This window comes from Stylophora pistillata, chromosome 2 (assembly GCF_964205215.1).
Source record: "Stylophora pistillata chromosome 2, jaStyPist1.2, whole genome shotgun sequence".
Classification (NCBI taxonomy): domain Eukaryota; kingdom Metazoa; phylum Cnidaria; class Anthozoa; order Scleractinia; family Pocilloporidae; genus Stylophora; species Stylophora pistillata.
This window is the reverse complement of record NC_142520.1, coordinates 43,557,378-43,612,968: the sequence shown is the minus strand read 5'-3', so window position 1 is coordinate 43,612,968 and position 55,591 is coordinate 43,557,378. Positions and strand designations below refer to the sequence as shown.

The following is a 55,591-nucleotide window of genomic DNA, read 5'->3' as shown; positions in this document are numbered from 1 at the left end:
AACATGTTTAAACTTCGCTGAGCAATATCAGCTCGTTAAATATTTATTACTCCTAAAGAAATTATTTGAAGGCTTAAAAATTAAAGAAACCCGACATGTTAGTCTTGTGGTCAGTCTAAAAGAAGGAGAGTGAACATCATTATCGCGAACAGAGAGCTTTGCATCGGAGAGGATCTTACTTGAAGGTTTAATAATCATTGGGGACATATGAAACAGCTCTATAAAATTTTAAAGAGCATTTCTGGAATCAAAATCGATTGCTTCCATTTTCCTCTATAGCATTTTCTCGTCCGTCATTACTGACATCTCTGAGAGGGGTGATTTCTTAGTTATAGTTGTTTATTTCATGTGCGCATAGAACGTTCTCTCTTCTTCCTTCTCTATATGAGATTGCATTTTATCCTTTCTTGCCTTTTTAAAATCTTACTATTATCAACCGATAACACGAACCTTCAAAGGACATTGAAAAAGGTTCGAGATATCTGTTAAAACAAATGGACTGGAATTAAAGGAAACGTTGTTTGCTGTTTTTAGTGTTCATGCAGTATACTTAAAGCATCAAAAGTTCGTTTTGCCAAGGACGCCAAGGCAAAAATTTGCAACGTAGTATGTGTAAAACCACCGAGGAGAATGTTTTAGTTTTCCTTCCTTACCTCAATTTACCATATTCTAAGGGCATCAGAACGCACATAATTTTCAGCGGCATTACACTGAGGGGTCTATGGAAAATACTAATGAAATTCGCTCGAAAATCGCTGTTCTAATCTACTGATATTCCCGCCTACTCGGGATGTATTTGATGCGTTCTTTATTTAAAAAGGGCAGGACCAAACCTATAAATCAGCCAGCCAGTTGTTGTTACTAAAAATGCCTGATGGTAATTTTTTCAACTGATTGTTTTTGCAGCCACCCACCAAAGATGGTTAAGAGTGATGTTCATTACACTGGATTAGTATATAAACTATGGAAATTGTTATTCTAAAAATTGTTGTACTTTTCATATTCAACACAAAGTCCTAAAACATAAACCGTAACAATTAATTTCTTACGTGATCCGATGTTTTCTTTTTGACGTTCCGTATTAACGCTTGAAAACAGTTAATAAGCTACTCAACAATAAATGTAAAGGGTAAAATTACATTTTGTCATGCAGTGTAGTTTCCATTATATAGATATAGGCCAGACGACATTGATTGTTTTGGAGGCCGGGGGTTGCTTACCGACAAAAGCTAAGAGTAGGAAAGTTTGAAATAATAGGGAAACAGAATATTTCAATAGTTTTATTTAAAACTATATATTAAGCACGCGCAAATTAAAACACTAGGTTCAGGTTTATATCGCCAGGTAGAGTCATGATATAAAATCGATATTCTGTTTAACATAATTTCTTTCATTACTTCAGAGGAGATGATCTAAAGGCAGCCGATATATTAGTATTTTTCAGATCAGACTTTATAAAGCAAAATTTGCGTGCTTTATAGTCAATGATACATATTCTGTGGTTTTAAACTCTCAGACGGTAGATCGATGAAGAGAAGAGAAAATAATGGGGTATTATTTTTTCTTGGCGAGGAATAACGTCAAAGGGAGTAATCCGCCATGGAATGAAAGGGGATAAGTTTCTAAAAAAACTATTGTGCTGCGTTGGTGGGGGTAACAAGGTAATCCGGTTATATCAAGTGAGTTTAAATTGTAAATTGGCCACTGTAAAGAGTTCAAAAGCTAACGTTTCTAGCGTTAGCCCTTCGTCACAGCGAATGCAGGAATTGTGGGTTGTGTGTGGGTTTAATGCAGAAAGTGGAGCTGTGCTATTGATGGGAACATGGTGACGAGAAAAACACGAATAAATTAGTAGAATGAAAAGCGTTCGTTGACACCTATAGGGTTAAGAGCGCCGATTTAGAGGATAAACTTTTGTTCAAGAGTTTTGTGTTGAATAAGACTCATGCTATGTTCCATTTCAAATAATTTGAAATTTAATTCCTTGCATATGACTTTATTTATACCGATACCTGAGGGTGTACAAACGCAAAACATCTGCACAAAATTCTCTCTGTAATATTCTTTCAATAACACAACATCTCCAGTTTTGACAATTCGTTTAGGCCGGGTCCACTTAGTTCTCGCTTGCAACTGCTGGAGAAATTCTTTACTCCACCTTAAATCAAAATCTTATGCTAAATGCTGTGTATGTCTCCATTTCTTCCTACAAACTCTCCGAGTGGAGTCAGCACAAGCTTTGCCTGGCGATGCAGACGGTCCCGAAAGAGGGTCATTGAGTGTCTCCAAGGTCAAGGGTCTGTTGTCGATTATGAACTCAGCTTCACACAGGAACTCTCTCAGCGATTCTTCGTCTAAACACTTTCCAGGTTCCTTCATGGGATCGTTTTCCTTTCCCAGACACCTCCGAAGTGGGTGGCAGATGCTGGCTTTTTAATTCAATCGATTTTAGCCTCAAGGAGGATGCCTTGTTTATGTTATCATCCATTTCTTCTTTAGTCTTGTTAAGCTCGGTTTCCGCGCCAATGAAATTTCCTCTGTCACGGCGCATTTTTTGACAGGTCCTCTTCGATAGATGAATCGTCTCAGTACCTGTATGAAAGAATTGATCTCGAGGGAATCTGCTACCTCTATATGTACTGCTCTGCTACCATGAAAGTGAACAATGTTCCATATGTCTTAGTCGATATATTCCAGCACGAAACCTCCGTTCATCAAATATGAATCTACTTGAGGTCCCAACAATTCGAACTAAAACGTATGGGCAAAGAGCATTCTCCTACGCCGCACCGTATTTGTGGAATCAACTACCTGAATGCATAAAAAACGCCGAATCTGTTGACTCCTTTAAACGCTTATTGAAAACTTATCTTTTCAAAAATTAAGCCACCAGATTTTTTGATATCGTACGTTGTCAAACATATGTATAACACGTAATAACTCATTAGTTTAGATAGAGTAGCGAATTGCATGTATAGAATTTTTATTGAAATTTTGTTAATTTTGTAATTGTAAAGCGCATAGAGTTCAATTTTAATGCGCTATATAAGAACTTATTATTAAATTAAATTAAATGTCTTTACTACAGATCTTCCTGTCAAATATGCCAAGGACCCTAGAAATCTGTTCCACCCTATGTTAAGAGGGGTGTGGATCCACGCGCGACTTTGGTAAGTCAAGAATTCCTCTGCTGTCCCATGGTATCTCGGAGATAACGACATGTGGCACCAGTGTGTTTCCGCTGATAATCCAATAGCCACTGACACAAATTTCGTTGAAGGTGATCCCTCTTCCACTATTCTTCCATCTGTGTGAAGTGACATGACTTGACTTTGGCAAGAAGATCGGGGTCTTAAGAGGTTCTGACTGATCTGCCTTCCGTATTTGTCCACCAACTCTTATAACAACGTCTCTGTTTAGATGTCGATCCAGTTTGTAGTGAGACCTTAAGACACTTCTTTTCTTTGTCCAGTGCACGACTACCGTACTTGGCGTTTGTTTGGATGTTTGGGAGACTTCTAATTTTTGAAGGAAACACTTCTCTTTACAATTGCTTTATTATCTCTAATTTGGCTTCCTCTAAGTCGGCGACGCTGGCTCCTGTGTTAGCAGAGATTTCCTTGGTCGATCCATGCTCGGATGTACCATCACTGGGCTCCTTGGATAACACTTTAATTCTAAGTTTTCTCTTGTATCTCAAACAAAACACTACAGCTATCATTCTGCAAACTTGAGAATTTCCTTAATCTCTTGAGGATGTCGAAACTCTCTTTCACCGTACTTGTATTAACTGGAATTCTCTTGACCTCCGGAGAATCGAAATCTACGTGTTTTTCGTAGTTCTATTCCTTAAACCGGCTGTCTGTAGGTTCTCTGAGTGAGTCAGGAAGCCTTAATCCACCCTGATTTTTCTACAGAGTCTTTTGGTGATATGCCCCTTAAACCTTCGTCTATGATATTTGACGTAGAGTCTACGTAGGGCCACTATGCCGGGGTTGTGGCATCATGAATGAGTTGAACTCTATTGGCTTCATGGACATGAAAACAACTGAATTCGTTGCTTATAAATCTTCGAGCGACTTTACTGTCCATCAGATAGTAGTCCTTCAAAATGTCACCAATCTTAATAGATAAAGTGGCAACCGCCAATTCCAGCCTCGAGATGCTGATTGTCTTCTTTGGTTTCACGCGAGCCTTTCGCATAACAAACGAAACTGTGTTCTTGAGGAATTGAGTAACTGATATTCTATATACAAAGCTAAAAGATTAGGAAAAAAATATTAAAATGTTTAAACCAAACGTTTTCGGCTGTTTGCCATCATCAGGTTTCAAAATAAGTTACTGATGTTTTTCGTGTTTCCCACAAAATTATTGAAGTGGAATCCTCCGTTTTCAAAACTGGCTTGTCATCCTTTTCTAGTTTAATAGCTTCGTCTTCGGTGCTCGCCAATTTAAGAACATCGTACATTAGGACAGCCGACACCCTTCTAAGGGTGTCAGCTGTCCTAATGCCATACTCGTCTCCATTTTCTTCAGCCTTACGTGTGAGAGCATAGTTAGCATATGCAGGGGACGACACTGCTTCGAATAAGTATCATGCAATACTCTCCCACCTTCTTTTCCATGTCTCCGTCTGGCCACCACAGAAACTTGAGAAAGTTTTGATCTACCTTTCTCACCTTTACCTGAAAGAATATCTGTTCTACCTCTGCCATAAAGGCGTACTTCTCTTATCGTAATCTGGTTAGAGCGTCAACTAAGTTGCTGGTAACATCTTGTCTTTGAAGGAATTCTTATTCAAGGAGTGTCCTTCGAATGTCGCCGAGCAACCGAAAACCACTCAAACTTTTGTTGTTTATGCGGGTGATAGATTCCATGAATCGTTCTTCCGGAAGTCGATTTGCGGTTAAGTCGTCTCGTGATACCGAAAGTCTGAATAAACCATCTCTCCTAACATGGAAGCGCATACCGGAAGTGCACTTGCAAGACTCTTAGAAAATATTCCGCAAGTGGCTACGATGAGAGGGGGGGGGGGTGGAGGGGGGTGGAGGGGAGTGGGGGTGAAGATGTTTTCAACACTCGAATATTTTTATTCCTTTATTCCTTTATTTATTTATTCTAATGGCGTTAAACTTAACTTAACATAATCAACCACTACCCACAAATAGCATAGCTAGTCTCGGCGGGCAGTGTGTGGACGCTAAAACATCTTACATAAATTTGGGTTCAACAAAAGGTTCAATAAATATACAAGAAACAGAAATTGAATATTAAATCATTAATTTAAAAGCAGAAATGAAAGTATGAGATAAAAATACAGAAATAGAAACTCATGACAATAAATAGAAGAATACATAAGTTATACACTACTATTAACTGGATTTAACTTTTGACACATCATTGATTATTCGTTCTACGTCAACATAACTATCTTGAACTTGAAGATTTTGAAATAATATTGTTGTTAGCTTTTTCTTGAAAATATCTTTTGGAAGATTCTTTAAGTTTCCTGAGATGCTATTCCAACTTTTACAACCAATCCTTGAGAATAAGTTTTTATGTTGATTTAGCCTAGAATAGTTTATGTAATAGTTACCGGAAGATGAAGATCGGGTATTATGATTGTGTATTTGGTGGGTAAGAGTGAACAAGCCAGAAAGATTAGGGGGGGGTTAAATTGTTATGGACATCATGCCGATTAAGAAAGAAGAGAGTTTAACATAAAGCATATTAATTGGCATAATATTAGCTGATATAAAATAAGGGATGGCGTGTGAATTATAGTTGGCAAAGTTCATTAGTCGCACAACCCTTTTCTGGAGTATCAATATTAATTCCATATGAGACTTAGCTGCTTGGCCCCAAGCTACAAGCCCATATGATACATAAGGATAAATGAGTGATCTATATATATTAAGTAATGTCGAATATGGTACAAGATGCCTTAGTGCACAGATCATACCAATGCCTTTACTTATTTTTGATGCAATATGACTGATATGATGTTTCCAGGTAAGGTTACTGTCAATAAGTACACCTAAATATTTCACATGGTCTTTAAATGAAATGGTCAATGAAATGGTCAATGGTCCAGGTCAATGAAATGTTTACTATTATTATCATATATTTTCAGCCTTCCTTCAAAAGTGATGAGAACAACCTCTCCCAATACGGGATTACTGTTTTTCTGAAGAGGAATAATGCAAGACAGCTCTCTCGAGAGCTTCGAGAGAAGGATATCGTTTCTTAGTACTACTTCAAAAACGAAAGCGAGGGTTTCATCAGGTTTCCAAACGCGAGAAAACATTTGAAACCACGAGGCTGCAGTCTGAGTGGTTTTATTGTTTTCGAGCGTTTGGAAACATGATGAAACCTGAGACACGAGTTTTTGAAATGACTTCGCCAAAGAAACAATATAAAATGTGCAATGTTGTATTTTTCCCATTTTTCTTTAAAATGCCTTTTATATGTGATTTGTTGTATTCAGCCGGCATTCATTGTATTAGTGAGCTTTTGTTTTCAATTATCCAGTGGTTTAGCGTTGCACCAGATTTGTATTTCAAAAGCGTTGTGCACTTGAAGTAATTTACACATTGTTTTTGCCATGGCCGAAGGAAGGTTTTGCTTCCCGAAAACAATCTAGGAGGAAGAACTTTGCGTAGAGAGAGCAATACCAAAGTCTACTAGACATAAAAATAAGTGGGCAGTAGGCATTTTGACGATTGGCAACGAGTGCAAAGTGTCAAGTTCCCAATAGTCGAAAGGTTGGTGGAGTTTTTAAAGAGTATGAAGCTGTTTGAGTTATCTATGAATATGCCGGTTAAGAACAATTTTATCACTAGCGATGAAAACGTGATGAAACACTAGTTATTTTCAACCGGTGTTCCCTTGAGTTTCAAAGTCATCCACCTGACCCGAATAGAGCGCTCTGGTTGGCTTATAATGTTATGAATTATTAATGAGTTTGAGACGTTTACTTCTTGTCATTTCAATTCACTTCAAACATTCAGTGAAACAAGAACCGATTTTCTGCATGACAACATCCTCTCCTTAAGCTCTTTTTTTTCCGCGAGTCGAGGATTATGAGTGCTAAGAGCTCGTGCCTTGACTTTTAAACCACAAATTTACATAAAGGGATAAATTAATTAGTGCTGCACTGTACTCATGATCATTTTCGATTTATTGCACTGCGTTTGGAGATCAATGCTTTTCTATGGTTCGCTTGACTTTTTTTTTAATAAGCAGATAATACTGTTTTTGAGCAAGGAAACTTATCAAGTAAAAATTTATTCAAGAAAACTAGGACAGGTCTACGGAATCCGAAATTCTCTCCAGAAAGCTTTCTTTGATAATTTTTTTAAAACTTTTTTTTTTTATGTTAAAGAAGAGCTAAGAGTCCAAGAGTGCATGTGAACTATCCATCCCCTTCACCTGCCTTCCATTACATTTGCATTGGAAAATTTCTACCTCGTAGCTGCTTTTATACGGTGATAGTACATCGTTGCTCTGATCTGGGATATTCTCACAAGTGTGAGATGGATTTGACGCGTTCCTTACACAAGACAGGTTCCTTACTTACAGCCATCTCAGCAGGATATTGTTACTGAAAATGCCTGATGGTATTTTCTTCAAGTGTTTGATCATGATTAATAATTCAATTTCCTCTCATTTGTGGGAACGTACTAAATAGCTCTATGAAATTTAAAGAACACTTCTGGACTTAAAGCCTAAAATCTCAAATTTCAAGATCGAATTGCTAACTTAGTGAAAGTAAGCATTCCTTGCATCGCCGGGGACTCTCTTCGCTGCCTTTGAACCCTTTATTCAGATAGGGGCGGTTCTTCAAAGAGCAAAAGATGTTTTTTCCTCAATCCAAGAAATTTTTTTGGAATTTTTCTCTCCCTTCTTTAAAGCTATGAGCTCCGCGAGGCTAATTTCGCCGGTTGTGGTAATCATTGTAATTATTAGGGGCGTGAATGTTTAGCGCTCAATATCGAGACCTCTCCTTGAGTACTGGCTGTTCTTTTCATTCTGATGCATTCTGTAGATCTCTTGTGGCTCTATGTTCTTAGGATTCGGCATTTGGGTGGCAGACCCTGACATCAGGGAATTCCGATCGTTGTTGTTCGCAGAATCCACATGCGTTAAGGTTCAATCTTGCACCTTTTCCTTTGTCAGCAGCCCCTCTTTTCAGCTGTTTACCACTGTTGTCTTGAAGTACGGGACCAACTTCAACATCGCCGTATACCGTACTCAACAGTTCAGCTGCCAGATCTTTCGGATCATTCTGTCTCTTTATGAAAATCCTTCTCGTTTACAAATCATGGCGTGGTGTAGCATAAAAACCTCCCCACACACACGTGGAGGGAATATTTTGATAGTTTGTAAGCAAGGAATTCCTATTTATTTACGTTGAAGCCCAATTCTTGGGGAGACAGTACTGTCAGCCACGCCACTGACCCTTTTTCAGCTGTTAGGTCCAGCGTTCGCATCGCGCAGAATGCCTTGACACATCCTGTCTCTTTGACTGATGAAGCGTTCTCTACACTTGCTTCTCGGCCTGAATTTCCATGGCACAGGCTTTCAAGACGGACTCGGATCGCAAGGATATCCCTATCTAGCTGACTACACTTGTGGTACTTACATACATACATACATACATAAACTTTATTTTTTCTCGAATTTAAGAGTAGCTTATAAAAACTAATTTTAACTAACGAACGCATACTTTGCAGCAGACTTAAAATCAAGCTCAAAGGAAAAAATTGTCTTAACTAAGAAGGCAATTACAAGCCTATAGTGGCCACCGTCCCCTTCCACCTTCCCCAGCTTTTCCACCTCGATGCACGATGGGAAATCAGGCTGAGAAGGGCTTGAATGGATTAATATATCTTAATATTAGTCCGATGTGATTAAGGTAGATAAAAAAATAATAAACAAAACAAATAAAACCATATCCCTTTTACATGTAAGACGAATTAAAAGCTTAGCCTTTTTGCATCGGTGGATACCAGATCTTTCAAGACTGATATATCAAGCCATAGTACATTTTGTCACTTTGTTCGACTGTTTAATAATTGTAATGCTTTAACTGATATTAATATCTCGTATATTTCCCGGTTATCCCCTCTCGACCTCCTTTTACAATGCCAGCAGGATTAAAGTTAGGAAGCATTTACTTTAAAATTTTGACTTACAGCTCTCTTAGGTTGATATTATTTATGAATATGTCATTTGGCAAGTCTTCCAAATGGTTGTTGTCCAAAAACCTGTCAACAAATGAGTCAACTAAGTACTCTTAAGTGGCTAGAAATGTTTTGCCATTTGAGAATACCCGAAACCAGTCGACCTTGTATATCGCCTGATGATGACTAGCAGTATGCAGTCGAAACGTCGTGATTCACATCACGTGACCACATCGTGAGACAAACTATAATACTTTATCGTTATAATGTTGGTGTTTTCCAGGAAATATTTTTCTTAACCATGACTATTACCAAATATGCCTTTGACTCTCTTGTGAAAGGAATGCAATTCTATCGAAAAATATATGCCTTTGGTCATCTTTGGCTAGAAAATTATCGCGTGGGAAAACAGTTGTCAGTTTCTCGGGGAAAATCATCTCAGTGACAGATGGTAATAGCATTAAAAGTTAGTTTTCACCCCAGAACATGACCGTGTAAAATCGTCGTTATGTTTTCGACTTTGTAAAAAATGATGTGATAATCACAAACATAGCATCAGATGAGAGCTGGGGTTTACCCCAAGCAAATCTGTCAACTATAAATGCGCTATTCAACGCAAGTGAGATACGGATTGCTCATAGATCTTTCTTATTACAACAAAATATTTTATGACTAATCTCAAACCTTTGGCAAAACTCGTCATTTCCGAAAAAAAAAAAACATGGGCTCCTCCATTTTTAAGAGGGCTGCGCAAAGCGTAAATATCGACGCTTTGCAATCTCGCTTCCCTGGATGATATTTTATAAATTAAAGCCTTTCTTTGTTTTACTGGATCTTCGTTTCAACCAGACTGATCAGTTTTTCTTACGGAAAATTATCATGGAAAAGCTTTTAAATGCGAAATTTAGAAGTGCAGTGATTGAGAAGGTGACAGTTCAATGAAACTAGAACGGGTCTGTAGAAAATTTTAAAATCGCTGTAATATGGCTGCTCAGATCTGATGATATTCTCGCTCGAGTGGGATGAATTAACGGTATCTTTACTCAAAGAAGGCGGCTTCCAAACTTACAAGTAAGTCAGCAGGATGTTGTTATTGAATATACCCGACGGTAATTTCTTCAACTGGTTGTTTTGTACAAACCTACCAAAATAATTCAAAGTGCTGTTAACCACATTGTTTTCGTGAACAAAGTTCGAGACATTTGTTTTCTCAAAATATTGCACTTTTTCTCGTGTTCTGATGTAAGAACATAAAAAATGGCCCGTAGTAGAAAAAATAGGATAACCATGCAGCTATAAACACATCGCTATTATGTGCAGTTTTCATTATGGGAAAGGCCATACTGATTGGAAGGAGGGAGGGAAGACAATTTATCAAGAAAATTGGTAAAGGAAAATGTTTTAAAATAATTGCGCACAATCTCTCAATAATTATGTCTAAGATTTTAAACAGTGGTTCATTCTTAGCGGCGAAAAGATACGCCTGTTCATTGCCTCATATGCTTGTAGTGAGTTCCAACATATAAGTCACAGGTTAACCATGTTACAAATTTACTGCTAATCAACAAAATTTGTATTAAAATTTCTCGTACACTGTGATACTTTTTCATTGGCGCTTTGGAATAAATTCACTCATCGGTTGCCACAGGTGAGTCATGTGATTGTTGACAATCTTGAGTATATTTTTTGCATTGAATGATTTCCTACAAACACTTTGATTGGTTCATTCAATTTCTGTAAATGACTCTTCATTCTCGGTGCCTCTGTCCGATCAGAGCTAAAAATGTTTACTGTCAAAAAGTATTTGTGATCTATAGATCTTCTGGTATCTTTCCCAGTGCGACATGGTTTACAGGCATTCTTTACAAAACGAAGGAAGAGTCCTAACTTACAAGCTGACCAGCTTGGTATTGTTTTGGAATATGCCTGATGGCATTTCCTTCAACAGGTTGTTGCTCATTTCCCTACCAAGAAATGATAGAACAAGGGTGATGTTCATTACGATGTATTTTTTAACTAAGTTAAATTATAGTTCTTATCTGGTAGTCCATTATTTTCTTATATGCTTTAATATGGGGGCTCAAACAGACCCATATGATTCTTTCTTTTCTATCAGCTATGAATCTAATCTATTTTGTGCTTTACTAAAGCTGTAAGATGAGGATTTTTAGATTGTGTAACAATCTTATATTGGGGGCTCCATTTAAACCCAGAGCTTAAAGGAAGGAGGGTACTAAGCAAACATCCAGGGTGGGAGAGGTGGGAGAGGTAGGTTCCAATTTTCTTGCGGGAAAGCTAATCTCAGAAATTTCTTGCCCCTCCTATGTCTATGCTTAGCGACGCCAAAGCATCATTGGTGATGTAGTCGAGGTAGCTGGAAGTTTCGCCCGTTGTAATTTTTCCCCACCTCGCTAGGTTGATGGTCCAGGTGAGAATAGCCCTGCGAAGGATTGTTTTCGGAACCAGTGTCCAACGTTTCGATAATTCCGGCGGAAGTCATCGTGTCATAAGGGTCAACTGAAAAATTGTTGTCTATTGACAACAGTCCTCCTTAGGACTACCCTCACCCGGACGATCAGACTACACGATCGCACCTCAGTCATTATAACATAACCAAAGTAGAGCGTGCGCTCTGATTGGTCAATTTAGCGTCCCCCATTTGCCCATGGGTGTGCGCTCCTGACGTGAGCAAATGCAAAGACTATTTTTCCGCGCGCGTTGTTTTTTCTGGTCACGTAAGATTTGTTAAATAAAAGGGAACTCGTTAGCTACAAGGTATCAATGTTATGTTATAAAACAAATGGTAAACACCACAGCGTACAATATTGAGTTATGGATGCACCTGGGAGATTTTCTAAGCACTCAAGAAGCTAGAGTCGCTCTCGGCTATCGCCTCGCGCGACTCTTACGTTCATTCGTGCTCAGCAACCTCCCGCGTGCACCATAACTCAATAGTGTACGCTGTGGTGTTTACCATTTGTTAATTGTCACTGACAGTAATAAATTCAGGTATATTTAAGATGTTCGTGTAAAGGCTGGGGGAAGCTAGTCGTGCTTTTTGAGAGCTAAAAAGGCTCGGCATTGCTATCGTAGAAAACTCGGAGAGGAGTTCTTTAGTTTACTGCTACTCGCATTCCTATTAAAAATAATTACAAAAGTGTCGAATATGGATATTGTTGTCCACTACAAGATCTATAAAAAGGGTTCTTGGCTTACAGCCATCCCAGCTGAGTATAATTACTGAAGATGCCTTGGGGAAGGTCTCTCAGCTTGTTTTTGTTTAAGTACCTATTAAGAAATCGTTAGAAATGTGCAAATTACCTGCAGAACACAACCGTTACGATAAGAATGACACCTAAACGCTAAATCTCTTGATTGTGAAAACCATACATAAGGAAATGAATAGAGAAAGCAACTAATCGATAAATTTGAAGTCATTGAGTCAATACCTTTATGAAACCTTAACGTGAAGTATTTTAATGCCTTTGCTGCACTTGGACACTAGACAAAGATTAACGGCTAGAAATAGCATGATTATGATGGCGGGCACGTGGTGTCTGACCGTATCTTGGATCATAGGTTACTCTCTTCAGCGTAATGACCCATTACCGCCAGAGTTTTTGCCGCTTTCTGATACATATGCTAAGAGCAGCACTAGCTATAGCTAGCTATTGGCTCATGTAGTGCTTCTCATGGTTGGCGTTCTTTTACTTCCTTTGGTATTGAATAATTGCTTTATAGTTAAAATTTAGCTTATCGACGAATTTATTCCTTGTCCGTAGTCATACAAAGAATGCTGTGTATCCCAGGCTTCAAAATAGTTACATTAATTGCTGTTTAATTATTAAACTAATTAAATTTAAAAAAAAAAGTAGCGTCGGCAGAGAAAGTACACTAGATTGAAAAGTTGATGTTTTTCATTTTTATTTTTGTGATGTAATAAAGAACGTTTCCGGCTCTGTTTATGTTCCAACCTTTGTTCAATTCAAATTGAGTTAGAACTTAAGAACATTTTAGATTCTTTGTTAGAGAGGTTTAACAACTTTATGCCCTCTTTGGTTAACTCAAGCAAGAAAATACTTCATTCTCTATTTTGCTGTTCTAATATACGCTGGGAATTAACTTTGCATCGTTTAGGACGAGCGCGGTACTAATTCTAAAAGAGGATCAAGTCAAGTGACTAAATCCCTCATGTAGACCTTATTCTTGAGCAAGTCCCTCTTAAATCATTCTAAGATTATACCCGTTCTTGTAGACCTTTGGAGAATATAGCCTGTCCCGTGTGAAACATTGTGCACATGAAGAATTCCCACGAATCGACTATCTGTCATCCTACATACTATTTTATCCAGGGGCTATCCTGATTGACTTGGGTAATACGACACGAAAGGGTATCCTTTGAAAATAAGGCCTTAAGGGGGGAGGGGAGTAGTTCTACAATAGCGTGAGAGGGATTCCTCTGAGAATATCGCTTTCAGTGGGGAAGCCGTCTTCGAGATCAAGTTTTTCTTGGTGTTTATAACTTTTTAACCATACTCACAATTTTTCCGTGGCAAGTGGAATTTTCCATGGAATTGAATGGAGATTTTTTCCACTGCAATTCACACTGATGCTGGTTTGCTGGAAGACGTCACATTTGCACGGGTCTGGGCATTCTAAAATAAGCAACAAATAACATTGTAAAGATGATTTGATTGGCAGTTAAAATTCGTCTTTAAAGGCTTCAGATTTGAAAGGGTTAAGTCCCTTGTTTTGGCAACGAAGAATACCTCATTTGAAATAAACATATCGGTAAAAGCGCAATTACTAGTGTTAGACCCGAGCACTTCGGTGTTAGGACGTAAATTACCCATAAAGAACGAGCGTGGTTCAAAAACTGAATCAAAGTTCTAAACTGGATCAAAAACACGAACTTAAGGTACGCTGTATGGAGGCACCAAAATCGACAGACTGTGGCATGGCAACTTCAAATGGTATAGAAATACGTTTAGTAATCATTTAATTACGCCGTCCCCTTCAACAGATAACCGATTTATCATTAAAACTTTGAACAAGAAAGAGCATATAAGTTAAATTAAAGGGATATTTAAAGATTACTATGAAAGATTAAAGAACATTTAACAACCAAAGTAGCTTAACCGTTTTTTTTTTATTTTTTGCGTGGTAAGAATTAAGCAAATTAAAAAGTTCACGGAGGTTTACACAATCCAGTTATCAAAAGTACTGACATAGTTCTATGAAGCAATGAGACCTCACCTTCAACTCTGAGGCTGATGTTCCTTTTAAATATCTTTCCATCTCTTTGTAGCTCGCAGCTGTAATTCATGTTGTTCATTTCCGAAGTTATTTTTAGTTGAAATGTTATGCTGGTACTATTTTGAACAGCGACACCATTTTTTCTCCATACAATGTATGGAGCCGGTGCACCTTTCACTGGGCACCATAAAAAAGAGGTTCTGTTCAAAAATACAAACTGCGTCTGTGGTGCTTGTTCCATGGTTGGATTGACTATATAATGTTTCAAAGAAAAAAATTTTGAAATGATTATTGCATACAGAACAACTAAACCTTAGACACATGCATACATACATATGTTATTCACCAGGCAAAGGGTCCATATTGGGAAAAACTGTGCCCGAAGTCTTGAGTACCGCCCGAGGCCGTTGGCCAAGGGCAGTATTCAAGACAGAAATGTTTCTTCAAAAACAGTCAATGTTCTACGAAAGTGTCGTTTACTTCCGTCGACGATTAATATATGTCCTGTATTACATGACGTTGTGAGCGCAGATAAGTTTCGTGTAGGCTTACATCAAGTATGAAGAATAAAGGAGCACATGGTCGAGTAGTGTGTTAACTTCGTACATGCGAACTTCAAGGCGAGTAATTCTGCAATTTATGCATTAGGAGGATACAACATTGGCGACGAGGATACATCTGTGAGACACACGATGTCTTCGAGCGAAAATGCCGCTTCCAATGCGATTCCTAAGTTCGATTGTCACTCGGAACCTGCTACGTTGGGACCACGCTGGACGCGATGGTTAACATCTTTTGAATTGTTTGCGGATGACAAGGGCCTAATCATCACTGAAAGTACTAATGCAACAAGGAGGCAACGAAGAAGAGCTATGCTACTCCATTTAGCGGGACAAGATGTGCAAGAAATTTTCTCTACTATCGCGGACACCAGCGACGCAACCGATTATTTTCTCCCCAAAGTCAACTCCGCTTTCGCTTGCCAAAAATTTAACCGACTCCAACACAAGCCAGGTGAGACTGTCTTGCAGTTTGCAACCCGACTGTGAAAAGAAGGGAAGGACTGTAATTTTGGGGCAGACTTTGATAATAAGATAAGAGATGCGATCTTACGCAAATGTAGGTCAGATTATGTTAAACGTAAGTTACTTGAAGAAAGAGAAGAACTTACTCTCGCACGCACATTAGAACTTGCAAAACAGTGTGAAAGTGTAGAACACCAAATGTCGCAGCTCAGCACGAGTGAACAGACTAAAGAAGCACACAGGGTCTATGAAAAACCTAGAAGACCAAAAGGTCAACAAGGAAATTCAGAAAACAAGAATAGAGACAGTCAATGTTCTCGTTGCTGATGGAGTGGTCACCTGGGTGGAGATCCAAAATGCCCCTCCAGAGGTCAAACATGTAAAAAATACAAAAAGAAAGGTCACTTTGCTAGTGACTGCAAAACCAAACCAAGGAAGCCAGGAGTTAACCAGGTGCAAGAAGAACACCAATCCAGTGGGGAGCAAGTAGATTATGCATTCAGTGTCACCAATGAAGCTTAGTCAAAGATACTCAAATCGTCTGTGGGAGGAGTACAATTAGAAATGTTGGCGGATTATGGGGCCACCAACAACATCGTTGATGAATGTACATGGGAAGATCTGAAAGCTCAAGTGTAAATCTCAAGCCGCCCCTGTCGACAGAAAATTGTATGCCTATGCATCCAGCAAACCCAGTAAAAGGTCGCTCCGTATGCGAAGTACTAGTGGGTAAAGGAAGAGTCCAGGCCAAATTCCTAGTCATCAAAAGGGAATACCTCTCCTGAGCAAAGGCACCGCAATGAGGCTGGGGGTGCCGAAAATGACATCGCCACAATCGCTGAAAGCAAACAGACACTGCAACAAAAATTCCCTGAAGTGTTTAATGGGATCTGAAAGTTGAAGTCCAAGCAAGTAACATTGCCTATAGATCAGGCAGTGAAACCAGTAGCCCAACCCCAGAGGCGAAACCCCTTCAAAAAAAGGTTCAGGAGTTGTTGAATTGTGATATTATAGAGGAAGTAGACGGGCCTACACCATGGGTAAACTAAGTGGTGATCATACCGAAGGTAGATGCTGGCATACGACTCTGCGTTGACATGAGGCAAGCGAACAAGGCTATAATACGTGGTAGATACCCAATACCAACTATAGATGAACTGCTACACAATATGAATGGTTCAAAAGTCTTTAGCAAGTTAGACCTAAAGTAGGGATATCACCGATTGGAACTAAGTCCAGAGTCGCGACAGATGACCACATTTGTGACGCACAAAGGCTTATGCAGGTACAAACGTCTATTGTTTGGCGTGAGTTCGGCGAGTGAGCAATACCAACACGAGATATCCACAGCTTTAGCTAGCATAGAAGGGGTCGACAATATCTCTGACGACATCATAGTACACGGTCCGGATCAGGCAACTCACGACCAACGCTTGCATAAGACAATGGAACGTCTCAAGCAACATGGCCTAACCCTCAATGCTGACAAATGCCTGTTCAATGTCAACAGAGTGATTTTTATGGGTATTCTTCTCTCTGAAAAAGGGATTGGCCAAACAGAAAAAAGAGTCAGAGCCTTGCAAGAAACAATGGAGCCTGCCACTGTCAGCGAAGTAAGAAGTTTCCTGGGATTGGCCAATTATAGCAGCAGATTCATTCCTCATTTTGCTACCATCACTGAACCATTAAGGAGATTAACCTGAAAGAATGCTCCATTTCACTCTGCACCCGAGCAGAAAACAGCTTTTAAGACCCTGAAACAGAGCATGGCTGACGCAGGAATACTAGCTAATTTTGACAAAGGTGCAGCCACTAAAGTCATAGCTGATTCCAGTCCAGTCGGCCTTGGAGCTGTGTTAGTGCAGAATCAGAATGAAGCATGGGTGACAATTTGCTATGCCAGCCGCAGCTTGACAGAGTGTGAGCGCAAATACTCCCAGACCGAAGAGGAAGCCCTTGCTTTCTTTTGGGAATGCGAGAGGTATCATGCATACATTTATGGCATGAAATTTGATCTAGTGACTGACCACAGGCCATTGGAGGTCATCTATTGTAAGTTACAAAACGTTTCCCGTGTTCAGTCCGCGCGGGACTGGTAATCTACGTCATGTATTGTTGATATTATGGTATGGACCATGTGCTCTGACCTCCAGAGGTCAAAGTTCGGTCCTAAGTGTTTGTTTATTTTTCTCATGAATGTTTTCTTCACGTTTCCTGCGAGTCCACAAATCTTGTGAGTATGTAGTCGCTGTAGTATTTTCGTTTCGCTTCGTTTTGTTTACGTTTGTTTCCTTTTTTTGTATAGTCAAACCAGATCTTCGTAATTAAAACCTTATTCGAGTATTCAAGTCTACATCTATGGGCCGCGTTCCAAGCCCTGTTCCCGCATTGAACGCCGGATAATACGCCTACAATCCTACGACTTCCAAATCGTGTATACTCCAGGGGAGAATAATATAGCTGACCCTCCTTCCCACCTGCTCAAGCAAGATAAAGTGGTGAATCATCCTCATGGAGTAGAAGAATACATTCGATTCGCAGCCATCAGTGCCACTCTCCAGGCATTAAGTACAAGAGAGGTTGAAGAAGCATCTGCAACAGACGAAGAATTAGAAATCCTGAGAGAAGCGATTAAAGCAGGCCGATTTGAGAAATAGAAAAGATCGGATCCCCTAGTACACTTAAAATTGCTTCATCTTTACATGATTTGAGAATGCAAAGAGTACGCACCAGCCGCAGGAGAACTGTGTGTGATTGGACAGCTGGTCTTAAGAGGTACCCGTATTGTATCACTAAACAAATTCAGATGTCAGGCAATCAGCTTAGCCCACGAGGGACACCAGGAATCGTGGGTACAAAGCAAAATTTAAGAAGTAAAGTGTGGTGGCCTCATATGAATTAAGTGGCAGAGAAATTCTGCAAGTCCTGTCATAGATGTCAACTGGTATCTCGCCCAGACCCACCCGAGCCATTGAGATCCACCACACTACCAGAAGGACCTTTGCAAGACCTAGCCGTAGATCTTCTAGGACCACTTCCATCTGGATACTCAATTCTCGTTGTTGTGGACTGCTACAGCCGTTATTATGAGTATGCAATCATGATGTCAACCGTCACAGAGAAAGTAATCGAAAACCTGGAGGAAATTTTCAGCCGCCATGGCCTACTTCTGACCATCAAGTCTGATAATGGTCCACAATTCCGCTCAGAAGAATTTCGCGAATATTGTAAGCAGAATGGAAATGTTCATATGAAGACCACACCAAAATGGCCTCAAGCCAACGGGGAGATGGAGAGAAAAAATGCATCCCTGATGAAGAGGATTGTAAGTGTGGTCTTTCTTCCATACACCAAAAAACTAAAAAGTCAAATGAGACGCTTTAACTAAACCAAGGGGATTTAAAGCGTTATTTTCTCATTGGATTCCATCGGTTTTTGTTGCGCAATTTACTGTGCAAATGTCCAAATTGATCATAAACGGACTTCCAAGGAATCACCCAAAGCGTTATTGAAATAGAACTCAAAACTTCGCTCTCCTTTTTCCAACGAACAAATTGTGTGATCGAATTCGGATTTTTGAAGAAGGAAAGTTACATCAATTAAATCATTCGAAAACATATACCTCACATTCTAATTACTTGAGATTCTTTTTCCAAGCATTAAAATTAATCACTGATAATTTTTAAGCAACATGGCAACCCATTTAATAGCACATTTGCTATCACAACTTCAGTTCTGGTGGCAACGAAAGTGATTTGAGAGAGAAAGAAAGGGAAGGATTTATAGTATTGGACCGATACTCATGGTCTTAAAATAAGTGAGGAGAATTTGCTACCTTTCTGATCAAAAAATGGATAAATATTCTAGTCGGATAAGGACGAACTTATAAACCGTAGGCCCCGTCTCCTGCAGGGTTAGGGGTAGGAGACGTTAATTTCCCAAGCACGAGATTACTGTGTAGTGGATGTCCTCCCCTGGGGCGAGATGGGTGGGAATTGGCCCTGAAAAGCCCCAAAGGGGGAGTGGTCAACTAACGTATGTATGTATGTATGTATGTATGTATGTATGTGTGTATATGTATGTATCAAATATTTATCGGCTTGAGGTCGTGACCCACGTCTTTGCTTAAAAAAAATGCCAATCTGGCACAACAAAATATATTTATGAAAAATGACAAAGATGGTAGGATGTACTCGGCGACTCACGAAAGCGGTGCAGTGCCCGTGAGAAGAAATAGGGAAATTTGGACCGCTCTAAGAACCAACCAGATTGCAGGAATCGTTACCGTGCCCTCTGAAAACAAAATTTTAAAAAAATCATCCTAATCCTGACACAATTCAATGTTCAGGCCGAAGTAACCTGTCTTCTTCTCCGTCAGATTAGCCATCTGATCCATCTAAACCATCGAGTTCAAAGCGCCTCATCCATTCGAATTTCAGAAGAAGCTATCATGCAGTGCACGTCGAATCCATCAACAGGGCAAACAACCAGTTGACAAAACTACGAAGTTCTACAAAATAAGCGACCGCAATTATAAATCATTGCTGAGGAAATATATATAGAGAAGGAATATAAGAAGGCCCCCTGCGAACACAGAGAAGCATATCAACGTCGAAGCGAAAGCCATCGCTTAAACCCTGAGGCTAGATGATAGAGTCGAATCAATGGCACCTAAAGAATCATTCCTCTCCTTGAAATACCACAAGGACAATTTCCAGAACAACTCCACATGCCGCCTGATTAATCCAACCAAATCAGAGCTAGGCAAAGTAAGTAAGCAAATCCTTGACGAGATTAACAAAATTATTATCAGGAAGGCCGAAATTAACCAATGGAAGAACACAAAGGCGACCCTTAATTGGCTCAACAACATTCCTAACAAGGACCACCACTCGTTTATCGCCTTTGATATTATAAATTTCTACCCATCTATTTCATACAAGCTTCTCGACGACGCTCTAACTTTCGCAGCCTCTTACACCGACATCTCCGCAGAAGAAAAACTATTCTTCACACCAAAAAAATCACTATTGTTCAACGAGGACACCTCATGGAGCAAGAAGCATTCACCAACCTCATTTGATGTAACAATGAGCTCCTTCGATGGCGCGGAAACCTGCGAACTAGTGGGATCATACTTGTTAAACCAGACCCGAACGTATAAGAAAACAAATAGGCTTGTATAAAGATGACGGCCTAAGCGCGTTCTAACAAACACCAAACTGATTGAAAGAATCAAGAAAGATATTTGCAAAGTGTTTACCTAAATGGCTTCAAAATAACAATCGAAGTGAACAAGAAGATCGTCAACTTTCTTGATGTAACATTGAATCTGAATAAAAGAACTTACAAGCCCCATGCAAAGCCCAACAACACAACGCTCTATGTATATGTGCACGATTCTCGCAGTAAAGCACTATTTAAGCAATAGTGAAAATCAGGCCTGAAAAAACTCAGGCCTGTACGGGATTCAAACCACTGACCTCAAACCATAACGCTCTATGTCCATCGTGAAAGTAATCACCCAGATTCCATCATAGAGAACATTCCCCTACCGATCAATAAAAGGCTCAGCGAAATGTAATCAAACAAAGAATCCTTCGACAAAGCGATCCCGTTGCATCAATAAGAGTTACAAACAAGCGGCTACGAACACCAATTGAAATTCGAGGTACCAACCAACGACCACACGCGCAGCGAGAACAGAAATAAACGTAGAAACATAACGAAGTATAACGCATCCTTTAGTAAGTGCGTAGCTGCTAATATGGGAAAGAACTTTTAACGCATCGTAAACGAATCATTCACAGCAGGACACAATTGAGAAAAATCTTCAACAAGAACACTGTGAAAGTGAGCTGTTTGTGCATGCCAAATTTAGAAAGAAAATCAGCGCCCACAACAAGCCCATCCTTGAGAATTCACAATTACAAGGAAGGTCATGCAATTGCAGAGACAGACACACTTGCCCGTTAAGGGGTAAATGCCTTACCCAAAATGTGATATACTAAGCCACATGTGAAGGTGTAGTCTGATCGTCCGGGTGAGTGTAGTCCTGAGAAGGACTGTTGTCGGTGGAAGTGACTGACGTTTCGACAACCTGTGCGGAAGTCATGAATTGTTCCGACTGCCAAGCCTCCTACATCGGTGAGACTGGCAGAAACCTCACAACAAGACTGACTGAACACAGACGGGCGACGAGGAAAGGTGATGTCAGCAATCACATTGCTGAACACCATCGACTTACCAACCACAACATTGACTGGAACTCTGCGCAATGCCTAACCTACAGCACTGACTATTTTCAACGACTGACTCTGGAAAGCTCGTTTACTAACTTAGAACAGACTCCCCTAAACAGATGTAAACAACTACCCGCTCCATACAAACGACTCATTTACGACATAAACATCACAAACGACCGAAAAAAAACGACCTAACTTTACCGACAGATCGAAACAGACCAATCACGACCGACTTACGTCACTTGAGTCTTACAGCCAATAACATCACGGCAAAACCAACCGATCATTTCACACGAACTGGAATAAGAACATTCTAGTGAAAACAATCATTGACTTGACTCTGATGATGACTTCCGCACAGGTTGTCGAAACGTCAGTCACTACCACCGACAACAATCCTTCTCAGGACTACACTCACCCGGACGATCAGACTACACCTTGACATGTTACCCCCGGGTTCAAACCATTTTCTGCACTAAGCCACAGTTGAAAGCCGTAAGGGAAACGAAACATATATCGAACTTACTTTTTGAAACAAGATTCCGCAACCTCACGGCGTCATTTGAAAACGAAAACAAAAAGAACGCAACTGAGTTAAGTAAATACATCTGGTCTATAAACGATACATGCCTGTTTCGTTGTGGACTCTGTTAGTGAAGAATGCAGTGAAATTATAGAGATCTTTCCGAGTAAATTTCAACCACATGTATCGCTCACTAGATCGCACTACTCCAGTTCCGTAATCTCCACAGAATTCACCAAGAAGATTGGCTGATTGATTACTGCCATCCCGGACCTTTAGGGAAAACTCCGCTAAACATAGTCGCGGGATCAGATTGCGCATAGTAAAGTTTAGTTCCACATAATGTCCTGATGGAACAGAAAGAACTTGTTTTTCACCAAACTCTTGGACTTTTTCCCTTCTTTGTGCTTGCCTAGCGTACTCCAACAAACCTGCATTGACGGCAACAAGTCAATTAGTTTGGTTACAATTGATGGTTATCGTAAAAAAGAATCGAAATGGTGTAGAAAGACCAAGAAAAAGAAAGAATGTGTTAGTGAACAAAACAAGGCCTTGAATACAGGTAGAGTTCTTTCTTCCAAGCACAATTACTCCTTTCATTAGATGTTACAGACTATTTGAAAAATCTTAAATAAAAACACACTTCACTTTAATTTATACTCCGCGCACAAGAGAGAGAAGCGGTACCTAAAGATCAACCTTTGCTCGAGCCAGGACAAAGCTAATGACGATTTCAAAAAAATCAAGGTAAATTGAATTTCAAAAACCCAAATATTCCTCTGCCGAATAATATTTACAGTAAGAAAAAGCAAATGCAAATGCAAAAAAAAAAAAAATTAACGTAGACGCTTTATAAACTATCTGGCTCAATAACGCAACAGACATCAGGGCTGGGGCTCACCAAGCTTGGAATAGAGCCATTGCATCAGCGAGTCTCCGATTCCAAATAAAAAAACTTGCAATCAATATAGAATTAAAACCGCAGATGTGGTTTCCGGTGAAAAAGGTGTATAGAGGATATTTAAGCAAATTGGTTTACTACTGGCATTTTAAGTGTAAATTATATTTCATTGAAATTATTTTGTTGAATTTGAATGAATTTTATTGAACGTGGATTTAATCTCACAAAAATGAAGGCGTCCGCAAGACATACAGCAGATCCTTATTTGGACTTCGATGGGACTCTGCTGAAGTGCACCCCATTTCACAAGTATGGTTTAAGTTGCATTACATGCTTATCTTTAAGCCGATGCCATCTTCGTTCACCCTCTAACTCTTCATTGCCATCCTTGGACGGATATCCCATTCATTATCTCCATTCCCTTCCTTACCGCCCACCCTACCCATGGGGCCTCCTCTCTCCCTCCATTAGAAAAAATTGGAATAGAGAACATAAAGGCATAATTTTACATCATGTATATAGTGTAAGCTTTCTTACGCTTTTTAATCGATGTTTTGCACATAACTATGAACGTATACAATATTCATTTTTTTCATATTCGTTGTAATTGAATGCTGAAAACCCAGTTCTTGGGAGAATTTAATAAAGCATTATCGATTATTATTTAAGTGCTTACAGAAAACAAGGATGAAACTCCACTTGGCCATTGAAGATACCATCACAATGTTGTTTGCTACAGAAGTAAAGTTGATATGCTTAATTTTACCTTGATATTTAACATAGATGTCTATCATTTCAGTAGAGATCCGTTGTTAACGTTTTGAACGCAAATTTGAAATTTAATATGGTTACAGTTTAGAAGCAGGAGGGTGGGGGCGTAAGAGGAGGGTTTAGCCCCCAAACAAAAATTTGAGCGTTTGGTTCGGAAAATATCGCTCACGCAGTCTGAAAATTGGCAAAATATTCAATCTCGGGATCATTTCACAAATCCTTCTATCAACATGGCGCTTGGCGAAATGATATGCTTTAAAACTTTTTTAAACAGCTTCCAGCCTGTTTTCGAGAAGCTTATAAACTGTAGCAAATCTCCTTTAAACTAGATAGCCAATTTAGGAAATTAGACATGATTTAATTTTTTCTGTGGGAACCCAGTCAAATGCAAAGCTGAAAGTTTTTAGACTGTTCCATATAGAACTGGTTGAAGAGTTCTATCCAGATATTCTTTTAAAATGTGTTGGTTAATTTGCCTCTATCATTCCCAAAGCAATCGGCACTCGTCTCATCGAAGGCTATGATAAGGACTTTGGTTATCCTTTAAAAACATCAGAACTATTTGCTCTGTATTAGAGACAATTCTGACCGTTTCATTTAAATTTAAGGGAAGTTGTCGTCAATTGACTCCCCACGCTTGACGATTTTCTTTATTTTCATCGGGCGCTAGCTTAAATGTTCTAATACTAAAAGCGGAAGTGATATGGTTGTCATCCATCGTTACGTGTACGTGGGTTACTTATCTTGGAACCACTGCATCATTCATGCACCGTAAACCAACATCAAGCCAACAAAGACTTGTAAATATAATTCTGGTAGACTCTGGGACAGCGATTTGCAATTAGTTTCTTTTTTATTATTCAAATAGAAAAATATGTTTTATGTATCTTTTTATCTTCGACGAATTGATTGACGTTTGTTTTTCGTAACCATTATTTTACCGGAGTTTGAAAATACTTGCTTGATTTAAGAACATAATGTACAACATTTACTTTTTTAACTCGGTTGTGGTAACTAATTGTATCTAAAAAATGCCTATTGTTTTGTTCGGTCCACTTCGTAGTCTGGGATCAACATCGAAAGAAGAAGATCATTTTTTTATAATAAGGGTTATTCTGGATATTTCATTAATGATTAATCTCGTTTTTCTCGATATTTGTTTCCTTGATGAAATGTCGATATTGTTGAGAGAGTTAGCCCTTTCTTACCTTCAAAAGGAATACCTGTAACCTTAAAATACAAGACTTATACAAGTACAATTCAGAAAAAAAACTGATGTTGGTATAATGTATTTTGGTTACCCAAAAGTAGCCCGATGTCAGTAAATAACATCTAAAAAAACAGCTTGGACATTTGAATTAAAAGTTATTCACCCCAGAGAAACTTACAATGATGAATTATTAATTCTTAGATCTAGAGCTCATATGACTGACAGATGACTTTTCTGCATTGAGAATTTAAACATAAATTGAATTCGGATCCTGTCTTTTTGTTCTAATCTTTCATTATTTTGCGATAGCGGAAAGAATGTCAGTATATATGTGTCAGTGAATAGCAAAACGAAAGAGTATCAGAAGAGGGTCTATGTCTGATTAAAATTCAAAAGGAAGAAGACGAAATGAAAAGAAAATATCCAAAGAACAGCTTTTTTGCATTGTTTTAACGTGTGAAGTAAGGAGGCCATCTGTGAAATAATTTGAATGCTTGTTTTCATCTGATAAGGAAGCAATTTTATGCAAACTTCATCTAAGTGGAGTCACAATTGTTTTTTTTAATTTTTAAATGAAAATCATTTGCTTTTCATTTTGATTAAGAAAAGAAAAAAATCAGGGCTCAAAAGCCAGTTCTTCTGGTTCTTTTTCAAAATTCTTGTCTTTTTTCATTATATCCTCAAAGACATGTACAAATACAGTCTTTATAGAGCAGATAATGGTTGTTTTCTTCCTTTCTCAGCCAAAGTGTCTCAGAAAATGATTAGAGACCATTCAAAGTATCTCCACAAGTAAATTTTGTCAGGTGTAAATCATGCAGGCCATTAAAATGCACATTTCTCTCAATTCTCACTAAAAGACCACTTAACAACGTGTTGAAGTAAGAAACATGAATTTTAATCTGATCATTGAACTGCTGAGTTAGAATTCAGTTACGAAATGAACCCTTGAAAACTTCATTGTTAATTTATGGCGACCGATAACAAATATTTTTTTGATTAAATATTCATTGACATAAATTTCCATAAGCATATTATATTCTTCGTATCAGGCAAAAGCAAGCCCCGCAACAAAGAGAACTTTCTACATTCCATACCTTGTTTGCTGCTTTACATACTCTTAACAAATAATGGTGCCATTTTATTCCTTTTGAAATGCTGAACGAAACCCAACCGTTGCGCAAATTAAAATATTATCTTCATATTGTGTATTTTTGATATGAAGTGGAAAGAATGGATGATGTGGTATGAATTTTCTTTCCTATCAACAAACTGCCTCTCATATCCCTTGTAATGTTTTCTAACCTTCAAGCAAAAAAAAAAAAAATTGATGATATTTTTAGAATTTTGAAAGACATAAATTGAAATCCTTGCGTTGTGGATAACTTATCTTTTTATCCACCACTCAGCTAATATTTTTTTCGTTATCTCTGACAAACTGCCTGCTTCTTGTTTTGTTCTGTGACGTAAGTGTTAATTGACTTTTTAATTCGATCAGGTTGATCGTTTTCCAAAATTCTCAACACCATTGTTCTTAACAATACAGCGATGTTGGTGGGGAGAAATGAGATTTTGATGAATTAAATAAAGTTTTATTACGAGTTTATTCAAGTTTCACTCATTTTGTGTTGTCCTTGTTTTGACAGCTAAGTGTAAAATTCACATCTAGAGCATAAGTCACAGACTCATTGTACTCTGGTTAAAAACTGAAAGGAATCAACTTGATTAAACATATAATTAGAATATATCAACAAAGTTGAAATGGTAAATTGGCCACCGTTACGATTACAAAAGCTGACGTTTCGAGCGTTAGCCCTCCGTCGGACCGAATAGAGGAATTGTGGGCTGTGTGTGCTTTTAAAGGCAGAAAATGGAGCTACGTTATCGGTGGGAACATGGCAACGAGAAAAACACGAAATAAATTAGTGGAATGAACAGCATTAGCGAGAAAAACACACAACGTTTCGATGACTCCATGTCATCATTCTCAAGTGAGAAGAGAATAAAAATGAATAGCTAATTTATACCGTACGAAGGTGACAAACGTAAAAAGTTAAAATTTTTTTTAAAAATCTAAATAAATTATTGCGCGTGTTGAGTTCATAAATGTAAATTATTAAATAAATAGTTTCGCGCGTATGAAATCCGATTGTTTGTTCAAAGAGGGCTTCATCTTCTTTATGAAAAGCATTTCATGAACTAAACAGTCCAGTTTCCCGGTGCACTTTTTAAGTAGGTTGAAATGCTTGGTCAGGTCGCCGATGGTTTGTAGGCTGTGGTCGTTCTTGAGATGTTTGCCGATGGCCGAATTACGGTGCTCATTAATACGTTGATGTAATTGCCGGCTGGTATACCCGACGTACTCTGCATCACACAGATCACATTTATAATTATATAGAACGCATTGTTGTCTAACTATAGGAGGTTTAGGCTCACGTACTCTGAGATCTTCACAGATTTTGCAACTCTTGAACACGGGATGAAGGGTGTGATCGATTTTGTTGCTTAGATCTGATGATTGCCTTTTTCGATCACACCCTTCATCCCGACCAGACAAAGTCTAAAAAGTGGTCTAACGCATCCGAGCAGTTCAGTGCGAATGTCATCAGAGAGGAACTCGGATCAAAGCTCAAGCAGAAGGCAACCTTGAAAGATGACATCAACGCGATTTATGACGAAATACGTCTCAACTGCTCGCCGCTCCAATGCATGTACATCGTAAGAACTATAGCAAACCTACGGAAGAAACGCATCGAGACTGTAATGACCAATCATACCAACAAGATAATAAGGCTATTGAACAAGGATCATGATGTCGACAAGCACATCCACAACATCTCGTCACACAAGCTCTCATTCTTTCAAAAGCTTGTTCTCTCCCGAGGTTTAAAGTTCTCCTTTCCACAACGCATATCTGCCATCGAGATAAAAGCTAGTTTTGAAAAACTCTACTGGAAACTGGAGCGGACACTTGCTGATGACAAGAAAGAGTTAACTGCCGCAACCCTCCGTTCTATTGCACTTAATTACATCGAGTGCAAATCACCGAAGCCGCCAAAACCACTTCAAAGGGCTATAAAGCAGTTGAAACGACTTGACAACATCGTCATCACGAAGCCAGATAAAGGTACTGGTGTAGTCATCATTAACAAATCTGATTATATTAGCCTGCTGAGCCAAGCATCTATCAATGATACATCGAAGTTCACACCCGTCAGCCTGCAGAGACCAAAAACGAGAGGCCGCCCAGTAAAGCATTACCACCCTCTAGTGGAGAAGGAAAAGCACCTTGCATCTGTTGTACGGAAGATCTTACCAAAGCAGATTGCCGACTGTGTTTGCCAGGCTGGCTCACGCCTTGCCCATCTTTATGGACTCCCTAAGACACACAAAGAGAATCTATCGATGAGACCTATCCTATCTGTCACCGGCACTTATATCTATGCCCTCGCCAAGTGGCTTGATGACAAACTGAAGCCCCTGTCAAGCAATCGCTACACAATATCAGATACCTTCTCCTTTGCCGATGCGACTCAAAACCTAGTCATCGACGAGAATGACATTCTGGTATCCTATGACGTCACGTCTCTATTCACTAATGTGCCGCTTTAAGAGACGATCGAAATCATCGCTGAGAAGGCGTTCGCTGACAACTGGTTTAATACTACACACGACCTCAGCGTTACAAAGCCTGAACTGGTTCAACTTCTAGAAGTTGCAACTATGAATCAACTATTCCAATTTGATGGCAATCTTTACGAGCAGATCGACGGTGTGGCCATGGGTTCTCCATTGGGCCCACTTATGGCAAACGCATTTCTCTGTTCTATCGTAGAGAAACTAGATCAAGACAACAAGCTCCCTGAATTTTACAGAAGGTACGTGGATGACACGTTTGCTATTGTCACAAGTGTACCAGCGGCAGAAGATTTATTATCAACGCTAAATAACTGCCATCTGTCCATACACTTCACCATGGAGCTAACATCTAGAAAAAAGTCACCTTTAGTCGGTATGGAAGTGCTAAAGAAAGGCTGTAAGCTAGAAACTAGTGTTTATCGGAAACCAACAAACACAGGCCTATTGCTTCATCACCAGAGCCACATCGATAAAAGGTACAAGAAATCACTACTAAAGACCATGCTGAATCGTGCATTCCGCCTGTCGTCCACATGGGAGTCCTTCAAATCTGAATGTGATCATCTAAAGATGATGTTTACAAACCTCAAGTATCCCGACCACCTCATCAATTCCACCATCTCTCACTTTGTCACCTCAGTTAGGTCGGAAAACCCTGGAGTGCAAGCTCAATTATCTGTCAACGAAAATACTGTTCGCCGAGTGGTTTTGCCTTTTAAAGATCAAAAGTCAGCTGACGCAGTGAAAAGGCAGTTATCAGATCTAAGCAACAAAATCGATCACACCCTTCATCCCGTGTTCAAGAGTCGCAAAATCTGTGAAGATCTCAGAGTACGTGAGCCTAAACCTCCTATAGTTAGCCAACAATGCGTTCTATATAATTATAAATGTGATCTGTGTGATGCAGAGTACGTCGGGTACACCAGCCGGCAATTGCATCAACGTATTAATGAGCACCGTAATTCGGCCATCGGCAAACATCTCAAGAACGACCACAGCCTACAAACCATTGGCGACCTGACCAAGCATTTCAACGTACTTAAAAAGTGCACCGGGAAACTGGACTGTTTAGTTCATGAAATGCTTTTCATAAAGAAGATGAAGCCCTCTTTGAACAAACAATCGGATTCCATACGCGCGAAACTATTTATTTAATAATTTACATTTGTGAACTCAACACGCGCAATTATTTATTTAAATTTTTAAAAAAAATTTTAACTTTTTACGTTTGTCACCTTCGTACGGTATAAATTAGCTATTCATTTTTATTCTCTTCTCACTTGAGAATGATGACATGGAGTCATCGAAACGTTGTGTGTTTTTCTCGCTGTTTATTCTTAAATGTCTAAGAAAATCTAATGTCATTGGAATGAAAAGCGTTCGTTAATACTTGTGGGATTTAGACTGCCGGTTTGAAAGATGAGCTTTTTTTCAATAGTCTTACGGCTTTCCGTGCTACCAAAGTGCAAGGAAAGACCGCAGATTGCCATATGTTGCTTAGAATGATTAGGTAAATTAAAATGTGTAGCGACTGGTTTCGATGTGTCCTTGTCATTCCTCTCCACGTCGCGAAGGTGTTCTCAGAATCGGTCACCTAGTCTTCTGCCTGTTTCGCCGATGAAAATCTTTTTGCAATAAGTGCAAGTTGTGCAATAGATTACATTGATGGAGGTGCACGGGAATTGATCGGTGATCTTAATGGATCGTTTGGGTCCCGATATTTTCTCAGAGTTGTGAATGAAAGCACACGTTTTGCATCTTGCACGAGCGCATTTAAAAGTGCCTGGTTGGTCATTAGTCTGAAAAGAACTTCTGACAAAAACATTTCCTATGTTTTTGTCGCGTTTGAATGAAATGAGTGGAGGCTGCGAAAAGATAGTGCTTGTCTCTGGATCGTTTTGAAGTAATTTATAGTTTTTAAGAATGATGGATTTAACTGAGTGGTTGTGAGGGTGAAACGTGAGAGTGAATGGAATGCGGTCGGAATCTTCCTTTTGTGACGTTTGTAGTGCTGAATGTCGATCAATAAGTTGGGCGCGGTGGTAACCCGCTTGAACGACAGAATCAGGGTAACCACGTTTATCGAAAAACTGGCACATTGACTCTGATTTGAGGTGGAAATCAGAGTCATCACTACATAAACGACGAAGTCTTAAAAACTGAGAAAAAAGAATGGAATTCTTAACGTGAGATGGATGCGAAGACGAATAGAACAAGTAATTATGCGAGTCTGTAGGTTTGTAATATACACTTGTGCATAAACAGTTGCATTCAATTGAAACTTTGATGTCTAAAAGGGATATAGAATTGTCAGAAATTTCCCAGGTATATTTCAGAGCCGGGTGAAAAGAACTAACTGCGGTTATGAATTGAGTCAGTTCCTCTCTGGTAGAGGAGGTGGCGCCAATACATTCGTCGATGTAGCGACCGTAGAGTTCAGGTTTGGAGCCGTGGTATTGGCTGAAAAATTGGTGTTCGACAAAACATACAAAATGATTGGCAGACCTAGGTCCCATTTTGGTGCCAATGGCTACACCATTGGTTTGTTTGAAAAAGTTTTCCCCGAATGAAAAACAATTGAGTGTGAGCACTAGTTCGGCTTAGTGTAGTAGTGTTTCAGATTTAGGTTCCTTAACAGTACGTTGATCAAAAAAATGTTTAAGGGCCAGAAGACCTTCGCCATTAGGAATGACAGTGTAAAGAGACGTAAACATACTTTGCTGTGGGGAAATATTTAAGAAGCAACGTTGAAGCAGAACACGGAGCATACATTCGTAAACAGGATCGATATCTGTACTGACAGTGTAGATATCTAGCGATAAAAGAAGGAAAGCTCCCCGCCTTTAAATAAAAAGAGCTCGTAATAAAATAACCATGTTATTCATCAATTTTAAAATTCAACGGTAATTCGCAAACGGTCACTACTCGTTCTTGTTGGCAAGAGAACGGCCATTGTTCTTTAAAAGACAGACGTTTCGATCTCTCGCCTATAATTTTGAAATGCTTAAGTCGTCTTGTTATATCATTTATGGTTCGAACGTCACAAGAAACTATTAAAAGTGTTTTATAAATTTTAAGACGTAGAAAAGCAGGAGAAATGTTACTGTTGCAATTTTGAGGTCTAACCAGTCTCGTTATTCTCACAGCCAATCAGCTTTAGTTTCTATAACATATATTGAAGATAGAAGGAGAAATTGCACTTTGCAATAATTGTTTCATGGCACATCTTCAAAGAAATTACAAAAGAAAAAAAGATTTGTATGCATTATGCGCTATCTATACATTCAGGTAAAAAGAATTATAGACTTGGGATATTTTTTTCCCACAGATAGACTGCTATAATTTCTTTTTCGTCTGTTGTTTTACAATTTCTTAATGAGTGGTAAACTTTTATTTTTGGATAACTGTATGTCCGTTACACTGTGAATATCATTGTTTTATAGTCTACAGACTGACTGCTTTCGTGTCTAATTTTCGTTCATTTGACTTTCAAATCTACGTCAAACTTGGAAAAACGCACAAGAAACATATTACCTTTTCGGTAAAATTTGCATTTCCATTAAAAAGTATCATCACAAACACACATTCTTATATGTCGAGGAATTCGGACCCTTTTCTATGTAGATCATTACCCTTAACTTTTACTATTTCTATTGCTGAAAATATACCGGTTTTGGTGAGGCAAAATTTAATTCTGAGAAATAATAAAAAGTGATGAAGGAAAATATTCATGTTTCAGTAATTCCGTGTCTCTGTTTCGCAGAAAACGACGGCGTAATGTGCATCAAAGGAATAACATGAGAATCACAAACACTAAGAAAAAAAATGCGAACCATGCGGGAGATAGAATAGTTCGGAATAAATATTGTGATAAATTCATCAAAAGCATCCATATCTGTGCATCCAAAGAAGATTATTTGTCATCGACCAAATTAATTCCTATTGCTTTCAAATCTAATTTATCTCAAGTATAGGGAGCGAGAGGGAATTGAATTAAACTAATATATAGGAAAATAACTGAAAGTAACAAAGCTCTTATGTTAAGTACCTGAATGTTGATTGTCCCTTTACTCTGTTAGAAACTGATCGCATTTATCCGCATAAGCAGAAGAGAATTATTCCACACAGAAGTAAAGATTTTTACAGCTGTTGTTAATTGTTGTTTTAAATAAATACAAAGCTAAAAGACAAAAATTTTCATCACGTATTTCGTTCCATTCGTTCAAGCCACGCGTCCATCTTAAAGAATGAAATTAAATCGTTGTTTAGTTTTCTTCATCTTTTAGTTTATTTTCTTTTTTCATAACTGGTTATTATTTTCATTATGGTATTTGACTTGCAAATTCAAATTATGCCAAATTTTCTCAACCGTAAATATTTATTTTCCGTTTTTATGAAATATAACTTATTTTATCTATTTATTTATTTCATTTTTGAGTCTGGAATTTAGAACTACTGATGTCACCCCATACTTTAAAGGATGTTCCTGTGTTATATTAAATGTCACTCAAAAACGAAAACTTGACTTCCGCGGTTGAATGAGTCTGTATTGAAAACGACTTGTCCGTGGAAAATAAATATGTTATTTGCTGGCAGTGAGGTTCTTATAGAAACGAAGTGCGGTGTACAGACAGCATTTACAAGTTTAAATCGGAGTTTTCCATCCTACGCTCCATCCTTCCTTCTTGCAATTTTTCACTACCTACGATTGGTCATAAATTGGTTTATTACCGGCAGGGGAGCATTTTACCACCCGGATGGTTCTTAATTAGTAGCCCCGTCATGGGTCATTGAAACGTATTCCCGTCCGTTGTCATCTAACAAGAACTTGAAACTTTGCTTCGTCAACTTTCGCAGACCTTCGCGTCCTCAACGACACCAGCACAAGGTTGTATGAAGCCAGATATTCCGTAGAAGATCCCAAGGATTGTCTCTCCGGATTTTATTTGACGACTTCATCTTTTGAAGGTCTGCTACTAGAATTCATTCTAAGCAACATATGGCAATCTGGGGTCTTTCCTTGCACTTAGGTGGCACGGAAAGCCGTAAAAATCTTGAAAAAAAATTCATCTTTGAAACCGGCAGTCTAAATCCCACAGGGATCAACGAACGCTTTTCATTCCACTAATTTACTCATGTTTTTCTCGTTGCCATGCTCCCATCAATAACGTAGCTCTATTTTCTGCCTTTAAAAGCACACACAACCCACAATTCCTCTATTCGCTCCGACGAAGGTCTAACGCTCGAAACGTCAGCTTTTGTAATCATTACTGTGGCCAATTTACCATTTCAACTTTGTTGATATATCCAAATTATTTCGTTATTCCCACCGACGCAGCCCCAAATAGTTTCTTTCGAAACTTTCAGCCTTTATTTACTTACTAGAATTCAAGGTTTGTGTTTTGCGTTTTCTTTGTTCTCGCGCTTGTTTAGTTTTATCTGACTCTGAAGGAGTCTGTTTGTCGCTTGGAAATCGAGAGATGACAAAACGCGGAGCCCTACTCCATGGAGTACCCTTTGGATGGAGTATCCCTGAAAGTCATGTAGTGGCCAGATAAAATACTTTATAAACATGGTAAATCGTTTAGCTGTACATATCTTAATGTATTTTGAGCTTGCCAGCTCTATGATTGTCACAGTTCGACATAGTCCACGAACTGACCGTCACCTTGAATTTAACATTAAACTGCTGGCCACTTCAAACGGAAGGCTTAAAGGCTGGTTTTCATTAGCGACGGAGTCGGAGTCGGAGTCGTAAAAGGTCGGTTTTCACTTGCGACGGAATCGTAGTCGGAGTCGTAATCAGAAGCGGAAGTCTTAATCAGAGCGGAAGCAGAAGACCGATTCTGCCTATGACTCCGTCGCTTACGATCTAGTGAAAACTGCGTTGTTGGAGTCGGAAGCGGAAGAATAAACCAATCACAATGCTCGATTCTATCTTTCCAAATTGCACAAATAGCCGTAACAAATTTAAACATGTGAGCTTGACTGTAAAATTACGAAATTGAAAGTTAAAATACTCGAAAAAGTGAATCTACTGAGAGTACAATTCACGATCACCAAGTCGTAGTTCGCTGACGAGGTTAGCATACTCTTCCTAGGCTGCTCGACGTCGATAGATATCACGAACCCAAATTTTCTTTCTTTTTCGAACGATATTATTCCTGCATTGTCTCTGCCTGCGCAAAATGATTAATAAGAGCCAAAGGTGTTCTTCGTCCGCCATGTTGTCATTGGCGCCAAAATTTCTACTTTCGGGGGCCTGGAATCGAGCATTGTGTTTGGTTTATTCTTCCGCTTCCGCTTCCGACTCCGACAATGCAGTTTTCACTAGATCGTAAACGACGGAGTCGGAGTCGGAGTCGTAGTCGGAGTCGTGAGAGCGCTTATGACCTAGTGAAAATGAAAAACCGAGTCGTAAGCGGAGTCACGAGCTTGACAGAATCGGAGTCGGAAGAATCAGAACGTTCCCAATTTCTTCCGATTCCGCTTATGAGTAAGTGCCAATCAGTAAAAGATATCAGGACTGTCAAGCTTATCATCGGGATAATGACTTGACATATGCCTTACACTATGTTAGGACAATCTTCTAGGGGGGCTCGTCAGGCACCATCTGTTGCCATGGCAACAGTACAGTAGTGCTAAAAGACCTTCTAAAACTCAGTTTTTGAAAGATATCTCAAAAACCAAGTCGGTGACCTAGTTTTTTTTTTTTTTCAAATTTATTTAACATCATCACATTCTCTATCTGTATAGGTGATAAAAAAAAAACTAACAAGTAGAACTTGAATTATATAGGAAAATGCTGTTTTAAAATGTAACAAGTTTTCCACTGGATAATTTTTTTTTAATTTTCTTCAGAATGCTTAATGATGAAAATAATTTGTACACAAAAAATCAGGGTAGGTCACCGATCTAATTTTCGAGATATTAGTTCATCAACTTAGCAAGCTTTATTTCCGGTTTTTACAATTTTAGCTCACACTTTAATATCCGGTCACGCGCTTTAAACGATACCGCTGACTCCAGGGCTCATTTTCGCAAGGATGAATCCGTGTTGGCGCGATTAATCGGTGGATGCCCTCAGCGCGGAAAAAGTCGTACATCCTGAAGATGGATTCACATTGTTTCGTGATTTTACACATTCCTGAAAAATAAGTTATCATTTGAGACTCAGACTGCTTACTGTTACGACAGTTGGAAATGTAAGAACATTCCGGTGAGAATTCTCTTGCGGAATTCGATATATGATGACAAGTTGATTTTGAAGGTGGCGCCTATACCAGTACAACATTGAGACCGTTAATGTTGAGTTTCTCGTACAGAGATTGTAGTGTAACACGAGACAAACCAGCCTCTGCCAGCTTCTGGACCATGTTTGTCGAAAGATGGAGCTTTCCATCAGACGTCTGGGTGGTATCCTGTCGTTGTTCCGAGAAGATGGCTTGATCGAAGGCCTCATTCGGCGATGCACATCTACCAAGATTGACCGTATAACTCTTTGTGTGCAATTTGAAGTGGAGGAGTGAAAACAATTTGGAGTTAAAAGAATTTGCTTTGACGTCTTCCAGATTGTCATGAGCGTCAAACTAAGCGGAAATCAGGGTTTCATATACAACAGTAATTTGTTAGTCGTCACAGATTTCGCGAATTTCTATATTTTTCAAGGTACTAGAGGTAGGAACAAGCCTTGGCTTCATTGTCCTTTTTTTATCTTTGCCACTGTCATGGACGTGAACTTTCATTATTCCGTTTTAAATGGAAAACAAAACAAATTTTGCAATGCTTTCTTAACAAATGCGAGTTTGCATTTTCGTAGTTGTAATTTACAGTTTATCGAGTGAAATATCAACAATCTTTCTCACAATTTTAAGATGAATATTTTATTTTAATTTTACCGTTTCTGGTTGAATCAGAATTAAAGTCTCATCTACATTTTTACGATCTCTTGTTTGCAGAAAATAATTTTTTTTTTTTTTTTATGGCAACATTTACACTACTCTATTTCCGTTCATAAAACATACTTTCAATGTTTACCATCCTGGATCCAACAATGATTTCATTTTGCTTTTCATCTTCCGGTGAGTTGTTTAGGAAAGTTCTCGGTCATTTCGTTTTATTAGGAATCAAATTCAATGCGAAACGAATCATAGCACTCAGAAGTATCCACTTTTTCGCGGAACAAAGGAAGACGTACCGAATACACTCGTCGCAACTTTATTGATGGGCTGTTGACTTCGCCATCCTCCTTTAGCTCGTTAAATAAACTTTTTTTGACCACTTTCGGCAAAAGTCCTGCCATCAAAACATTTTCCTACCTACTTTCAAGAAGTCAACTTCCCATTTTTGTTTCTCAAACAACCACTTCCGCTGGAAACAATAGAGGTACCCGGCAATTTTGAATCGCTCATGGTGGCCATGTTTGTTTACAACTCGGATCTGATCGCGCGCGCCATCGCTTCTTACTCTCGCGAGTAATTTGCTTGCGTGTATCTTGGAATTCATTCTCAGCGCGGTCAAAAAAACCCTTTCGAGCCTCCTTAAAATAACACGGTGACTTTAATGGTGACAATTATTGTTATTTAAATTTTTTAATTATATAGATGTCTTCGGAGAAAAAATCGAGAAGCGCAAGATTCACTCCAGCTATGAGTGAGGCACTTGTTCAGGCCTACCGAAAATATCAAGTAAGCTAAGTTCCGTTTTATATTTATATTAATTATATTAAATAGTTATGATGTGAAAGTAGTCTTTGATGAAATTCATGTTGCAGCACATAGTAAATCAAATGGTTAAACCAATTTTAAAACTGGGCAACAGTTAAACTAAGTATCCTGTTATAAGTAATAACAGAGATTTTCTGTTGATAGATAGTGAATGTATTGAAAAGTCCTTAAATGCGTATTTTGTTTTCCCCTAGTTTATCCTTCAGGCGAAATTCTCAGAGACAGTGTCATTGGAATAGAAAAATGGGGCTTGGGGCTACGTTGCTGATACTGTTAACGCAGTTAACAGTGGGGAGAAAAAAAGTGTTGAACAGGTAGAAAATAGTATACACATCATCACGATTGTGCAACCCAAAATTGTTTTGTAAGTAAAGAAAGGTTTCTGTTTATAAAAGTGAATCACTTATTTCTTAAGTCCACCAAATTGTTACTTTAAACTTTCAAATATTGTCAGATAAAAAAGAGATGGGAAGACATGACAGGGAATGTGAAGAAGAAGGAGAGGGAGGCCAGAAATAAAGAACTGAGAAGGTTAAGGGTGACAGGAAATGGACATTTAGAAGATGAGGTTAGGCTAGCTTTGAAATGAGTGGTGCACTTATCTCCCATGTTGTAAAGCAATTTAATTATGAATGAAATTGCTTTTTATAGGACGATGAAAATGCAGCCAAACTCTCTGAGCCTTGCACAGAGAGCCTGACTCCTTCTGAGAAGGAAATTGCCATCATTTTAGGGCCACAGACTTTCACTGGGATTCCTGGTGGACATGATTCCATGGAGACAGCTGGTGAGAATTACTTTTGTCTTAATCTACCCCAACAAGGTTAGTCTGTTTGAATATCAATTATTATTATTATTGTTATCATTACATTAGTGTCTTAATCTTGTCCAACAAAATTTGTGGTTACACGAATGAAATATCCATATTGTCTGTGAAAGGTCACTACAAATCCCAAGAGCATGAACATCATGAAGTGTTATTAACAAAATACTTGTATAATGCTACATTGAAATTTACCAAATGAATGGGAGTAAGGTGGGGTTTAATGTTACAAAAAGGGGAAGGTAGGAAAGTAGGGATGTTTTACCAAAGAGGAAGTAGCTGTATAACCCTTTGAAAAACCATTTACGGCCCTTGTTATTCACCTCATTACCTTTCATTTTTCGTAAATTAAGGGCAGGCAAGCAAAGAAAACATTTCTGAAGAAAATGTGGAGGTTGACTTAGAGGTATAATAATTTTTAATATTTTTGAAGTTGTTATAGAATGTACAACTGTTAAAATATTAAACATGAGTTTGGTTTACAACTGCAATATTATCATTTGAAAGATAAAGAGAAAGAATTCGTAAGGTGTATCCAGTACTTGTTAGAAATCCAGTAAAAAATACATTCTTGTGAGTCAAGGCTCTCAAGATTTGTATACTTGAACATTAGTTAGCTCTATTAAAGTTTGAACGTTTATTTTGACCACTACATTGCTGTGTTTTGGATCCCAGAAAAAGAATTGACTCATTTATTGCCTAGGGTTTGACCACTCTGTAAGATGACAAACTTTTCTTTCTACAGGCCAACCCTAAGTATGTAAATGATAGATTTATAAATTTGCTGATTGTGATCATGTTCCACTAATTGTTCTGATGCAGTTAATATTTTTATTATAACTTAATACATAGGAAGTCAGTCTGACAGCTGAAACAAACCACACTGCTTCAGTTTTTATCAAGGTAATATGTTTACATACTTGTTGAAAGTGAATAACACTTGCTATTCAAGTAACTCGTTTGAAAATACCATGCAAATTTTTAGTGCCAACATCAAAATTATTCCAAAAGCAGCCAAACATGGTATGAGGAAGGGACATGGAAGGTGGACGCTAACGTAAAGGCAATGGCAGTGGGAGTAAACTAATAATTATTACAGTGTTATAGTATAACTGTTCTACCAGGATCAACCAACAGTGCTGGATGGTAGTTGTTCCATGTGATGATGATCACTGAAAGTAATGTATAAAACAACAACAGCTACTAAGAGTTAGTATGATTCTGCCTTTTAGGATTCTAAAAGTGGTGGGCAGGCAAGTTTTCAACTCGGGCAAAGGAAAAGACCTCCTCCAAAATCACTTGCCCAGGCACAGTTGGAAGTAAGATACTTCTAACAATACAATCCAATTATCAAATCTCAGATTAATTCATGTGAGTTCTCAATATTATGTACACTGCAGCTATAAATATTGATTTTGACTGTTCGAGAATCAAGTCTTACCATATTGTCTACATTATGTCTTACATGTTTATTTCATGTAGGGGATAACACTACAGTACCAGAATTTGACATTGCATGTGTTTCAGTATTTTCTATAATCCTGGAACTGATGAGTCAACATTGTTGGCTGGCAGAACTAAGTAACCCTATCTTGTCTGAGAGCCCATTCTACAATACCACTTCTTCTTTTATGTACTGGATAGAATCGCATCATTGTTATCATTGGTTGTCTACTTAGCAGTTTACCATAAGTAGGCTCTCCCCAGCATCTCCCAGAGGGCGCTAAAGGATTGGAGATGAGCAAGTATGATTCATTCAATTATTTTTTTCCTTTAGTACTTTGAAACTGTGACTGCTTATTACAAATTAAAGATGAAGAAGGTTGCAATGGAGATTGACCTCCTGAAAGAAGAGGAAAGAGTAGGTATGGCTATCCTCTGAACTGAAATTCAATTTAATTAAAACACCGATTTCTGAGGCAGACATTTAATGACCAATATTATTCTAGCTTTAAACACTGATCAAACTTCTAGGTCTATATTGGAAGTCTGAGATCAAAAGAGTGCAAACACTGACACTATCAACTCACATAGAACTCATTTGTTTTACTGACACCTTGTATTTTTCTAATACCATTGTTATTGCAGTAAAAACAACAGTTGCTGACAGTGAGGAATATTATTTACAGCAAAACATGCCTTCAGACTTTTTTTAGATCTTTTTCTTTTTGTCATAGATATCATTCATAAATGGCAGGCATAATTATTATTCTATCCCATGCATATAAGGAGTCTCCACGGCTTTTGTTTTTTTAAATAAATGTCATCATTGTTATTTTCCACGATGAAAAGCTACAACCTTTTATGCAAAATCCTACTGTTACTTTGATTCTATTTTTTCTCATACTTTGCTTTAAATATTTGAACAATGCCACCATATGCTGCAAGGTTAGAGTAATAATTTGCATTTTCAGTAACCAGTTGATATGTAATGTTGTACATATGCCTGTTGCATTTCATTCAACATGTTGCTTAAAAAAGACAAAAAGAGAGCAAGTAAAAGTAAAAACAAGAAAAAATTAACTTCTGTTATTGGGAGCTCAGGGTGCTTGTGGGTGCATAATTAAAGTAACTTGGATGTTCCTTCAATGGATGTTTATTCAACTTAATTGAATACATTATTTATGAGGTGATCTCTCGCCAATACCCCAGCATTGCTTTGAAGGTGAGCTGGCACCTCATTTACCAAGTCTGGTTCCTGTTGTGGTTGCTCATCATAAATGGGGAGTGGTGTGTTGTCCAAAATACACATGTTGGGAAGCACAGCAGTTGCAGTAATGATAGTGCAACAACGACTTGGTTCGAATTGTAGTGCCCCACCAGAAATGTCAAGGCAACGAAACCTAGCCTTCCATAGGCCAAAGGCCCTCTCAATGGTACGTGTTCCGTGTTTTAGTGTGAGCCTTCTGGTACTTCCTTTGGGGTTGTGTGGACACACTATCGGGCCTGAAAGGGGTCAGCAAATATGGCTGGATGCCATATCCACGATCGCCCAGTAGCCAACCATTTCTTCCGCCACCGCCTTCTAGGTGTATGTGCAGCATGTTGGCAGAAAAAATGGCTGAGTCATGGACACTGCCATGCCATCTACACACAAAGTTGGTGAACAACAGTTGTGCCTTGCACAATGCCATGGTGTTTATAGCATGAAAGCCCTTATAGCACACATACAAATGTTCCTGACTATTTGGAGGACAAGAGCAAAGTATTCAATTTCTATGAATTTCAGGCATCATACTCATCTAATTTCTTTAGACTTCAAAGGTTCAATGTCTCCCATTCCCTTCACCTTCGAAAAGAAAGTCCAGAAAGTAAACCTTTATGTAACTGTTTTTGTTCTTGGATTCACCCGTTAAATTCCTAAACCAAATTAACAAATGGTAAATGCCATAGCCTACATTACAGAGTTATAGATGCAAGCAGGAGGTTGCTGAGCCCAAAAGAAGCATGAGAGTCACCCAAGGCAACTGAAGGCTTGAGTGCCTAGCAAACCTCCTAAGTACATCCATAACTCAAAAGTGTACAGCTGTGGCATTTACCACTTGTTTTATAACATATTCATTGATACATTGGAGCATTAAAGAAGTCCTTTATTGAGCTACATCACAGAACCACAAATGTCATAAGTGTACACCCATGGGCAAATAGTAGACAATAAATCAACCAGTAAGAGCGCCTGCTTTGCTTTAGATTGAGAAACAATTGAGAATCGAAATTTGCCCACATATTTAAGCCAACATTTTTCAACCTTTCCACATGTTGGCTATTCTGTAATTTACAGTTAAGCTTCAAGCATTACTTACATTCAAATCAGTATTTCGTGTGGGAAGCACTATCTAGTCTTGAGACATTCTCTCCAGGTACCTGGAGACGACAAGCAATGATCTGCTTACACTTGCCTTTGATACTCCCACGGTATCAGCTATGACTTTGAGAAAACTCCCTAAGGCATGGTAACGGAGTGATATGAGAACCTGAAAGGCATTGTAGATAAATTTCGCTAACAAAATATTTGTGGTGGGAATCAAACAGGATCCCTAATCAGAATATTCAGAGAGCAAGCAAACAACACATACGGACCACCGAGGAAACAATGTAAACCTGAAATCTTTAAATTTAGCCACACACTTAATTTCAGCAGTTTATACTGACGGGAATTTCTCTTAAGTAAATGTATAGAATATTGTGAAAAAGAAAGGAATTCAAAAGTCTTTTTTTTTAGAGTGATTTAATGGTTTTCTTCAGCGAATGTCATGCGTAATTTTCGCCGATCTCCAATCGAGTTATCTAGCATAAAGCAAGCTAATATCATTAACAATATGACCAAAACAATTATGTGATTGGGGAGAAGAATTTTAAAGTTTATTCTTTTCGTTTATCCATCATAAGTACAGTACACTTGTTCGTGTATCACTCAGCTAATGCTATAAGCAACAATTGTCAGCATTTGTGCAACCCGGCCGCGTTTAATGCAAGTCTCCGCGATCGCTGTACTGTATTATGTTTATTTCTATCTGTATAATGTCAGTAAACTAATTTCCTCCAAAAAAAAAAACAAAAACAAAAAAAACATCTGCAATTAAAACACGGGAAACAGGTTTGCCTTGCAGTAAGATCAGGTTTGCGTGACAGGAACCCATTTGAACGTTCATACAAGGAAGCCATTTTAAAGTCATTACTCGCAGCGAGTAATTAGCGTTAACATGACAAAGTGTTTATCTACTCAATAATTTTCTCCACTGCTGTTTGTTAGTTAAAAAAAAAACAATTAAATAGAACTTCACAGTTATATATATATGGTGTTTCCATGCAAACGCCTTCAAACAGTATACAATAAAACAACAACAACTACTAATGATATTTACCTGGGTTTCCGGAGACAGTGGGCAGCTTCTTCTCGTGTTTCTCTGTAGTTCCTCCTTAAGCTCCTCAACGAGCCACTCTATCCTTCCTCACGAGAGCCGAAAACGTTCAATGACTTCACAGTCAGCCATATCGGGTAGAAAGGGGCGTCTTTGATATAATCTTGGTCTTCGCGCTAAACAGAAAAGTCCGCCCCCAGCCGCCATTTTGTTGGGTTTTTCAACATTTGCGACTCTCCGATAACTTTACGGGAGGTTACGACCTCCCGTAAATTACCGGGCAAGATATCGGTAAAATTAACGGGATCGAAACTAACGGGAGTTTCGAGAAACACCCGAAAACTCTACGGGGACTTACCGGATGACTTGCAGGGCCCGATAATTTACCGGAACTTTCGAGAAACGGGCCCTAGCTGGCCCGCTTTAGAATTACCAGGCGAGCTGATACTTTTTAAACAATCTGATCAATTTGAGAGTGCCACCTTAAAGTATCATCAATTTCGACCCCTAGGTATCTGCAGGTTCTGACTCTATCCACATCTTACATCAGGTTGATGATCTAGATGCGTGATATTGTATTGAGTAGCAATAATGGAATATTTAGTTTTCTTCACATTAAGACTAAGTTTATATGTTTGGTACGGAAGCTGAAAAGGGACAATCCAAACAATATTTTTCAAATCCCGAAAAATATTTCAAATCGCAATATTTATTTTAAACTTACCGTCGAAAAGTTTGACAGATCCAAAGATATTTTGCAAATCAAAAAAAAAATATTTAGAAATCCGAAAATATTTTGCGAATCCAAAAAAATATTTGGAAATCCAAAAAAATTTTTTAAAAATCCGAAAATATTTTGCGAATCCAAAAAAATATTTTGAAATCCAAAAAAATTTTTTCAAAATCCGAAAATATTTTGCAAGTCCAAAAAAATATTTTGAAATCCAAAAAAATGCGTGTTAAATGGGAACACTAAGAACTGTAGTACGATTGAATCAGCGCGCGTGGCGCAAGCTGAAAGCAATCAAGACAACTTAACAATCAAGACAGTGAAAAATATAGCCGTACATCTACAAAGGCGAACTATTCAAAAAAGACGCAATTCCTGATGTGCGTACTTATTTTAAACAAACTGAGACATTTCAGTATACACACTATAGTTCCTGTCACCCACAAGGAATTAAAAGAGACTTCATAAAAGGGGAGACCCTTAGACTTCTAAGAACAAACTCCTCTCAAACAATATTTGAGGAGAAAATTACCAATGAAGCGCATTTGCTAAAGAGAGGCTACCGAGAGGACCTCATTAGCACAACCCTCTCAGAAGTGAATTAAAAAACAGGAAATTAGCTCTTCAACAAAAACAAAAGACGAACCAACGAATCTTGCCTTTTGTGTTACACGATACCAACCATCAGTGCCAAACCTAAAGCAAATTCTCATGAGACACTAGCATTTAATAGAAACACAACCACTACGTAACGAAATATACAAAAATCCGTTTCTCGTATCTTACAAAAGAGGACGGCCCCCCAAAGACATACTCAGTGGGGCCAAACTTTGAATAGGCTACTCTAAACACGCACTGGGGAGTCGTGTAGGCCTGTGAACCCCATTTTACAACAATTTCTCGTCTAACTATTTCCCGAACAGTGTGGTCTGAATGAAGGTGGTTTCTTCTTTGTAACCCATAGTGACGTAGCCTTCTCTTCAAAGTCCTCACGTTCATTGAAATCCCATGGTATTCTGCCAGAAAGTGAACAATGGTTTCGTACCGAAATCCCTTATTAAAGTAATGTTCTATAGCCAATCTCTCGTCTCCCGAGCTGGACAACACACTTTCCTCTTCACGCCATTTTAGTGTTCCACAACAACGGCAGAATGTTTCATTGTTCCCACATTCTCTTCCACATTTATGACAGAACATGTTCTATCCTTGTTTCTTTGCCATTTTGTATGCGGGATGAGGGATATGGCAAGAAAACGCCGGTTTAACGCTGGGTGACTGCTGGCGCAAATAGCACTTGACAAAATATTTTTTTGGATTTGCAAAATATTTTCTGATTTTGAAAAAATTGTTTTGGATTTCAAAATATTTTTTTGGATTCGCAAAATACTTTCGGATTTTAAAAAAATTTTTTTGGATTTCTAAATATTTTTTTGGATTTGCAAAATATCTTTGGATTTGTCAAATTTTTCAACAGTGAGTTTAAAATAAATATTTCGATTTGAAAAATATTTTTGGATTGTCCCTTTTCGGCTTCCATAGTTTGGAGCCAAGACTGGATGTTTGTTTAGATCACTGTTCAGCTTTATTTGTAGATCAGTAGGATCATGAGCAGTAAGGGTAAGACAAGTAACATCAGCATACAGTCTTGTTGTTGAGGATAGACTACTCGCGAGAACATCATTTGTATAAATCAAGAATAATATAGGTCCCAGGATGGAACGTTGAGGGACACTACACACAGTGGAGCCATAATCAGAAAGAGAACCATTAACATAAGTTCTTTGCTTGCGATCAGTCAGATATGATTGAAACCATTTTAAGCTTATGCAGTGAACCCCATAGAAATTGAGCTTTTTAAGTAGTATTTCATGATCAATAGTAGCGAAATTTTTTTTGAGATCGAGAAAAAGAACTCCATTTAGTAAGCCATTGTCCGTACTAGAAAAACAATAACTGGTTATATCTATAAAGGCAGTCAAAGTGGTATGACAAGGTCGAAATCCCGACTGAGCATGCCTCAATAAAAAGTCATCTACTGACTGGGTGAAGACTACTCTCTCAATAAGTTTACTGACAATCGTCAAGACAGATATAGGTCTATAATTATTTGGATTAGTTTTGATAGGAGTGACTCTGGTTACCTTCCAATCATCAGGGAAAATACCGGTAGTTAAGTATCTATTTATGATGTAGGTCAAGGATGCAGAACTATAAACTCTAATAGGGCACGCCTTTCCAACCAATGACAACGCGTGTTATATCCGAATTTTAATATAAACCCATATCTACTCACTAAAAAATTGCTCAGTTTATGGAGGATCTGGCCTTAATTACAGCCCTAACTTCTGGGATTCCTTGTCACCTTTTCTCTTTTCAATCACCAATCGAGTTAATCGAGTTACGTTCTAGTGTCCGCGCCGATTACTCCAGGAGTAAAAAGTTACGAAAAGGGGGGGATGTAGAACCGTGCTATAGCCATCTGCAGCTGAATAAGGGGCTTCACTGTAACACCATATACTATTGAACTGTTTACAGTTTTATCGTTTATTTTTATTTTTCTTGCTCGACTTTGTTTCAGGCTTGTCAGATTCCTTAGATGCCTTTCTATACAGATAGTACAAAATCGTTCCAGCCAGGACCGGCCAAAATCCTATTTGCAGAAGTAACTTTGGATCGAACAGCGACTTCCTCTTAATAGACATGTGCTCGGTTGTAAAAATCAGTACAGAGTGGGCTATGTGTGAATAAAAGAAAAATAGGAAAATGTTAGGATTTGCTGTTAATTCAATAACGTACTGTAATATGATAATAGTATCACGATTAGCGGGCAGATTTCGGTATAATTTAACCCATACTATTCTAAAACAAGGCCTATGTCTCAAACGCGATCAATTGCTTCCGCCATTGCTTTCTTTATATCCACGAACTGCACGCGTAGTGAAAAATAGGGCTGTGCGGAAATCTTGCCGAGAGAGCAAAAATATAAGGCTTTTTTACTACTCTCTGTCTATGTTAGAACGAGAAGATAGGAATTTTTTTCCCTTTTTGGCCTTTTGCACATACTCAACACATATCTCGTTCGTGGTTGGTCAGTGACAAACTAAAATAAGTAATAGATTACAATATGAAATTTCCGTATTGCACTCGCTCAGAGTCAGGTAAACAAACAATGCTAAAGTGAAAATCAGACCTGAAAAAAATTTCAGGCCTGTACGGGATTCGAACCACTGACCTCTGCGATACTAGTGCAGCGCTCTACCAATTGAGCTAACAAGCCAACTGGGAGCAGGCCATCAAATTAATTCGATATAAACCCCTGGATGATAAATCAAACAACAACAAACATATGAAACATATGTGTGAACTGCGGTTATGAGACGTATATGAGAACGATCCTTCGCAGTAAAGCACTATTTGAGCAATAGTGAAAATCAGACCTGAAAAAAATTCAGGCCTGTACGGGATTCGAACCACTGACCTCTGCGATACTAGTGCAGCGCTGTACCAATTGAGCTAACAATTTCAGGCCTGAAATTTTTTTCAGGTCTGATTTTCACTATTGCTCAAATAGTGCTTTACTGCGAAGGATCGTTCTCATATACGTCTCATAACCGCAGTTCACACATATGTTTCATATGTTTGTTGTTGTTTCATTTATCATCCAGGGGTTTATATCGAATTAATTTGATGGCCTGCTCCCAGTTGGCTTGTTAACTCAATTGGTAGAGCGCTGCACTAGTATCGCAGAGGTCAGTGGTTCGAATCCCGTACAGGCCTGAAATTTTTTTTTTTTCTTTTTTTCAGGTCTGATTTTCACTATTGCTCAAATAGTGCTTTACTGCGAAGGATCGTTCTCATATACGTCTCATAACCGCAGTTCACGCATATGTTCCATATGTTTTTTGTTGTTTGATTTATCATCCAGGGGTTTATATCGAATTAATTTGATGGCCTGCTCCCAGTTGGCTTGTTAGCTCAATTGGTAGAGCGCTGCACTAGTATCGCAGAGGTCAGTGGTTCGAATCCCGTACCTGCCTGAAATTTTTTTCAGGTCTGATTTTCACTATTGCTCAAATAGTGCTTTACTGCGAAGGATCGTTCTCATATACGTCTCATAACCGCAGTTCACACATATGTTTCATATGTTTGTTGTTGTTTGATTTATCATCCAGGGGTTTATATCGAATTAATTTGATGGCTTGCTCCCAGTTGGCTTGTTAGCTCAATTGGTAGAGCGCTGCACTACTATCGCAGAGGTCAGTGGTTCGAATCCCGTACAGGCCTGAAATTTTTTTTTCAGGTCTGATTTTCACTATTGCTCAAATAGTGCTTTACTGCGAAGGATCGTTCTCATATACGTCTCATAACCGCAGTTCACACATATGTTTCATATGTTTGTTGTTGTTTGATTTATCATCCACGGGTTTATATCGAATTAATTTGATGGCTTGCTCCCAGTTGGCTTGTTAGCTCAATTGGTAGAGCGCTGCACTAGTATCGCAGAGGTCAGTGGTTCGAATCCCGTACAGGCCTGAAATTTTTTTCAGGTCTGATTTTCACTATTGCTCAAATAGTGCTTTACTGCGAAGGATCGTTCTCATATACGTCTCATAACCGCAGTTCACACATATGTTTCATATGTTTGTTGTTGTTTCATTTATCATCCACGGGTTTATATCGAATTAATTTTATGGCTTGCTCCCAGTTGGCTTGTTAGCTCAATTGGTAGAGCGCTGCACTAGTATCGCAGAGGTCAGTGGTTCGAATCCCGTACAGGCCTGAATTTTTTTTTTTTTTTTTTTTCAGGTCTGATTTTCACTATTGCTCAAATAGTGCTTTACTGCGAAGGATCGTTCTCATATACGTCTCATAACCGCAGTTCACACATATGTTTCATATGTTTGTTGTTGTTTGATTTATCATCCACGGGTTTATATCGAATTAATTTGATGGCTTGCTCCCAGTTGGCTTGTTAGCTCAATTGGTAGAGCGCTGCACTAGTATCGCAGAGGTCAGTGGTTCGAATCCCGTACAGGCCTGAAATTTTTTTCAGGTCTGATTTTCACTATTGCTCAAATAGTGCTTTACTGCGAAGGATCGTTCTCATATACGTCTCATAACCGCAGTTCACACATATGTTTCATATGTTTGTTGTTGTTTGATTTATCATCCACGGGTTTATATCGAATTAATTTGATGGCTTGCTCCCAGTTGGCTTGTTAGCTCAATTGGTAGAGCGCTGCACTAGTATCGCAGAGGTCAGTGGTTCGAATCCCGTACAGGCCTGAATTTTTTTTTTTTTTTTTTTCAGGTCTGATTTTCACTATTGCTCAAATAGTGCTTTACTGCGAAGGATCGTTCTCATATACGTCTCATAACCGCAGTTCACACATATGTTTCATATGTTTGTTGTTGTTTGATTTATCATCCACGGGTTTATATCGAATTAATTTGATGGCCTGCTCCCAGTTGGCTTGTTAGCTCAATTGGTAGAGCGCTGCACTAGTATCGCAGAGGTCAGTGGTTCGAATCCCGTACAGGCCTGAAATTTTTTTTTTTCAGGTCTGATTTTCACTATTGCTCAAATAGTGCTTTACTGCGAAGGATCGTTCTCATATACGTCTCATAACCGCAGTTCACACATATGTTTCATATGTTTGTTGTTGTTTAAACAATGCTAAGTTATACATTATTCCGAAAAACATTAACTTGGTTGATATTTTACAATTGTTTCATGAAACAACCAAATAAAAGAAATCACATGCATTCTCCAACCCATGAAAAGTTTTTCTAAGTAATGTAGTACCAAAGATCAAGAATGGGGAAGTCTTAAAAGAGCTTTATCTAGTGGATTTTTACCAGACAGTCGATGAGGTCAAAATATTGGAAGTTATCTCTTCCTGCAGTTTTAACACAGTAAATACAATAACTTTTTATTTTAAATAATGCTCACCAGGTACGTATAATGCACGATCCTCGCAGTAGACAGCGCTATTTTGAGCAATAGCGAAAATCAGACCTGAAAAAAAAAAAATCAGGCCTGTACGGGATTCGAACCACTGACCTCTGCGATACTAGTGCAGCGCTCTACCAAGTACGGGATTCGAACCACTGACCTCTGCGATACTAGTGCTGAGTGCAGCGCTCTACCAATTAGAGCGCTGCACTAGTATCGCAGAGGTCAGTGGTTCGAATCCCGTACAGGCCTGATTTCTTTTTTTTTTTTTTTTTTCAGGTCTGATTTTCGCTATTGCTTAAAATAGCGCTATCTACTGCGAGGATCATGCATTATACGTATCTAACCCCGCAGTTCAAAATATATGAACTTCATATATTTCATTGTATCTGATTTATCACTTTCACGTGTTTATTACAAATCAACTTTACAGCCTGCTCCCAGTTGGCTTGTTAGCTCAATTGGTAGAGCGCTGCACTAGTATCGCAGAGGTCAGTGGTTCGAATCCCATACAGGCCTGATTTTTTTTTTTCAGGTCTGATTTTCGCTATTGCTTAAAATAGCGCTATCTACTGTGAGGATCGTGCATTATACGTATCTAACACCGCAGTTCAAAATATATGAACTTCATATATTTCATTGTATCTAATGCTCACCAGGTTAGATATCACAAAGGGTCCTAATGTAATCAAATTAACTAGCACGCTTGAATAAGGATACACTGAAACCTTATTGGAAAATAGGTATCCAATGCGTAAATGGTTGAATATGCAACAACTGCACAAGATTGGTAGATTGAGGTGGTTTTAAATTTAAACCAGGGCACCAAAAATGGATAAGCTTGAGAGGCAAATGACTGGTAGACTAACCTTAATCAATATCATTTAATATTTAACTGCTACAACAGCATTCAAGTAATTTCAACAGTGCAGAATAAATTACATTCATTTGTTAACAAAACTAACAATTCAAGGGTCAAACAAATGTAATCAAAGTTACTTTGAGTTTTTTTCAGGTCTGATTTTCACTATTGCTCAAATAGTGCTTTACTGCGAAGGATCGTTCTCATATACGTCTCATAACCGCAGTTCACACATATGTTTCATATGTTTGTTGTTGTTTGATTTATCATCCAGGGGTTTATATCGAATTAATTTGATGGCTTGCTCCCAGTTGGCTTGTTAGCTCAATTGGTAGAGCGCTGCACTACTATCGCAGAGGTCAGTGGTTCGAATCCCGTACAGGCCTGAAATTTTTTTTTCAGGTCTGATTTTCACTATTGCTCAAATAGTGCTTTACTGCGAAGGATCGTTCTCATATACGTCTCATAACCGCAGTTCACACATATGTTTCATATGTTTGTTGTTGTTTGATTTATCATCCACGGGTTTATATCGAATTAATTTGATGGCTTGCTCCCAGTTGGCTTGTTAGCTCAATTGGTAGAGCGCTGCACTAGTATCGCAGAGGTCAGTGGTTCGAATCCCGTACAGGCCTGAAATTTTTTTCAGGTCTGATTTTCACTATTGCTCAAATAGTGCTTTACTGCGAAGGATCGTTCTCATATACGTCTCATAACCGCAGTTCACACATATGTTTCATATGTTTGTTGTTGTTTCATTTATCATCCACGGGTTTATATCGAATTAATTTTATGGCTTGCTCCCAGTTGGCTTGTTAGCTCAATTGGTAGAGCGCTGCACTAGTATCGCAGAGGTCAGTGGTTCGAATCCCGTACAGGCCTGAATTTTTTTTTTTTTTTTTTTTCAGGTCTGATTTTCACTATTGCTCAAATAGTGCTTTACTGCGAAGGATCGTTCTCATATACGTCTCATAACCGCAGTTCACACATATGTTTCATATGTTTGTTGTTGTTTGATTTATCATCCACGGGTTTATATCGAATTAATTTGATGGCTTGCTCCCAGTTGGCTTGTTAGCTCAATTGGTAGAGCGCTGCACTAGTATCGCAGAGGTCAGTGGTTCGAATCCCGTACAGGCCTGAAATTTTTTTCAGGTCTGATTTTCACTATTGCTCAAATAGTGCTTTACTGCGAAGGATCGTTCTCATATACGTCTCATAACCGCAGTTCACACATATGTTTCATATGTTTGTTGTTGTTTGATTTATCATCCACGGGTTTATATCGAATTAATTTGATGGCTTGCTCCCAGTTGGCTTGTTAGCTCAATTGGTAGAGCGCTGCACTAGTATCGCAGAGGTCAGTGGTTCGAATCCCGTACAGGCCTGAATTTTTTTTTTTTTTTTTTTCAGGTCTGATTTTCACTATTGCTCAAATAGTGCTTTACTGCGAAGGATCGTTCTCATATACGTCTCATAACCGCAGTTCACACATATGTTTCATATGTTTGTTGTTGTTTGATTTATCATCCACGGGTTTATATCGAATTAATTTGATGGCCTGCTCCCAGTTGGCTTGTTAGCTCAATTGGTAGAGCGCTGCACTAGTATCGCAGAGGTCAGTGGTTCGAATCCCGTACAGGCCTGAAATTTTTTTTTTTCAGGTCTGATTTTCACTATTGCTCAAATAGTGCTTTACTGCGAAGGATCGTTCTCATATACGTCTCATAACCGCAGTTCACACATATGTTTCATATGTTTGTTGTTGTTTAAACAATGCTAAGTTATACATTATTCCGAAAAACATTAACTTGGTTGATATTTTACAATTGTTTCATGAAACAACCAAATAAAAGAAATCACATGCATTCTCCAACCCATGAAAAGTTTTTCTAAGTAATGTAGTACCAAAGATCAAGAATGGGGAAGTCTTAAAAGAGCTTTATCTAGTGGATTTTTACCAGACAGTCGATGAGGTCAAAATATTGGAAGTTATCTCTTCCTGCAGTTTTAACACAGTAAATACAATAACTTTTTATTTTAAATAATGCTCACCAGGTACGTATAATGCACGATCCTCGCAGTAGACAGCGCTATTTTGAGCAATAGCGAAAATCAGACCTGAAAAAAAAAAAATCAGGCCTGTACGGGATTCGAACCACTGACCTCTGCGATACTAGTGCAGCGCTCTACCAAGTACGGGATTCGAACCACTGACCTCTGCGATACTAGTGCTGAGTGCAGCGCTCTACCAATTAGAGCGCTGCACTAGTATCGCAGAGGTCAGTGGTTCGAATCCCGTACAGGCCTGATTTCTTTTTTTTTTTTTTTTTTCAGGTCTGATTTTCGCTATTGCTTAAAATAGCGCTATCTACTGCGAGGATCATGCATTATACGTATCTAACCCCGCAGTTCAAAATATATGAACTTCATATATTTCATTGTATCTGATTTATCACTTTCACGTGTTTATTACAAATCAACTTTACAGCCTGCTCCCAGTTGGCTTGTTAGCTCAATTGGTAGAGCGCTGCACTAGTATCGCAGAGGTCAGTGGTTCGAATCCCATACAGGCCTGATTTTTTTTTTTCAGGTCTGATTTTCGCTATTGCTTAAAATAGCGCTATCTACTGTGAGGATCGTGCATTATACGTATCTAACACCGCAGTTCAAAATATATGAACTTCATATATTTCATTGTATCTAATGCTCACCAGGTTAGATATCACAAAGGGTCCTAATGTAATCAAATTAACTAGCACGCTTGAATAAGGATACACTGAAACCTTATTGGAAAATAGGTATCCAATGCGTAAATGGTTGAATATGCAACAACTGCACAAGATTGGTAGATTGAGGTGGTTTTAAATTTAAACCAGGGCACCAAAAATGGATAAGCTTGAGAGGCAAATGACTGGTAGACTAACCTTAATCAATATCATTTAATATTTAACTGCTACAACAGCATTCAAGTAATTTCAACAGTGCAGAATAAATTACATTCATTTGTTAACAAAACTAACAATTCAAGGGTCAAACAAATGTAATCAAAGTTACTTTGAGTTAGTCCCAGTATATTTGGCCTATTGGCTTACTAGACTGGAATCTTCAATTGGAAAATAGACATCTTGCAAGCATGAAACATGCAGAGCAGCCCACTACATAACAATGTCAAAATAAGAAAAAAAACATGTGTAGAAACCAATCCCCCCGTCTCGCCCCAGTCCCAGTGCATAATAGTATAAATACGTCCACATTCGCACGGGTTATAAAATTTGCAAGGACTTTGTTAGTTAAAAGTCAAGCAACGTTAGTTCTCTTAACGCAGTATTCCCAAATTGTCAGTTAATGTCTCCTATCTTCGCTTGTTTCATATTTCATCCTGTATTATCTGTGTTTCCTATGTTATTTCATCGTTGTAATTAGCTGTTCCGCTCTTAATGTATTATGTCTGTAACCTTCGTTCTAGAAACCACTGGCAAATACATGTTTATTGAGAGTTTAAGAATATCAAATTTTTCTACGTCTTTGAATATTTGCTGGTGCGTTGTTAACAACATGGATACTAAAAAGGAAATATACCTCTAAGATACATTTTGCATATTTACAGTACAAGTGTTTCTTCTAAAATGTCCAAAGTAACCTGCAGAGTAACATATATCTAACTTCACCCTGTACATTAGGGGATCCATTGAGGGGGACAGAGAATAAAGACTTTATTTGTACCCAGGGTATCTAGAATGGGGTACCTACTTATCATTGTCTGCAATCCTTTGGCACCAGCACAGTTATTTAATAGTATTTATATGTTGCTAAAATTGGCATCTTCACAGTCATCCCAGATAAACTATATCCCATGGATGTACATCATCCATCTTTAGTAGCTAAAAAATTCACATATTAGAAGTCAAAGGAATACTTAAATTAGAGTAATTTTCATTAGACTATATGTAAGTACTGACAGTAACCAAGGTTACAGAACTCTTCTTTCACTAAATGCTAGTCAAGAAAACTAGCTCTCTCTTCTGAGTCAACCAATCTGATTAAGAAAAAAACCATTTGCCACCAACGCTCACATAAGTGCTTCTCATGCTTTACGCAATTTGTTTGTTGTTACATTGAGTTCTCATTAGCTCCTTCAAGATTTTTGTTCAGCTCTGGTTGGCAGCTGAGTGATAACTTTGGTTTACAATTTTACAACAACAAAACGGAATTTTTCTGACTAATATGGCTAAATAATATCCCTTAACCATCAGTTTCCAAATTTGGTAATAAAATAGTGCATTGAAAGCCATCACAGATCAGAGAAAATTCAGGTTACAATGCATACGTATAGTGTACATATTTTCTTAATTGCTAAAATTTTGGTGACCTGAGTGTACTACTTTTTTTTTTAAATTTTGAGAATAAATTTAGTCTACTGACTTCTATCACCGTTATTATATTTCCAATGAAAACTCTGAATGAGACTTTGGAATGACACTGTAAGGCTTCCCCCTTTGTTCCACTTTGGTGTTATTATAGATCTCAATTCAACAATATAAACACTGTTGGGTGATTGAACTGCTTTTCTATTAGGCACAAATCATATTTGTTCTTGCTAGATATCAAAATTAAAATTTTGCGCTATTTTATTGGTACATGTAGAAATATGTTCCATCATTACATTGCATGAGTTACACTGGGTTTATGTCGAATTAATTTGATGGCCTGCTCCCAGTTGGCTCGTTAGCTCAATTGGTAGAGCGCTGCACTAGTATCGCAGAGGTCAGTGGTTCGAATCCAGTACAGGCCTGAAATTTTTTCAGGTCTGATTTTCACTATTGCTCAAATAGTGCTTTACTGCGAAGGATCGTGCATATATACGTTTCATAACC

At 38.4% G+C, this 55,591-nt stretch overlaps 4 protein-coding genes, 3 long non-coding RNA genes and 2 other non-coding genes across 9 annotated transcripts in view; 5 read left to right on the top strand and 4 right to left on the bottom strand.

Moving 5' to 3' along the window:
• Positions 1 to 8,649: 8,649 nt before the first annotated feature.
• Positions 8,650 to 12,598, bottom strand: LOC111346542 (uncharacterized). Its single transcript, XR_015996955.1, has 4 exons — positions 12,402 to 12,598; positions 11,078 to 11,149; positions 10,255 to 10,326; positions 8,650 to 9,269 (listed from the first exon to the last, which is right to left on the bottom strand). It is a non-coding gene; the product is annotated as an uncharacterized LOC111346542 (long non-coding RNA).
• Positions 12,599 to 12,886: 288 nt separating this feature from the next.
• LOC148739687 (uncharacterized) lies at positions 12,887 to 14,710 on the bottom strand. The gene is made up of 2 exons (XM_088750106.1): positions 14,442 to 14,710; positions 12,887 to 13,840 (listed from the first exon to the last, which is right to left on the bottom strand). Exons 1-2 carry the CDS (start codon positions 14,680 to 14,682, stop codon positions 13,722 to 13,724), a joined length of 360 nt encoding a protein of 119 aa, XP_088606232.1. The 5' UTR covers positions 14,683 to 14,710; the 3' UTR covers positions 12,887 to 13,721.
• A 2,522-nt stretch (positions 14,711 to 17,232) lies between these two features.
• Positions 17,233 to 18,854, top strand: LOC148739686 (uncharacterized). Its single transcript, XM_088749536.1, has 3 exons — positions 17,233 to 17,518; positions 17,912 to 18,106; positions 18,424 to 18,854. Exons 1-3 carry the CDS (start codon positions 17,233 to 17,235, stop codon positions 18,852 to 18,854), a joined length of 912 nt encoding a protein of 303 aa, XP_088605662.1.
• Positions 18,855 to 23,809: 4,955 nt separating this feature from the next.
• Positions 23,810 to 34,503, bottom strand: LOC148739684 (uncharacterized). Its single transcript, XR_015996974.1, has 3 exons — positions 34,134 to 34,503; positions 32,804 to 33,728; positions 23,810 to 23,868 (listed from the first exon to the last, which is right to left on the bottom strand). It is a non-coding gene; the product is annotated as an uncharacterized LOC148739684 (long non-coding RNA).
• Positions 28,751 to 30,159, top strand: LOC148739685 (uncharacterized). Its single transcript, XM_088750039.1, has one exon. The coding sequence runs from the start codon at positions 28,840 to 28,842 to the stop codon at positions 29,908 to 29,910; it is 1,071 nt and encodes a 356-aa protein (XP_088606165.1). The 5' UTR covers positions 28,751 to 28,839; the 3' UTR covers positions 29,911 to 30,159.
• A 2,786-nt stretch (positions 34,504 to 37,289) lies between the features above and the next one.
• Positions 37,290 to 40,893, top strand: LOC148739683 (uncharacterized). The gene is made up of 9 exons (XM_088750072.1): positions 37,290 to 37,442; positions 37,676 to 37,795; positions 37,936 to 38,049; positions 38,133 to 38,268; positions 38,658 to 38,710; positions 39,157 to 39,207; positions 39,537 to 39,623; positions 40,082 to 40,169; positions 40,393 to 40,893. The coding sequence occupies exons 3-9, from the start codon at positions 37,957 to 37,959 to the stop codon at positions 40,458 to 40,460; spliced, it is 576 nt and encodes a 191-aa protein (XP_088606198.1). The 5' UTR covers positions 37,290 to 37,442; positions 37,676 to 37,795; positions 37,936 to 37,956; the 3' UTR covers positions 40,461 to 40,893.
• A 5,531-nt stretch (positions 40,894 to 46,424) lies between these two features.
• Positions 46,425 to 55,591, bottom strand: part of LOC148739680 (uncharacterized) — a 10,865-nt gene continuing 1,698 nt past the window's right edge. The window contains exon 2 of the long non-coding RNA XR_015996976.1: positions 46,425 to 46,630. This is a non-coding gene — a long non-coding RNA (uncharacterized LOC148739680). The remainder of the gene's footprint in view (positions 46,631 to 55,591) is intronic.
• Positions 48,108 to 48,180, top strand: Trnas-acu (transfer RNA serine (anticodon ACU)). The gene has a single exon. It is a non-coding gene; the product is annotated as a tRNA-Ser (tRNA).
• Positions 51,028 to 51,100, top strand: Trnas-acu (transfer RNA serine (anticodon ACU)). Its single transcript has one exon. It is a non-coding gene; the product is annotated as a tRNA-Ser (tRNA).

What these genes read in the sequence shown, in the direction of transcription:
- LOC148739687 (XM_088750106.1), bottom strand. Translation starts at nt 14,682, where the DNA reads ATGGAACAAGCACCACAGACGCAGTTTGTATTTTTGAACAGAACCTCT. An exon ending in CATCAGCCTCAGAGTTGAAG is followed by an intron (nt 13,841 to 14,441) that starts GTGAGGTCTCAT and finishes TGCTTATTTTAG; the next exon opens with AATGCCCAGACCCGTGCAAA.
- LOC148739686 (XM_088749536.1), top strand. Translation starts at nt 17,233, where the DNA reads ATGGCTGACGCAGGAATACTAGCTAATTTTGACAAAGGTGCAGCCACT. An exon ending in GCCATTGGAGGTCATCTATT is followed by an intron (nt 17,519 to 17,911) that starts GTAAGTTACAAA and finishes TGTATACTCCAG; the next exon opens with GGGAGAATAATATAGCTGAC. An exon ending in GAGAGAAGCGATTAAAGCAG is followed by an intron (nt 18,107 to 18,423) that starts GCCGATTTGAGA and finishes TATCTCGCCCAG; the next exon opens with ACCCACCCGAGCCATTGAGA.
- LOC148739685 (XM_088750039.1), top strand. Translation starts at nt 28,840, where the DNA reads ATGAATCAACTATTCCAATTTGATGGCAATCTTTACGAGCAGATCGAC.
- LOC148739683 (XM_088750072.1), top strand. Translation starts at nt 37,957, where the DNA reads ATGACAGGGAATGTGAAGAAGAAGGAGAGGGAGGCCAGAAATAAAGAA. An exon ending in ATGGACATTTAGAAGATGAG is followed by an intron (nt 38,050 to 38,132) that starts GTTAGGCTAGCT and finishes TGCTTTTTATAG; the next exon opens with GACGATGAAAATGCAGCCAA. An exon ending in TGATTCCATGGAGACAGCTG is followed by an intron (nt 38,269 to 38,657) that starts GTGAGAATTACT and finishes TCGTAAATTAAG; the next exon opens with GGCAGGCAAGCAAAGAAAAC.